Below are 71,714 nucleotides of genomic sequence, written 5' to 3' on the forward strand. Positions count from 1 at the left end.
TGAAATTACTAGTAACTTCATTAAAAAAGTGGAGCGCGAAAATCAAAATCCTTTGCATAAATGATTACTTCTAACAATGGAACCAATCCCGGCCGGCCCGGACTACATGGAAATATGTTGATTTTTTTTTACTATTAACGAACCAATCATAAGGATTCAAGTAGATAGATGGTGATAAAATAAAAAAAAATGTCGAAACCAAACCAGAGACAGGTGACATTTTTTTCATGATAGAAAAAGTTCAACTAATTTGTTGACCGACTTTCCGAAAATTCAATTGGGTTTACGCTATTGGTTCTGAGAAATCACGAATAACATACGTGCCAAGCCAAAAGAAAACTTATTTCTGTGAATATTAATTGGATCTTGAACATGTAACAAATTAAACTCCATTCCAAAATTCTCTTGTTAGTATTTTTCAATCGGAAAATGAAAAAATAACAAGCATGCAGTTCAGATCAAATAGGCTCTGTGAATTATGATATGAATCATATTGATGCTGTTGAATTAAAAAGCAGCTCTCATCCTTTGGACCCCTATGTTAGGAAAATTGCTCACATACAGAGCTTCTTTCATGTGCTCATAGTCCCACCTGTTCGCCAACTTGGGCTAGGTTTATCCTCATTATTGTCATTTTGATTTATTTTCTCTTTCTTTTTTCTTTTTTCTTTTTGTTATTTTCATCTGGACGAAGATAATTGGAAAACTAAAGTGTCCACTAAAGACAAAAAAAGAAAAAAAAGTATTATATAAAGCGAGTCCATTTTTTTTTTAACTATATCTTTTTTCTCTTGTAGAGAACACTAACCCCAAATTCAAATATTTTGACCAAAAGTTTTTAAAAAAAATCCACTAACAGCAAAAATATGTTGCTAAAAGGAAAATAATTGGTCTTAATCCCGTGTAAACATATATACCCACATGTATATATATATTATATGTATGAATACACTTCCATGTAACTATAGTATAAATTGATTTATTGTGCGATCTTTGAATATATCTCAGTTTCAGTTTTCAGGAAAATGCTTGTTGGTGGCCTTTTTCAACCATGGTCCGGTGGTCAAGGTCTAAGACTTAGGAGTTTACTCCCTTCTAAGTTCTCGGGTTTGAAACCTCTTAAGTGATATCTATTTCTTTGGAGTCAGTTCGTACAAAGCTTTGCAGAAATTTAATCAGGTTGCCCGCAAGTGGCCCATGGAATTGGATTTGTAAAATTGACCGAAATGCTCGTAAGGGGGCTCAAATACCTAATTAAAAAACATTTGCGGTCTTTTCAATTTTCAACGAGACTGGGTCCTTTCTTTCCCAACAACGTGTGATTGGGTTAGCCGGTTAGGTCCATTTCACGTATTTTGAGGTTAAATATTCAAACATTCATGCAGAAATTTAATACAGTATTAGGTGGCCGATATATACTAGACTAGACAATTAGCTAATGTGCAACACAAATATTAAACAAGGGCGGTCGAACCATCACAATCTTAAATACTTTGACCCAACCCCGCAGTAATCTAGGACGGCGGTAGAATTTTAAGCTTAGCAGTGACAAAAACGTACGAAAAATCTTGTGTAAAAAACAAAATACTAGTACATCATATAAATGTGTTCATTTTTATTGAAAGCTTATCGGGGAGTATTTTTTTATTCAGCTATATGATATACTCACAAACTTAAGTGATTTCCATTTACTCTCTAAACTCATACATATACTCCAGTTGAATTGCATACAATATTAAAGAAAAAAAAATCAAATTATACCGAAAGAGGATATTAAATTTTAGTGTATTTTTTAGAACCCATTCGCTTGAACCCCTGAAGACTTGGAGCCGCCCCTGGCTCTAATAGTAGGTTGTTTTGAAACTTGAGGCAACTGGTTGCCCTACCCATTTGAACGTTGGTCTATTCCTGTATAGATTACTAAAAAGTTTAAAAAAAAAAAAAAACCGTCAATTGTTAATAATTCAAGAAAAAAACAGAGAAACAAGTGAATATCATTATATCAACAAGCATACCCCTTTCCATGTTTCAGTACACCTAATTTCCCACTTCAATCTCAAGGGTTAGGGTTTTACGTTTTTTTTCTTCAATTTTTTCTTTTCTTTAGAAGGTTGGTGGATGGGTTGAGAAAACAAGAAATGAACATATTTTCTATGTTGCTATGGGCATGTCCCTCTTTAATCATGAAGGTGGTTGTAACAAACCCAAAACATGAAAAGGAAATTTAGCTCACCTCATCATAATTTGCTTCCACTCAACCACTTAATCATATCTTCATCATCATCATCATCCAATGTTACCAAGGAGTCAATTCATGATCAGTAGACATGCTTTCATAGAAATGATACTGATAAAGGATAATTACCTAACTCAATGAACATAAGTACATAATACTGTTGGAGGTTGAAAGTGAGATGGATGTTCATCGATTGCTATGCGGAAAAAAGATCGTTGCACACTTTTTTCCCTCATGGATCCTTACAAGAGCATTTTACAAAGGGCAAGTCTATGAACCATTCGATTCGTGTGGGCTGTGGGCTGATCACATGTATTAGACGGTTTCGGACAATAGTTGTGTTTCGATTCGAACTGGAAATCTCTTTAGATAAAGTTCCGAAACCTTGTCTACCGGGCCAGTGGTTGCACCTAGCAAAACTCTTGCTTGTTGGAGTAATGGTGATTAATTTGGAGACCGGATACTTGATCAAATGACATACTCAAAGAACTTAAGGATATTCTTTCACTTCAAGTTTCAATGCTTTTCTTGCCTCTTGGGTCTCAGTTGGCGTCTTCTACAGTCTTATATATGACTCCTATCCTGTGCCCAATGGCCTCTCTTTTTAATTTCCAGTAACCCAGTATGCTGGCCAAACAACACAATTAATTAATTGAACAAAAGGTAACAAATTAACAAACAAAAGAATGCAAGATATACGTGGTTTGACACGCGAGATTGTGTGCTTATAACACCTGCGTGGAGAAGGGAAGAAAAATTCTCGGTTTTAACAATAAGGACAAAAAATTCACGGTTCTAAAGTTACAACATTTCACAGTTGCATTCTTAGTTGTGCCTCTATGTTGTTCAAGCTTATCGCTTAAAAAACACTCGAAAGCCCTACAACGAAATGCACAATATATATGCTTTGTGCCCCAAAGTGTCTAGACAGATTTAATCATTCTTCCTGACAAATTAACTGAGTTTTGGAGCCAAGGACAGACGCAGTACGGATCACTTAATCTTCTAAAATTCCCAATTTTTGCTAGAGGATTGTAGGTCAATCACTGAATTTGACCTCTTTAAAATTGTGAGATATTCCTAAATATTCCATCTATGGAATTGAATTGCCTCGACTATAGCAATTCATATAAAACAGAGAGAATATTTTTACTATGAAAATAGTTACGTATTTGAATGAAAATCAATTGATTATTCATGTTTATAACGAATACGACATTTAATTTTAATATTTCATTGGTATGAATAGGACCCTTTTGCATATCGTCCTCGAATATGAAAAGTCTTTGGGTGTTGTTTTAAACCAACATACATGCAAATGTAAGATGTATAGACTCTCCAATAAAATTATTTTCTAAAAGTTCAAGAAAAATGTCACATAATTCTAATTAAGATTCCGACCCTATTACCCAAACTTTCTAACACTGCCCCTGGTTTGAGAGACTACAGCCTGATCGCATCCTTACAAACCATATCTCAACGGGAATTGTTGAGAGATCAACACTTCTCTGTAGTACAAGTCACATCTCAAAACAAAAAAGGAAAAAGAAAAATTGTTCTATCACCATCTCTTCATGAAGCAAGACAAGAATGCTTTTAATTTCAAATTAGGATTGCTATCATGCTTGAGCCTGCCAAGAAGATGCCCATGACGTTGGATAGATAGACCTTATCCCAACCAATCCCTAAACTGGTATACTAATAAACATGAAAGGAAAGCCTTATCCTTTGGAACAGTGCCTTTTCCTTTTCCTAAGGAAAAAATGTCAACCTGTTTGGCTTATCATATTTGAATTGGCTTCTATCTTAAGGAGCAGGAGTAATAGTATTTGGCACGAGGGTTAAAAGAAAAATTGTCAACCTTTTTTGTTTCCAATATATACTACTTGGTTTGACACTTGTGGCGAATTAGTTCGGTCTAATTCTAACGCGGTATTATTACCAGCTTTACCAAAATTAGTTAAGTACTCCTTAAGAACAATACTAACAGTTCCTTACATGTCGGGCAGGGTTAATTATTTTAGCGCGTTTTGCAATTAGGGAAGGAAACAGGTCCGACAAGCCATGTTAGTATGACAACTCATTTTGCCTTTTTTTTTCCCCCACAAGTTGAATTGTTTCAAAGCCACTTTTCCCTAGGGTCTCAAACGAGCCGAGTTTCAAAAGTTTTTAAGCAATCTCGAGCCGAGCTCAAACTCTATGAAAATTTGACAAGCAAAGCTTCCCTAGGTTTGAAGTGAACTCGAACTTGCTCACGAGTAGGAAATATTGGATATTTATACTCTCATACAGATCTAGAATTACAAATAAAATTTTTATTTTGTACATAATTAATATGTTCAATACATATAGAAAATTGTAAAAACATTATTAAAATGTAAGTTTAGACTCCGGGTTCGCGAGCCTAATCAAGCCGAATACTGGCTCCAGGGGCGGATCTAGTAAAGGAACAGGTGGGTCACGTGACCCACCTGAAGTTGTCGTAATGTAGTAATTTTTTTTACAAAAAAAATATAAGTAACATGTATAAAATTTCCCGAAGTATAGCAAATGTGGTACTCTTGTACTTGTGGTAAGTTCTTGTGCCTCAAGGTAGGTTCAAATCCTTCTAGTGTCATTTGAGGATTGGTTTTTTTTTTTTTTTTTAAATTGTGCTTAAATGCTTTAAACACAAAAAAGTCTTCAAAACTTCCAATTATAAGAGTTGAATCCTGCCCAACAGGGACTTATGTAGTAATAGTACCACAAAGCCACAAATACCTATGCACCTATTACACAACTAAATATAAGATATAATAAAATATAAATACAAAAACACAAATAATCCATTAATTTTTTCTTAAAGTTATTCATTATTAAGTATTTTTACTCAAAACATGCTTCAAAGGTGACCCATCTGTATGAAATTTCTGGATCCGCCACTGACTCGCTCATTTATTAAACCAGCCTAAAAATGATATTCAGGTTTGGCTCGTTTAGTACCCAAACGAGTCTTTACCGAGTCGAGTCTCGAACATTTTACAAATGGCTCGGTTCATTTGTAACCCTATTTTTACCATGGAACTCCATAAAGGGAAATGTATACTCTCAACTCAATTAATTTGTTATTCCATAATTTCAAACAACTAAATGTCAAATTGTATTTACTTTTCCTTTTCCTCTACATTGAGTCTCCTTACTAAACAACAAGAGTACATTAATCTAGAATTGTGATAAAAAGGAATTGATTATATCAAGGGTCCTATTTCACGATATTTCTTCCATTCTACTCCACTTGGGATTATATATATTATACTGTACGTGAGAAATCTCCCAATACATGTACATGCATTATATACGTGTAGGGTCTTATTCCCCCCCCCCCCCCCCCCCCCCCCCCCCCGATTTGGGGGTCAATTAGTAAAATAAACTTGCACCGGCCATTGCCGTTTCGACAAGGAAACGTTAGCTACAATTTTTTTTTTATTATATTTAAACACATACAACATCATATATTCATATATCTAGATGACAAATTCAACTTAATTTAATTTTTAACAGATACCTGAACTGAAAAGGCATTTCCTATGAAATGATCATTTTGATCACCTTCCAAAAGAATTGGTCATACTCCTATTGTAAATAAAGCTTTAATCCTACATCAAAGTAAACGCCCACAAAGCTTAATGTAAACAATAAAATATGAATGGGTATGGGAAAAGGTGAAGAAAAGGGATAGAAATGAGAAAGGATGCCATACAGATACCAGTTGGGTTGTTTGGCAGCCTATTTTTTTTTTTTTTTTTGTGTTTTAACTTATAGCATTTTACATTTTGTGTTTTTGGCATTTTGAATTATGACTAGTATTTATTTTACATATATGGAGTGTTTGGGAGGTAAATGAATAACGCATTTTCCAACATGAGTGATGTGAGGAATTAACAAATAGAATGTGAGAAGGACCTCCGGACCAACTTCGGGCTTTTGCTCTCCTTCTATCAAATTCGAAAATACATTTTGGTAGAATGTGCTTTGGCTCCACCGCCCAAACAGCCAAAAGGTGGAAATAAAAATGAGAAAAAGAGCCTCCCAAACAGGCTGTATCATGTATGACCTTTATTTTATTCATATTCTGCGAGATAGGAATTAGTCCATTCCAACACGAAGGGATTGGTCAAGTAAGTATGATAAAGTAAGTAAATGGTTTGTTTCGTAAGAGGTCGCAAGTTTGAATTTTACAAAGGCCAAATATTTTAAATCATGAGACTATTGGAAATTTGCTCAGGACTCGGGAATCAATTGAGAGGCGTGAAAGTTCACCCGAATATAGTAGTAAAAGAAAAGGAAGGAATAAGTCCATTCCAACGCAAAGCCCCTGTGCTTACTTCTGTCGACTCATATGCTAAACAGCTCATCTCTATCATTTACTACATTAGAAAAACAGACCAAATACTCCTACAATATTCCAGATGGACATATACATGTTCAACCTGCCGCCACTCCAATCCTGTGTACCCAAACATACATCTAACGAATCAATCGAGATTAGCTCAATTAGACAAGGCAAGATTCTATGTGCCGAAAACTTTTGTGTTTTTGTGTCGAGGGTTTTTCGGCCGTTAGCTTTAAAACATAAAAAAAAAATTATACAATTCAATGGCCAAAAAATCTTTTGGTACAAAAGCACATGAATTTTCGAGATATAGAAGATTGGACCCCAATCCAATTAGTCACCATTGTACATTTCTAAATACGAGGTTGTGGTTAATATTTGTCAAAATCAAATGGTTATTTTCTTTCCCTAAAATTGGTTGTTTTGTTGTTGCTGCTAAATTGTCTCACTGAATGGGATTACCAGATGAGCTTAGGGTGATTATGGCCTTATTTATCTGTATATCTGTTCATTTTCGTTCACTAACTCAAAAATAGTGTTCATACATATTCCGATGCACAAATCAAGAAATAAATATTTCAAGAACTGTCTAACATAAGTAGGCTGAGGAATCTCATTCATGTATTTCCGCATAAACAGGCTCCACATAAATACGGGAATAAATGCACAAAAAATTCGTGTACGTAGCATTTTATTATCTAAAAGATATGCACTAAAAAATTCGTATAGGTAGCATTGTTCTCTACTAAAAATATGCATTAATTGGAAACACTGGTACCAGGTACTTATTGATATGGAGAATTTCAACTCGATCGACCTGCCGTCTCCCTGGACAATGGTGCTGAGCGATTCATTCGGCCATTCATTTCGACAATCGATAATGCGGATTTTAATTCAACGAAAAGACGGTTTAAATTTTTATACGCTCGAATTCGATCCTAGTCATCCATGCCGAGATGAATAACCGGATGAATTGCTCGGCACCGCTACCAAACACCCACGCTTGACAGCATCTCACACCCCTGTGTGCCCCGGCCGTTAAAACCCACCCCATCAAACATCGTTGGGAATTGGGATCTTTTGTATTTCATATCATATTAGGAAGCTTCCTGCACAGTTGAAAATTGGATTTCTTCAACTTCCTCTATTTTCTTCAACCCAAAACCAAACCCTTGAGCATCTCCAGTCTTGATTTATTTTAAGACTTAAATTTAAAAATAGGACAAAAATCACAACAATCTCTCTCCAATTTTTGACCTAAATTCTTTCCCATTTTGGGTTTTACCCATTTTTTCCCTAAATCTGAGACAGTTTTTGCCTTGACCCATTTATTCAACGGCTAGTTAGAGAGAGAGAGAAAGAGGGAGATGTGTAAAATTTAGGTTTGATGGTTGGAGATATGTCTACCAAAAATAGATTTTTATCCAAAATTTGACTCAAATTTGAGAAAAAATATGGATGAAGGTCGGAGATGCTTTAATAAATCATTTTGTTTACCCAGTAAACTTCCTAACCAATCAAACATCCTTATTATTATTCGACTCAAATTCCAAACCCAAAACACGTCAAAAACCAGCAAATTATTATTGTTTTTTTTTTTATAACTGATTGTCTGGACAAATTTACGCCCACATTAATTTTATACCGCCAGACTTGTTCCGTATTTGCTTTAATAACTTGTCTTCCATCTTCGTTCACCAAGTATTTATTTTTCTCTTCCGCTTCACATCAAAGGCTTCGCTCATTCCAATTCATTCTAAATCGTAAAACTCACCTTTTTTTTCATCGTTGATGGCAGTATCTCCTCATGCTTTCCCACCTAGAAAGCGCCGGCCGTCGGCCGGCTCTTTCCTGTCACCAAATTTCTCCGACCACAGACTACTACAATCCCTCCTCCTCATCTCAAACGAAATCTCATCCCTCCAACCCATTCGATATCTCCTCAGGCGGAATTCGGCCTCGATCATCCGGAAAACAAAGCTTCTCTCCGTCTTATTTGAAGAGCTTATTCGCAATCAAGTAACCGTCTTTTCGCCTTCCGCGTTACTGTGCTTCGAAGAGTTGTACATAGTTTTGCAGAGAATCAAGACGTTGATCGAGGATTGCTCGAACGGGAGCAAGGTGTGGCTTCTAATGCAAACTGAATCGATTGCCAATTTGTTTCACGAGCTGACAGTTGATTTGTCGACTCTGTTGGATATTTTTCCGGTAAGCGATATGAATTTGAACGAAGATGTGGAAGAACTGGTTGTTTTGATTAGAAAACAGTGTTTGCAGAAGAAGCCGATTGTGGATCCACATGACGATAACCTCAGGCGTGAAGTAATGAAGATGCTTGATGGAGTACAGAGGGAGATTGTTCCTGATCATTCCAAGCTCGTCGAGATCTTCGATAATTTGCAACTGCGCGATTCAAGCAGTTGCAGGGACGAAATCGAGAGCCTTGAGGATGAGGTTCAGAATCAGACGGACGAGAAATCAAAATCCGACGTTGTTGCGCTGATCGGGCTCGTTCGGTACGGGAAATGCGTGTTGTACGGGGCGTCGACGCCGAGGACGACGTTGAGGCGGCGGAAGTCGGCGGCGGACGTGAATTATCCGGCGGATTTCCGGTGTCCGATATCTTTAGACCTGATGCGAGATCCAGTGGTTGTGTCGACGGGCCAGACTTACGACCGCCCGTCAATCAACCTGTGGATCGAATCAGGACACAACACGTGTCCGAAGACAGGGCAGACCCTGGCCCACACGAACCTCATTCCTAACCGGGCTTTGAAGAACTTGATAGCTATGTGGTGCCGAGAGCAGAAAATACCCTTTGAGGTTACCGAACAGAACGAGAAAGTCAACGGCGTTATTCATAACAAGACGGCGTTGGAGGCCACGAAGATGACGGTGTCCTTTTTGGTTAACAAGCTAACGGCTTCGCAGTCAGTGGAGACTGCCAACCGTGTGGTACACGAGCTTCGGGTGTTAGCCAAAGCAGATTCGGACAGCCGAGCCTGTATTGCCGAAGCTGGGGCTCTACCTTTGCTCGTCAAATTTCTAGGCCCGGAGTATCCTAACCTGCAAGTTAACGCCGTTACGACGATCCTCAACCTTTCCATCCTCGAAGCGAACAAAATGAGGATAATGGAGAGTGACGGAGTTTTGAACGGCGTTATTGAGGTCCTTAGGTCGGGTGCCACATGGGAGGCGAAAGGGAATGCGGCTGCCACCATATTCAGCTTGACAGGTGTACAAGCCAACAGGAAGAAGCTCGGGAAAAAGCCACGTGTCGTAAAGGGATTGGTTGATCTGGCCAAGGGGGGTCCCGCGAGTTCAAAGAGGGATGCCTTGGTGGCAATTCTTAGTTTGGCAGGGGAGAGGGAGACGGTTGTGAAGTTAGTTGAAGGCGGCGTGGTGGAAATGACAAGTGAATTAATGGACACGCAACCCGAGGAAGCGGCCACAATACTTGAGGTGGTGGTGAAGAGAGGGGGATTGATGGCAGTGGCAGCGGCTTTTCATTTGATTAAGAAATTGGCTGTGGTGTTGAGGGAAGGGTCGGATAGGGCTCGGGAGAGCGCGGCTGCGACGCTTGTGAATCTTTGTAGGAAAGGGGGGTCGGAGACGGTGGGGGAATTAGCGAGGGTTCCGGGGATCGAGAGAGTGATATGGGAAATGGTGGGAATGGGAACGGGGAGAGGAAGGAGGAAGGCCGCGTCGCTATTGAGGATTTTAAGGAGATGGGCTGCTGGGTTGGATGGGATCGCGGATGTAACGGCTGGTTACTCGACTTCGAGTATGCATACAACGAGGATTGTCCTGCCAGGGTAACATGATTTGCCTAGTTGTTTGTAGTGTTTTTTCATTTTTTCCAAACACAATTAGTTCGAGTTTAAATTGTAAAGAACTCAAAGGGATCATATGATGAAAGGTTAAATTCGTTCGTCGGTTATTTGTTACTGTAATTTGTCTTCAATAGATTCATTTATTTCTTTTCATGCCTGTTGCAACTTTAATTGTTTTCTCTCATTTTCAGTACTGTATCTTACTTCAGGTAAAATGACTTTTAGTTGCCTTCTTTGAAGCCAGAAAAATGTGTATTGTAATTGTTTACCTATTCTGCAAATGGACTCAATCTGGTTAAAAGAGATGCAACAGGGCCCCGGGCATTAGTTGACGTCATTCAATCTGGCCCGGACATCTTATCATCAAACAAAAAAAAAATGTCGTTTAAGTCCTTTGGGAGATCAGATTATATGGCCATTTTCTTAATGTGCAATAAACAGAGAAGAATGAAGCTTTGTGATACAAAAGTAGTATTAGATGCACTGTGTGACTGAAATACGAATTAAGTTATTTTACGAATAATGTTAGAAATTAAGAGAAGACCATCCCAATGCATCTCTAGCAACCAGAAATTGAGTTATCGGTTCATGTTCCTGCTGTCGTACTTGAGTTTCAAACCAGTATCTGGAGGGCGAAAAGTTGCTGGATGGATCGACTTGCCTCGCAGACTCATCTGAGGAAATGGTTGATGAAGTATGAGGAAATTCCTACCATTTGTAATGGGAGATCAAGCTCAGTTGTGTGATTCTAGGCTGAAGGATAAGTCCAATTAGTTTGTTAGGAAATCATTGTGTTAGTTTGCTATTAAGTTCAAGTAGTAAAATTCAGTTGTATTTCTGTTGAATCAGACGGAACCGCTGCGAGTTTGGTAGGCAACACTCTGGTAGAAATACAGGATGCAGAGTTTTCTGAAATCAGATAATCAAAAGGAGAAACTGATCAGATTCTATCTTCATGTTTTTCAAATTCTAGGTTTTCTGCATAATTGTTTACCATATTCATTGCATGCCTGTTATTGTTGTGCAACGAGTTTATGCCCGCATGTGATTCATTAAGGCCAGGTGATTTTCTGGTTGGAACTTAGATGGATTAGGGCAATCGAAAAGGAAAGACGAGGGAAAAGGAGAATTTTACACCTTCGTGTTTCGCTTTCATACTTCAAGGAACGTTACAAGGAAAAAAATTCCGCAAATCCACAATATATCATGTAATGCATAATATGATTCATTTCTATATAACAGTTTCTCCCATACTATTGCCGGTTCTTGTCTACTCAACGTTTTCCATGATAGCTTCCTGTTTTCATATTTTTCTCTCTCAACCAGACAAAAGAACTTATGTCAACACAGTCTTAGAATACTGGTAAACTTTTTTCATATAAAAAAATGCACAAAGTTGGAATTCAGGCGTAAAACTTTGATTTCTTGCACGAGTTGGGCAAATTGATCAATATGGATATGAAACAAATTAAAAGAGTATAGCCACCACGAAAGCGGAAGTGTCATTTCTCTTGCTATTTCCAATGAGAACATGGATTGCCAGAATAAGGATTTGTATTATTAGCCGTTTTTTGCAAAGGAAACAACCACCATCCAGCATACATGTATGCAAATATGTCATTTTTGATATCAATTATGATGCAGGATAACACAAACTATGACGGACCATTTCGATTCTTTACGTTTGGGCCTTGCTTAATGAGTCGAGACTCTAGAGGAGAATGTGACTTGTGAGCATGACTTCACTAACCCTCCAAGTTTCCAATTCTAAGGAAGTAAACACCCAAAAAAAAACTCTGTAAAAAGTGAACTTGGGCCGTACGTTGTCCAGAAAAAGATGAGGTATCAAGCATGGGAGTGTCTCTGAATTGGCATAAGACAGGGTCAGAAGTTTTGGATAGAAAACAAGGACATAGGGCCTGTTCAGCAGAGGGAGATGGAAGCCGGATATGGCCATTACCCGGATATGGAAATCCGGGTGAGGGTGTATCCAGTGTTTGTTTACTTTTTAATACCCGGATATTATTTGCCCTGGGTTTCCATGTCCACTTCCGAGGGGATAAATTACAGCCGGCTCCCCAGAATAGGAATTTTACACTAACGTACTTTATCAACCTCTCATATCAACTATAAAACAAACCAAGTAACTTTTTATCTCCCCTTCAATCATATCGAACTCTTTATTCGCCTCTTATTGTATCCCCGTATCCTCTCCAAAATAAGTGCTAACAAACGAGCCATAGGAGTATATACATTCAGCAAATTATATCTCCAAAAAATGTCAGAATTATATCCTTATGTGTAGACAAAAGTAGCATGTCATGCCTAGTTCAATCTACCATTGTCCTAGACCACTAGACAGACAAGAATGAGAATTTATTTGGTCCCCAATTGTCTCTGAGTCTATATTTCAGAGAAGGTTGAAAGACAACCATGACTCATGTGCACCAACTGCACCTGTTGGTTCCGTTTTCGTCCAAACAGAAAATTGCAGGGGACCATTTTTTTGGCTAGCCTTCCAACCAACTTTTGCTAGGCTAACCTGTATGATGTTATTGTTCAAGACAAATTCAATACACAGAGCAAACAACAGCTCTTCCTTCACTCCACATTTATAGCCCTACGGGTTGAACAAAAACTTCGGTGATATCAAGAAGCACTTGGCTGTGCGTTAAGATCTATCTCCAGTTCTTTCCTGCATAGCCACATACTGTCAATTTAGTGAAAACTTTCTCCCGAAAACTGCACACACAACCTCCGTAGTAGCCGTAATAGCACTGTATTCTTCCTGTTGGAGTGTGGGACTGTTCAAGTTGAATGTAGAGCTGTAATTTCTGTACTATGTTTCATTTAATTTTATTTGAAAAGCTATGGCTGTGTAATTTGTTTTTGATTATTTCTCTGTTGCTACTGTTGTTTTATGTTGTTGAAGTAACAATGAAACTACTGTGGAGTATCGATCGCCTCACGGGTACGATGGTTTGTCTATTTGGAAATAAGGAGGTAATGTTTGTCAACCTATACTTGAGGAGGCATACCAGAACAAGTAATCCATGCTATTTGGAACTTACTGTGAGACGTTGGGCGAACAATTTTCTTAAGCTACTTAAGCTTAATCTACAGGGGTAACCCCATTTCTTCACTTCATGAGCTATGCATAGAAACCACAATGCCAGGGCATCTATGTCAACCAATCTGAATGGATCAGACAGTTTAAACTTTTCTAGTTTGATGCGGTGGTAGCCACCTGATAACTACAAGTATCAAGAAGCCTGTAGTTCGAAATTAAATTCAACACTCACCTGCATACTATCTGTTCCTGTGATATGAAAGCCCATTAACACCACCCCGTTAACACTGCGATCGGTCATCAATCCGGTTAGATACCGCGTTATAAGAAAGAAGAAAAAAAAACGTAATCTTGCCAAAAGAAAATCTAACATTTTGGAAGTTCAAACCATAGTTCTTATAGATGTAAAGAAAACATTTTGGGGAAGATATCTATATGATCAGGAACTATAGTCTCCATCATTAAAGACTTTATCAATTACCTCAACTAGAATTGGCAATAAAGGCTCATTAGATAGAACCACATCATCCAAGATGGGGACCATTTCTTATTTTTTGAATGAACAAAACACGCAAAAAAAAAGGGCTTTGTTTCAAGAGATGGGGCTCTCCCTCTAGTAACTATCAAATGTGTTGCCAAAATGAATAGGCATCATAAGCTGATTGTGGGGGTGGGGGCATGAGGAGAGACTTTTAGCTGTACGTGCAGAGACAGATGAGATGTTCAGTTGTTTTTAGGGGGTACTGGAGTGGGCGTGGGCGTGGGTGTCCCTTTGATGAAAGGGCTGGCTTATCTACAGTTCAAATTTGCCGATATTTTATATATATATATATATATATATATATATATATATATATATATATATATATATATATCAAATCTGGATGCAGAAAGAAAATCGCATCTTAACCACACATCTTGACAATCAATGCTTCAAATTTGTTCAAGACTCGGACCGTTCTTACTCTTCCGAGTAATTACCGAATCTAAACGATTAAACTTGCTTTTGGATGATCGAGATTACACAAAGTGGTCCGTGCAGTCTAAACCACAGAAGACAAGACAAATGCTTTAAGACAAGGGTCTAAGAAAAGGTAAGTCCTATATATATGTAAGACAGCATGCGATCCACCTAGGATCAAACAACAACAAAAGGTCTTTTGCCCATTGCTTCTACTACACAAATCGTGAACAGAATTTATTATGGAGCCTATCTTGGGTTCCGAAAAAATGATTCGAACCTCTGTGCATAGCACGTCTGAAAAAACAAAGGGTTAAAAAGGCCGGGAAACACACGTAATTAGATATAGCATGGGGGCACTGAAGCTCTGTTTCTTTGGCCAAATGGGAAAGCTCATTTGGGAATGGGCGGTGAAAACAATGCATTGAGTACGAGAATGATCACAACTGGGTAAAGGAAAAGTGCGTGTGAAGTGAACCGACCATAATCCTAGTAAAGCTACTCCTATGATGGACCATGTAGTAATGTTCTTTTGTCTGTTTGGTTTTTCATTTCTGTGACCTTGTGATCCATCATGAAGCGTCTACATGTAGGGTAGGGCTGCAAACACCGAGCTGGTCTAGCCTCGGCTAACTCAAGTGTTTCGTTTACTACGTTCGTTTATGCAAAGGAATATAAAGTAAATGTTCTTCCGCGTTAGACGGACTAAATCAACGATCCAGTGCCAATGTTGTTAAAATACTACTCGTGATCGACTCCCGTTTATGCGAAGGTCATTTAGACCACTCTTCTTGTAACTGAAAGTTGGTGCCAAATAGTAGCCATGAAAGAGAGTTTCAATTCACGCTGCAGCCACGCCACATATGATTACAGCAGCTTCTTCTTCTTCTTCTATATATTTCGCAAATGAAGTGGAAGTTAAGTGGTTGAGTACTTATACTCTCATGTATTTAACAAAAGCTCAAACCTCAATAGCTACAACGAATAATGCTGACCTTTCGCCGAAGGGAAAAAAAATTTCTAATAGCTGGGATCGAAGTTGTCTTTTTCAACCAAATTTGTCAGTTTTACACGTATTTATAATGTGCTATCATGTCATAATCAGTGTGAAAAAAAAATTAAAATATCTGCCGAGATAAGATTAGTGAATCCAACCATAAGAACAAATACGAATGCCATATCAAATCTAGACACAACAGCATGGTAAAGGGGAGAGACATAATTCTCTGTTTGGGCCCTAAATTAAGGCCATCAGGTACTATAAAATGGTGATCAAAGAAAAAAAGATGCTACTGTACTATAAAACTTGGCAAAAAGCTACACGCCACCGGGCCCTTTTTCATTCGCTTTAACCCCAAAGTTTTCTTCGTCTGTGACCCCCTTCTCCCTTGTTTTTGTTTTGAGAATAAATTCTTTGCATCGTCAGTGTAAATATTTATTTTCTTCAAATCAATTATATTGCATTATGTTATCATATTCTATTGATTGGGAACACTATTTTGCAACGTGGCACAATATAATTAATTTGGAGGAAACAAATATTTACACTGACGGTATAAAAAATTTATTCTTTTTTGTTTTTTGTAATGGTCGGGGTTGTCTAGTCATTTTTCTCTTCTGTTTAGTTAAAGGCAATTCATCCACACCGAGACTGTAAAATTTACAAGAAATTTCTTGTTTGCGAACTAGCACCAAAAGGTTGTCAATTTTGATGTCTAAATTTACTATTCATCCTTAGTACCACTTGAGCTGCTCCTTCGGTTACCCCATTCTCTCCTTATTTATCTCTCTGTCACCCCCAGAAACTACTACTAAACCCTGTTGAGAGAGAGAGGGGGGGTCTGCTATCTTCTTCCATTTTCTCTTTACAAATAAGAGAGAAACAGAGAGAGAAAAGAGTTGGGATGGGTAATCATAAGTTCAGGTTATCAGATATGATACCAAATTCCTGGTTTCAAAAGCTGAAAGACATGGGCAGAATCAGAAACCAAAACACCACTCATACTAGAAAGAAAAAACCACCTCCCACATCATCAAAATCAACCTCAACAACAACAACATCATCAACTGCAACTTACATTCCACCCAAAACAGAGCAACCCAAACTCCTCTCCCACCAAAGGAAATCTTACTACTTCACACGAGACCTCACTCCTCCTTCCCCACAACCAAAAGGCCCAAAAATCCCAGAAACCCATTTCCAAGAATCACCAAGAAAGTCACCCAAACAGAAAAAACACCGCACCACCAAAAAGGGTAGGAACAGAGTAGTCACCACCTCCTTTGTTTCCACCGGTTGCGGCTGTCGGGCAACCGTTGAGTCCATTTCGACTAACCCCGATTCGATATCCGAAGATTACCCGATTTCCTCCCTGGATAGCTCATCCGAAAACCAATCTGTTTTTCCAGAATTTTGTTCTGGCCATGACAAAGAAAAGGGAATTTCCTCTTCTCCATCCTCTTGTCAATGCAGACTACAGAACAACATCGTCATAAACCCGAATGAGAAGAAAACAAACGTGACATTCGATGGGTTTGTGGAACTTTCCCGGCTAGAACTGCCTCCAATTGTAACAAAAAAACCCAAATTTCCCAAAGAATTTGGAAAGCCCACCAATCAGCTAGAAAAATCTGGAAAACAGAGGAGTGGCCCCGTTCGATCTTCGGGAGTGAGGCTACGGACTAATTCTCCAAGAATAGCAAGCCGGAAAATCCAGGCCTTTGCCCGGAAAAGCGTGTCGTCCAGCTGCCGTAGGGTGAGAGGGAGCCTGTCGGAGAGTTTCGCGGTGGTGAAGACGTCGGAGGACCCACAAAGGGATTTCAGGGAGTCAATGGTGGAGATGATTCTTGAAAACAATCTCAGGGCTTCAAAGGACTTGGAAGATTTACTAGCTTGTTATCTTCAGTTGAATTCAGATGAATATCATGAGCTGATTGTTGAAGTGTTCAAGCAAATATGGTTTGATATTGCTGGTGTCAAGGTGAAGTAATATGTTCAAGAAATGAACTGAATATTAACCTCTTCAGGAGTCTTTTTTAGGTATGGTTTTTCTCATAGTGTTTCTAGTTATAACTTTAGTTTATGTACGTAGAAGTGAGCATTAAATTAGAAAGTGCGTACCTGGTTCTCTAATTGTAAAATTAGTTAGATTTATGTCTCACAACAGTTTCTATTTTATATCGCATTAAGAAAGTTTGCAGATTTCATCGGTTAATGCAATTAATATGAATTTATATTCAACGATTTACATAAACCCCGACATAATCAACAAAGTGACAAACCCAACTGATATGGGTGGTTTCATTAATGTGGTGGATCAAGAATGTTACTTTTGCCGATAAAAAATGTGGTAGATCAAGGAAGAAGAAATAGTATGGTAGCTACAAGTTTCCTTGGTTTGTTGTCAAACTTTTTCTACAAGCTAATGTTGGTTTGATAGACGAGTACACAACCTTGTACAAATTCTACGACTGGGGTAAATTCCTTCTAATTTAAGACCTTGATCCAATCTTGAAAAATGTACGTCGCTCCATGTTAATATGCTAGAGGATCAGGACGACCACCAAACATAACAGTCTGCGGTAAATCGAAAATTACCTCTCTTTTGATTGATAATAAAAGATTCGGAAGATCAAGAGATTTTTCGAAAAAAATTGCTATGAATGATCTTTGGGATTGATTCCCGATTAAGCAAGGGATCGCTGAATAACATGACATCTTATCAATTCCTTTTATCTGCTATAGTACTGTAATGAATCTTTACTCAAGCTCGGATCAAAAAAAAAAAATCTTTACTCAAGCTGTCAAGCATCTGATGGGCATCAGCCAACAACATAAATGTGTCCACACTCTACAGATTAGTCTTTCGTCGTGCAGAAGCTTTGATAGAGGAGGGGCCAAGAATAGCATCGACACGATAGAAATATGAAAACAGTAGTGCTAAGAGGGGCCAAAACAACTGCCACAGATTTGAACATAGATGGCTTTGCCGTCTTCCGACGCACATGGTGTATATGAAAACAGTAGTGCTAGGAGGGGCCAAAACACCTGCCACAGATTTGAACATAGATGGCTTTGCCGTCGTCCGATGCATGTGGCCACAGACACCGACCACACATCCAACTAGAAATAGCTCGGCAACCACATGCACCGAACAGCTGCTATCTGTTGTCGGATCTATGGTCGGTGTCTGTGCAGAAAATTGAGGCGTAGTGGAGAAGTTGAGAGTCCTAAGTTTAATCGCTATCATCAGAGTTAAGTCAAGCAGACCAAATAGTAAAATAGTACACTAAACAGTAAGATTATAATGGTACTATGGGTCCTTTGGAAAATGGGATTTGTCCATGCGCTGTTACTTGCCAACTTAACGAAAAATCCACTCCTCCGCAGATAAAAAGATGTTTCTCTGTTTTCGTCTCTCAAGACCAAAGGACCCATTATTGAACTCTTTGTTTATCTGAAAAATCTATGTACTACCCAAATACCACAATTGGTAATACATACACAAACCTACTTCTATGCACTTTATAGATAAGGGGGAACCACCCCGGCCCCAGGTCCCCAACCACACAAGTGAAATATGGACACGTCACGTCGGCTTTATTTGGTTTGAATTTTGAAAAAAGTTTTTTTTAGAATAATGAGTAGAGAGAAATATATATATATATATAATTTATTAAAGACAGTGCCTAGAGGTTTTGAGGCACTAAAACGAACAATACAAATCCCAGACTTCTTTCTATATGAATGTGTATATATAAGTTCTCATGTATGAATGTGTGGTTAAAGTCATAATTTTTTAATTTTTCGATTCGTCTTGACGAGATGAATTAATAATCAACAAAAGTTAAGCACAAAATTGACAAACGTAAAAAAAAAAAATTGAGTGAAGACAAAATAAAAAAAAGAACCCAAAAATCTTAGCGGAATTTAGCCGGAATAATCTCTCCATACAAGTGGAGTTCTAGTTAATCTTGACACTGATGAGCTTCAACGAACCACCAAAAGAAGATACCCTTTTTTGAGGACCAGTATTTAAAGTTTCAGATTTTAATACTCTCCCCGTCTTATTTTGTTTGTCCATTATTTTTTTTCTCTTTTGTTTCAATTGCCTATATCATTTAATGTGAATCTTCAGAAACATTCGATATGAATCTTATTTGATAAATTTCGATTTATTCTATAATACAAAATTTTTAAAGTCATACAAAATAATATAAATCGAAAGATATAGACAATTTTGTAGGACAAAACAAAATGAGATGGGAAGAGTATTTTCTTTCCCACAATTTTATTTACTCATTTTAGCGGTCTCTATCTTATCTCAAGGTACTATATACAGCTTTTTAAGTCCACCACCAGCACCACCTGAAGCTAAAAAAAGTAAAAGTAAAAGTAAAAGTAAGAAGTAATCATACAGACATTAATAACAGAGCAGTGCAAGATTTCCAAGAAAAAAACAAGTACTGATTGGCGTTTAGGAGAAATTCTTCGGTGCCGAGCATGCACGGGACAGCTGGTGCCGAACACGCATCTCGGCCGTCCAAACGTATTTTGGACGGCCCAAATCTATTTGGGTAATTTTTAAATGTAAAATTATCAAAACACCCTCTCAAGCCCAAACAAATCTAGGCCATCCAAAATAAGTTTAGACGGCCAAGATGCGTGTTCGGCACCAACTGTCCGTGGGCACTGAAGAATTTCTCGGCGTTTAGTTGTGGGTTATGTACGTTGTTAATTTGCAAACTGCAAAAAGCTACTTATTCTTTTTTCCTATAATTGAGGAATCCGACTTATAAAAAAGAAAGAAAAAATTGAGAAATCCATTTTCACCGTTCACTAACAGAGAGTCTAATTAAAATCGATCGAAATAAAGCTCTGTATGAACTTAAAAGAACTTTAAATATTACGTTGGCTGGTATAAAAGTTTGTTAAGTTTATTGTAAAATTGAGGTTGCTTAGAAGATTACAAAACTTGTAAATTATGGAATGTATTAATCATTATTGTGTAGAAGATCCTGTGGTCTAAGCGCGCATGACATGGTGTTCTGAGAAATGCTTCATATATATTAATAAGAAATCTAATTAAAAGATTCCTCTGATAAATTAACACTTGAATTTAAATGTATCAAGTACTATCTGATAATTATATTTTGCATTACTTAAAATTTGTAGTGCTGATCATGAAATTAATATACAAAATTGAATAACTAGTGCTTGTTTAATTCTGATTAAATTTATTGATACTTGTCATCCATTTCTTTAGCACAATCACCCTCTACAAATATCGCCGCCACCACCATTATCAAGATCATCCCACCTCTACCACAAGTACCGCTACCACTACCACCATCTCTGTCACCAACCACCTCTACAACCACCGTCTCTATATCTACCACTACACCATCAGGACTAAAAAGTCACTCGCCATCGTTATCAATAGCAACCTCTGTTGCTATCATCCTTCCACCACCACCCCTCACCACAATCACCGCTCTATCTCAAACTACCACATGTCATTGTCATCTGTCCATCCCCACCACCTTCACAACAACCACCTCTACCACTACCACCAATGCATTGCTGCCATCTTTCGGCAATAATCGACATCCTCTCTCCATCTCTCCACCACCTTCTGTCGCCACAACTGCTTTACCTCTCCAGTCTCCACCACACTCACCATTGTCGTCACTAGCAATATATGTCCCCTTTGCCACATCCTTCCACCACCATGCCACCACCTTCCATCATTACCGGCATCTCTCCACCACACCACTGCAGGTAGTCACTACCTCTCCACCACTACCACCACCATCTCTCCACCACACCACCGTGAGTAGTCACCACCTCTTCAACAATACCATCACCAATATCTCTCCACCACCACCACGTGTAGTTGCCAGCTCTCTACCACAACCACCACCACCTTCTCAACGACCAACACCAGCCACCATGACCACCATCTCTCCATAACACCACTTTTCCCCCACCACCCACAACCTCTACCGCTATTAGACAACCACCACAACAAACACAATGTGAGCATTAATAATATTTTACACTATATAACAGCTTAATTTTTCACTTACGTCAAAATTTGACAATATATACATGACAAAGTTGTATACCACCCATAAGTCCAAAATTATGGTCAAAAGATAGCTTTAGTCAGCTTTTGGTGCCAAACATGACTATGCCAAATACGCCACATTTTTCATACCAATAAATTTCCACGAGAACGGTTGCCCTTCCGCGGCCAGAACTCCGCGTGCCAGCGGGAGTTTGCTCTTTGGAGTGGCGTCCATGCCTGTGAAAGAAAATCACTTTGTGTTTTTGTTTCGCGGTTTTGCCGGCGTTTTGGTTTTGGATTACTGTATTGGGGATGACAGGTTTCATTGTGCTGCACTGATCACTATGATTAGGGTTTTGTTTCTCGAAGGGAATTGTTGTCTGGATTCATACTCCACGTGTCCCGACCCTGCCTTTGAGTAAGTGGCGGTGTGAAGAGGTCCCTGATCTTAGGCTACAATTAGTCCTTCCTGCTCTTCTTGTTGTTCCTTTTCGTGGTTTTGTGTTGAAATCTGTAGATGCCGTATGGCGTTTTATTAATGAATGTGCGGATCAAAAAAAAAAAATGATCAATTTAATCCTATAGTCCTAATTTGAAATTTTGTCATGGCACCAAACCAGAGTAGCAACATTGCTATTTTTAAAAAATGTTTTGTACACTATGGAAAATCATAAAATAATTAACTTTGACCGAAACTATTTTAACAACAAGAGGTGAACTTTCTCTCGTGAGGTATCTATTGCTTGGCTCAAAAAAAAAAAAATTCCGCTGACTCAATAATGTTTGATCTTGAAGAACATGTACGAGAGAGAGAGAGAGAGAGAGAGAGGAGTAAATATTCTCGATCCAGTGCTTTCCATATTTTAAACCTTATATTATGGGTGACAAATTGAACCCAAACCCATTAACAAACCCAGACCCATCAACTAGAAAATAGACCCAACCCAACCCATTTATTAGTTGGGTAAGAATGGGTTCAAACCCAGCTAACCCATTATTAGTTGGGTCATAATTGGGCATCAATTGGATCAACTTAAATGACCCAATGAGCAATGAAAGTAACCCACCAAATTCCATCTTTTAATTGGTCTCTTTTGCAATTGGAAAGTGGAGGAATACAGCCCCCTCTCTCTCTGCCCCCCACCCCCCCCTCTCTCTCTCTCTCCCCTGCCCCCCCCAACCTCCAGGAGCATGGTCTTCTCTCTCTTTTATTCAATTGTTTTGTACTAAATTACACGCGTTCAAAAATATTTTGAATGGTCCGAATTAAAAATCAATTGTGACCGGTAACAATTATTTTGACCAGTCAAAATTGAAAACACATCTCATCCATTAATTGCGCGAATGGACCCGTGAAATTGTGCTCCGGCGTGAATAAATTTCTCTCATGGTAGTCCCGCAAAGGGTTTGGATTAAAAAATTGACTTATTTTTTTGTCCTTATTCAAATTTTTTTTGCATTTTTTTTGTTTGGTGTCATATTTTTGTGACTTATTAATTTGTTTTGATGAGAAGAATCGGAAAGTAAAAAAATTTGATCGAAACTTATAATTTTTTGAATAAAGACAAAAAAAAATCAATAAGACAAAAAAAATTACTTATTCTCGTCTTTTTGAAAAAATTTATGAGTTTCGATCATAATTTTTTTTTACTTTTCTAATTTTTTGATCATCATTTTTAGTATATATGTAATTGGGTTAATGGGCGGGTCGAATTTGCTTTAAAATAAATGGATCGGATTGGGTATGGGTAATTAGACTCATAGTTAAGCTTGCTTTATCAAACCTCATGCCAAAACTGGTCACCTGATACGTGCACTCTTAAGAGATTATCGTGTTCGGTAAACGTCAGATCTTGTCAAAGGTGCCAATAATTTACTTGTTACTCTGCTTTGTTCATGATGACTGTTGTGATTTGATTGGGTTTTTTTTTTAACAGCAAAGAAAGTACTACCTCAGTCCCAAAATGTTTATCCGGTCCACAAAACGATGACGTAAAAATAATACAATTTTTGTAACAAAAATTCAAATTTTTTTCAACAATTCACTAGATATCAATGAGTTCTTTTTATTTATGAAAAATGTTTGAGTTTTTTCTTGAAAGTGCATTATTTTTTAGTCACCGTTTTGCGGACCGGACAAATAATTTGGGATAGAAAGAGTAATATTTTATCAATAATAAAAAAATATTACAAGAGAGAAAATAGACGAAAACAACCCAAAGAAAATTCAAACTGTAGTTGGCAAGGCACCAAACTACATACAATATCTCCTATGAAATTTCTCTACCTGAATCAACAGTCTGTTCAATATTTGAAATTACAATATCCACAAACTCAATGCTAACTAAGAGAGAGAAGAGGAGTTGAGACATGTGTCACATTTTAAGTGGGATGAGATACCACATAAGCATATTCAATGTAGCCAAAACGTCCAACTTCGCAAACACGTTAGCAATTTAACAGATTTAGACGGTAAGGGTCTGATCGAATAACGAAGCAATAGCTTAGGAGTAAAATTGAAGTTTATGAAAATTTGGGAGTATTTTCACAAGCCTGTCTAAAAATAGTCCTACCGACACACACAAAGCGCCATCGAAAGTTTCATACAACTGAAGGAAGTAAAGTGCATGAATCAATAATTCCCACATATAATATTCCAAGTTAAATAATTTCATATCGAACTGACTTTTCTAAAGCACTCACCGATGATAGCAACTACTGGTTGAGTCACACTCTCCGTATGTGCAAGTTGAAATATTTTGGGAGTGGGAGTGTTGGTGAATAATTTTTTTCGAGGTGAGGTGGGTGGTTGAGTTTTAGTGATTTTACTACCCTAAGATTAATCAAATCGGATGTAAAAAGTAGATTTTGATTAGGACAAAAGTGAAAATCACTTTTGCGACACGGCTTAAAAAACAGGTCACACCAAAAGCTCATCTTCTTTTATATTATTAGAATATATAGATAGATCTACCTTGTACAGAAATTTTTAAGTCAGTGATCCCTGATTTTCTTACGTTCAGGACCTCATTGTTTCCGATTAAATTTCGATTGTCCGAGTTTTATGAAAAACTGCTTCGATCAAGCCTTTTCCGGTAATTTTTTTGCCGATTTTTCGCGAATACCTTTAAAAACACGTTTTAAACACATTGAACGATTTGGATCATTGAAATTTGATCAGCAAAGTGGACTTCCGCATGAGGTCCGGACCGTAAAAAAAAAATCAAAGATTCCTGACTTGAAAAGTACTGCTACCTTGTATATCCCATGTTTGTGTTATCGATTGTTCGACGACTATATTTAATGTCTTCACCAATTAATTATTTACACACACACACACACACACAAAAAGAATACGTTTTTTCATGAAATATCTGGATCACTCTATATAAATAAATAAAAAATCCTTGCCCAAATACCAAAAGATAAAAAGATTTTGGGTAGAGTGAAAAAGAATCAACTTCATCGCAATCAAAGGAAGGTGCTCAAGGTATATTATTCAGGTCAGTGTCGGCGAGCCGCTAGGACGAAACCAAGTCAATCGATTATACCAGAGATATTATGAAGAAAACGACCCCCAATGAGGCAAATTATATTCCGCAGATTCTGGGTTTTTACTTTGAAAAGGAGTATTAATTTGTCTAAACTTAATTAAGGCATGCATGGTACAGGATCGAGCTATATATACCTACCTACTGCCATATATACATATACATATATATATATATATATATATATATATATATATGTGTGTGTGTGTGTGTGTGAGGAATTTTCAAGTGAGGGATCCCTCATTTTGTTCATTTTAACAAAATGAGGGACTTTTATTTTCCGATCAAATTTTGAAAATCCGAACCGTTCAATGTGTGCAGAACGTAATTTTAAGGGTCCCCGCGAGAAATCAGTAAAAAAAATGACCGAAAAGAGCGTCATCCGAGCAGTTTTTTTTGAACCGTTCAATGAAAACTGCTCGGATGAAGCCCTTCCCGGTCATTTTTTTTGCTGATTTCTCATAGGGGACTCTTAAAATCACGTTCTGATCACTTTGAGCGGTTCGGATCATCGAAATTCAATCGGGAAGGGGAGTCCTGCATTTTAATAAAATGAGGGATCCCTCACCGGAACTTAACTCATATATATTGGTTCCAATTATGATAGCTAACTGTTCATTTGTTTTGGCTTTGTCTAATCCCATTGGACACTTATGGACAAATCAGCGGCATGTGTGTGGAAGCTGCGTGTGGTATGACGTTCGACTTGACCGGCGGACTTGACCGGCGTGCTCCTATGGACGCGGGGGCTCTGCTGCCCAGGGTGGGCAGCAGCCCCTGCCCACACTCACACACGGCACCGTTTCATCAAAGAAAAAAAAAAATTTGTTCTGCTTGCAATTCTATGGAATAGAAACGTGATTATGAGAGCTTTAAAGTTAAAATTTAATTATGTCTCTTTAAAATAATATGATCAGAATAATAAGATCTTCACGTCAATTCAAACGGATTGAAAATTGGAGCACTTAATTTTTTAATCATATTTTTTAATATATAAACGGTCTAAAAAATTAAGTGTGCCACTTTTTAATTCGTTTGAACAAGTACGAATATCTTATTATTCTAATCATATTATTTTAAAGAGATATAATTAACTTTTGTCTATAGGACTCTCATAATCATATTTCTGATCTACAGGATCCTAAATAAAGAGCAGATACTTAATTATGAGAGTTTTAAAAACAAAAATTAATTATGATGCTTTAGAATAATAAAATTAGAATAATAAGATATTCGTACTTGTTCAAACGAATTAAAAAGTGGCACACTTAATTTTTTAGACCGTTTATATATTAAAAAATATGATTAAAAAATTAAGTGCTTCAATTTTCAATCCGTTTGAATTGACGTGAAGATCTTATTATTCTGATCATATTATTCTAAAGAGACATAATTAAATTTTAACTCTAAGGCTCTCATAATCACGTTTCTGTTCCTTAAGATTGCAAGCGAAAGAGTTTGTTTTTTTTTTTCATTTGATAAAACGATGCCGTGTGTGAGTGTGGGTAGGGGCTGCTGCCCACTCTGGACAGCAGAGCCCCCGCGTCCTGCTCCTATGTGTTATGCACGAGAGTCATTCGCGATGTCTTTAAAAAAATGGTTACGGATGACAGTCACGGGACACGGGCTCCTCGTAAAGGGATTACTTTGTGGCGTGCCCATGTACCGGTTTCTCTCTCTTCTATAAAAGGTAAATGACAATCCTATAAAACTACACCATTTGTTGTGATCGATCTAGGTTTTGTATACTTTTAAGTGAGGACTGACTTTTGACATCGAAGCGTCCTTCGACTGAATTTGATTGAACGTTGTTCAGTACTATTTGTTCATCTTGCGGTCCTACTCTTGAGAAAGGCGAAGGCAAAGGCCAAGTGAAAGTTCCCCACGCGAACAGAAAAAAAGGAAAGATAACTTTCAGGCTTTCACATCTAAGTCTACTGGCAAGTGATGGATAGAGGGGGATGGGGCACCAATTGAAGATGCCATTGCATCGTTTTATGTTTGACCAATAAATCTTTCTTTTGACGTACTGGAGCTAAGAGCATCCCCGGACTTTACCCATTTTTTCCTCCCATGTTTGAGTTAAATTTTGGGTAAAAATTCATTTTGACTGGGCACATTTCCAATCATCAAACCCAAATTTCGTACACCCAAACCCAAATCCCCTAGGGCTCCTTCTTCAAACGTTTGCACCAGCTTTGAAGCCCTCATTGAAGCCTCATTGAAGCCCCACAGACGCCGCCCTACCACCATTGGAGACCCCATCGACGACATCTCGCCACCACCGAAGCCCTCACCGCCTCCCTCTCTCTCTCTCTCTCTCTCTCTCTCTCTCTCTCTCTCTCTCTCTCTCTCTCTCTCTCTCTCTCTCTCTCTCTCTCTCTCCTTCCTTCCTTCCTCTTCACAGCTCAAACCCCTAACCCCAAGGAGGCTCTGCAACTCTGGCGAAGCTCAGCACTAGCTCCGGCAAAGTCTGCAACTTCAGCAAAGCTTTGCACCATTTCCAGCAAAGCTTTGTGACCAGCTCTTTCACAATTCATACTAGGTACAGCTCTCTCTATCTCTAACTAGCTGTTGGAAAAATGGGTCAAGGCAAAAGTTATCTAACATTTGGTGGAAAGAATGGATAAAATCCAAAAATGGGGAAGGATTTGGGTCATGATTGGAGATGAGTTTTTGAGATTTTTGACCAAATTTCAAATTTGGGAAAGGATTTGGGTCAACACTGGAGATGCTCTAAGACACGGAATGGGGATCCTGCCAAGCACTCCCCTGCCAATTGCGGGTGCCAAGTGACCGATTCGATCGTTCATCTCGATAATTGACGGCTCGGATCTTGACTGAAAATGGACAGTTCAGATCTGTATGCGCTCAGATTCAATCCGAACCGTCCGTGCCGAGATAAACGGATGGCATCCGCTTGGCAATGGTGCTATTTACACCATATATTATCGACTGTCGATATCGACCGAAAGGTGGAAATTATGGAAATGCAACCTATTTTACTAGTATTAGTATTCTTTTATTATTGTTGTTTGGATTTAAATAAAGTGCAGGACACTTGACATGCTCCTACACATTTAAAAATTGAGTGAAGTTATTTGGACAAGTGGAAGCAAATGATTGGAATGAACAGTAGTGGAGAAGCTAGAAAGTTATTTCCTACACATTTTATTTTTCTATAAATAGCCTCTTTGGGCTTCATTGTAATGTCTCTCTCCAACAAATCAAAGTCTATCTTGATTTGTTATTAATTTTTGTCTTACTAATCTAATTTTTAGTTATAATTAGGATCTTCGATGTATCGCTCATGGCGATAGATCGATCGTTGAAGATTGATGGAAGAATCTCTTCCATTCTTCTTCAATTTGTAAATTAGATTCTCTCTCACTAGCCTCTTGTGTCGATTTCTTTCTTGAAGATCAGTATGCCTTGCATCAACGATTTTCTTATATGTGTCGACACGCTTCTTTTTTATTACCAATTTCACATTTGACTCGTCTGTCATTTCAAATACGGCGAAGAACCACGGGTTCGCTTTTGGAGACAAGCCGCATCGCCCTTTTCATTTTGTTGTTGCTTTTGTTTTTTTCTTTGTCAAGTCACTCCGGAGAAATAAAATATTGATAAAGTGTTTTTGGCGCTAGAAAAAAGGCAAGTATGCAAGGCAAAGATCAAATGTGCAAATGAAAGCCTTGCATGTAAGATTTGAACAATTTGAGAAAATGGAATAACGGCCATTTGTTGGCCATGTCAACTGTAAAATGACAGAATTCTGCCTTGAATGTTTATCTGAAAATATACCATTCGGCCGTGAATTGAATTAGACAAATGGCCATCAATGCAAAGGCTACTGTTCGAGGTTTCTAAAAAAAAAAAATGATATACCATTATGTACAGGAATCATGTTATATTGGGGCCCATCTGACCTTGGATGCCACCATTCGTCAAAATTTTACCAAGGCCATTGTTCGAGGCTGTTTAAAATCAAACACGTGTTGAAGACTAACGAAAAGTCTTCAAGGCCAAGAGGGTTTTTTTAACATGTGTCGATTTGTTGGGTTAGGCATCATCTAAACAGTTGAAGAAAGCCGTGTTGTGCAGTGAACAATCAGCATGGTACTACGCACATTACTGTACGGCACCATTTCTCAATTCATATTTGGTAAGTACATTCATTTATACCAAACACGCAAAGAAGTTACAATCCACAGGAGCAAACCCCAAGAAAAACAGAACAAAGCTCAGCTCAATGTCAAAAGACAGTAACCTATCGAACAATTGTTATCCACATGAACCGACAAAATATATATATATATATATATATATATATATATATATATATATATATATATATATTAAGGATAACAGTTATATATACATTGGCGACTTCCCAATGACAAGAAGGTTAGGCCGGCCATGCATTGGCCAATTCTTGGATCATTTTTGGGGTTGAAAAAATTGTACGTAATTGATAGAGATTCAAAGTGAATCGATTGAATTTTAAGCCTTGCATGGAGGTTTAAATTATTCATCCTAACTAGGTCATTTGAAATCTGTGGATGTTTCGGCCATAGATCTGTACACATTCAAGAAGAGTTTTTAAATAAAGAGTTAGCTCCAAGATTCTCTCTTGCAATTCTTGGATTTTAGTGCCTTGCACAAACCGCCACTTGTTGAATGTAAGTAATAATAATATCAAATGGTTAACTTTCATATTACGGCAATTCATTCAAGTAATTTGTAACACTGACCTAACGTCGGTTTAGGTAACACATAGGGGAAAATGACGCCTATTGACATGTTTTGATAATTAATATCTGTCAAAAACATGTTGAGAATATTTGTTAATGCTGAAAATGTCCTTGACGGGTATTAATTATCAAAACACGTCCTGAGCCGTTATTTTCTCTAACATTATATATGTGGCCAAATGGCAACAGCTAACAATAATTCGTTTTTACTAATTAAAAATGAAGTCAAGTTATCGAGCATAGCCTGCATATATAGGCATGGTTCCCTATTAAACATGACGTACGTTGATTAGTAAGTACTTATTACGATTCAATTTTCTCAAAGTTGGCATGCATCTTTAATAATCAAAGTTGTTAGGTATATATATTCTATTAGTAAGTACTTATTAGTTATTATAATCAAAGTTGTTCGGTATATATCCCATCAACAGGATTCTCCAACAAGTATGATCAAATTATTGTATTCTCCGAATACCGTGTGACATTGCGTATGTGTCACTCATTGTTCTCAACGATCAACAACATTGATTGTTGATATCTTATTTGCAATATTAATCACTACATCATTGGTTGATAGTACTATACGTGAAAATAACGTACGATATTCACGATGAGTCAGAATATATAATTAGCCAAAAGTTTTGGGCCATCCATATTTGGGTTTTGCCCCCCAACAGAAGATAATTATACAGGTGTGATCTCAGTCAGGTAAGAAAACTTGGTCGCCCTACCATTAGATTTGAAGAGGACCTTTCACCTAAATGAGAATCTATTTTCCCAAAACATGGCAAAGCTACTGGACTGTTTCAACGTCCTTCTAACATGCAGCTAGCCCACCAACTCAACTATGGTTAAAAAAATAACAAAAGGATCTTCACCGAGTAATCAAATTTGCTGCAAATTTGGCAGTGCCTAATTTGCAGCAAGTTTGGCCAAACTTTGTCGCCTCACTCAACTCAACTATGGTTGTCACAAACACAGTTGCACCAAAATGGCAAAATAGCACCAAACAGGGATAGCAACATTTTTACTTTTCACCAAAATAGTGTCATTTTGACACCGACAGGTAGACTTGCTCGGTAACATATTGTGAATGACAGGTTACCACAAAACTAACGAACGCAACCCTTATGTTACCTTACCCCAGACTCCAACTACTAATATTTGTTGATTCGAACTAACAGATCAGGATAAGACATTTGAACTCTCACTTCCAGCACTCCATGGAATTTTTGGCATCTGATCAACTCTCTGTCTATGGCACGATTCTATACACCTATTAGGTCCTGAACTACAAAACTGTTTTTTTGATTACTCAAGCCAGTTCACGCACACCTCGAATAATCCTAGGGACCCAATCATACCGCCCACTTGAAGGAAGCCCAATAAAAGCCAGAGCAAATCTCTGTATGGACTGCTGAACCACAAAACTACTAGAATAACATCCTTTTTTATCATTAGATTAAAAGCCTTATTTTGTTCATTCCATGAATGATACTCCTTCATTAGTTGTTAAATCAAACATATATAACAAGTTTAGTCAAGGACAGAGTGTACGTTATGTCAATCAAAATAAATAGAAGTTTAAAGCTAGTAGGGACAACAATATGGATATATCAGCAATATTTATTGCAAAATCAAAACAACCATCTCTATTTTCCTTTTCTTTTGCTCACTCTCACACATTCACAAGTTCAAACAACATCTAACTGTACATCAAATTTTGTCCCCAAAAAATATCATATCGAATGAATCTTGATGCCTAATTAAGCACCAACATGTCAAGGGCTCACACTCATTGTGACACTGTGTATCACATCCGAAATGCAATTATGTTCTTGGCAATCAATAAAATATAAACATAAAAATATTACATACGAGCACAATGATGATGACGAATAAGATTTGGTCTGCTATTAGGATTGTCTTATTAATCTTGCCAAAACCATGACTGAACCTTGAAGGTGAACAGTTGAGCTCGATTGAGAATGATGCTCCGGTACCAGAAAGGTTTGGCTCAAAGGTAAGTTCCCCATGGCCATGAGCAGATTTAAACTCTCCAAGGCTCCATTCCTATTGCCACAAGCGCAGCATGCAAAATCAAGTATTTGTAAGTATGCCAACTTGAAGCCTTGAACAAGTGTTTATTTCTTCAACGTATGTAATCAAGAACCCCAAACATGAAGTCTAAACCTTCTTAATTAGGATTACCCCGTGACATTTAGAAGAGAAAAGAAACTACTTAGTTGGCCCTGTCCAAGATAAGTAGTTGTGGATGGTTTACCTTAGCTACCTTTTAGATAAAATAAAGGTTCACGTTAATCTATATGGTCTTCGTTTGGCAACTCTAAAGCAGTTCTTTTTCTTCTGTTTGCTAAAAAAAAATCAACTTGATTTGCATCAATAGGCATCTCTAAAAGAAGGCTAAAAGATAGCCCAAACAGCAAAAGAGAAGTCTGCTTCTCTACTTCCATCCCTTGTATACAAAACTGCCGCAAAAACAAAAATATTCCAGACCAGTTTAGTTTCTTAAGCTCAACTATTTCAGCAAAACAAACTTTTTCAGACATGCTAAACAAAGCCCTGGTCACAAAATCTGTGTCAACAACCTATGAACATAGCGATTTCCCATATACTTAATAGTATATGAATTTTGAAATGAACAACAAAATAAAAAGTGGTTACCTCAAGTTGTGTTCCTATTGTGACAACAATAGTGTCTGGGCCTGCATTGAATGACAAAGGTCCTCGTTCGGATTGGACATGAAACTCGCATTGATCAACAAGAAGATGGAGGCTTATGGCATGTTCATAACGTGATTCACGGTGTCTGTCACTGGACAGAGGTGGAGGCTCGCCCATGAAAGCATCGTGATCATATCTATATAAGCTGAGAGTTGATTCTCTTGGTTGAATTCCCTTGTGGATCAGTTGCTTATTTGCACCCTGTGATATGACCTCGGCCAATTCTCCTGCAATGGCTTCAAGTTGTTTGGCAACACTGTCAATCATTTGGCTGCAAATGAGTAGAAAATTCGTTACTGCAAACCTCTCCTTGCACTATTAGCAATAAGCAATAAGCAAAGCAATTTCTACTTGATCACATTACTACTTGATCACATTATCTAGCCAATCACAATCACATTCTCTTGCCAATAAGCAAGCAATTTCCACTTGATAACACTACAGTCAACCTCTCCTTGCTCTAGCCAATCACAATCACATTCTCTTGCCAATAAGCAAGCAATTTCTACTTGATAACACTGCAGTCAACCTCTCCTTGATAACACTGCAGTCAACCTCTCCTTGCACTATTACTAGGTGATGGTCACACAAACAAAACTAGGAGATATTGCCTAATCATATGGCATAATTTCATAGCAACATGATGCAGCATTTTAACTCTTTTGCAGATCGCCCCCTACCACCATCCAAGGTTTGAATCAATTTCCAATTGAATCACTATTTTTACCATGTATAATCAATTGAAAATAGTCTCTTGAATCAATTGAATCCAATATTTCTACTATGTTGCTCTTGATAAAGCATATGTTTCTTTGTGAAAAAACACTTAGGTAAAGTAGCTAGTATTTTGAATCACAAATTTATTTATCATTTTAATTGGAGCGAAAACAATTAACAACTAAATGATCTATTTTTGGTAATGCAGAGCGTCCCGGTCAGTTTTGGCGCACCTCGAACCTGATCCTTCAGCCTAACGTAGTTTCAGCTACTCGAACCTGATCCTTCAGCCGCTTTTCTTAATTACCTTGTCCCATGGGTCATTTTCCCATGTAAGTGGGCCTACTCTCGGAAACAAAATGAGGAACTCAATCTTTATGGGCCTCAGCCAACTAATCAGACCAATTATTTTGACCAGGACTTAGTACTAATTGGTTGGATTCTATGGTACAAATTGGTAAGCCTTGACAACAGTAGTGTCTTTGGGTTATTCAGAAGAAACAAAGCTTGGGCCTTTATTGCTACAGACAATAACTAGCTGAACTATTCCAACGCTTTCAGTTAATAAACCAATAACATCGTACCGGACCGGACCGATATTTCCAAAAGAATAAAAGTTTCGGCCTCAGATTTACCTTAACCTCCGATACTTCCCAGCTCCGATCACTTTCCGCACCCGTTCCTCCACCGCCTTTTCGAAACGCCGCCACACAAACTCCTCACGACCGCCGTAATCTTGGCGACAATCCTTGTTTTTGCAATCCGGAATCCGAAAAACCGCATCCGATTCACCCAAAGCCGATCGCAACTCCTCAACGCAAATCCCGTGCCTGCTAATCCGAAAAACTCCAAACTCGGCAGCACATCTCAGAATGCGCTTCACCGAATCGGGTTCTCTCGAAGCAAGCGATTCGCGATCAATATCAGCCGGAACCGAACGGTGAACGTACTCGGGGAGGGACAGTTTGGGGATTTTGAGCGATCGGCTGAGGTTTTCGGAGAAGATCGAATTGGCAGCGGAGCGCGAACCTCTTCCTGTAGGGATCGGAGACGGAGGCGGTGCTTCGGATGGTGAGGTTAAAAGACTCCTCGTGCGCATGATAGCCATTAGAGATGGTGAAGGTTTTGATGGGCGTTTGACAAATAGAAGGGGGTACGTAGGAAGGCAGATTTAGTAGGGCCCATTGTAGTAAACGTTTGGCACGTCTTGCATGTTTGCTACGGTGACCATGCATTTTTTTTTTTTTTTGGATCATCATAAGGGTGGAAGGGGCGACCAGTATAGTAACTCTACCATGAGCATGACCATATGGACTCCCTATCCGTCAATAGATGTCCGGTTCAAGCCATAGCTACCATCCGTGAAAATAGACCGTCACCACGGCACCATCTGGTGCACAGTGGTGAGAAATCCCTCTTTTCGGTACACATACGGGTTCAAAATAAAACCTATTAGTGGCACCACCGGGTACCAGCACAAATGTGCCTCCCGGAGCTCGAACCAGTGCAGGTGTTAAAGAGAGATGGTGACTCCCACCAACTGGACTACCACCTAGATGGTTACAGTGACCATGTATTTACGGGACGGAGCCCAGTCTATACAAACAAGTCAAGCTTTTTCGAACCGAGTCGAGCTTTAGAGTATTTAGCTCGGCTCGTTTAGTATAGATTCATCACATTTATGGGATGGAGCCAAGATTTTTGCGTAAGAAGCAAAAAAAATTAAATTAAAGAGAGACAGTAATGTTAGAACAAAGTTACTATTTGAATGAAGGACAATATTACCGTATTACTTGCTCTTTATTTTATTTTAGCCCATAGCGAAGTAATTGTAGTTGGTATCCTTAATTTGTTTAAAATGATTATAATTGAACCTCATTAAGACCAATTTTAGCATAAAGCTGTTTCATAGCTCGAAAAATATTAAAGCTGTTACTTTTAATTTTTTAAACAAAAAAAGATGGAGGCAGGCGGGGCCATATAGTTTGATGATATTTTTTTTCCAATGCAATACAAGGATTTTTTAAAATTATAGGGGGGCTACGGCTCCTACTAGCCCCCCTCTCCATCCTTGACTGCATCAAATCTACAGCCGAAAATGAGTTGAGTTGAGCCGAGCTTTGTAGTGTTTGAGCTTAGTTCGTATACTTAACGAGCCTAAATCAGTAAATGCCAAGCAAGCCGAGCCCGAATCATTTAATAAACAAGCTTCTTAAATCAGCCGAGTCTATACAAACGAGCCAAGCTTTTTAAAACTAAGTCAAGCTTTAGAGTAATTAGCAGCTCACTTCATTTACAAACCTATTCACATCTAATAGCAAGTTAGACAACATCCCACGCATCATTTGTCATTAGGAGTGAAATAATATTGTAGATAACATTTAGATATTTCAAAGTCGTTCGTTTGATACACGTGAACTTTACAAAATAAATGTAGGAGTCACACACATCGAACGACTTTGTACATTTGTATCATAATCCAAAGCATTTTTCCATTAGGAGTTCCACAGTACCACACCTGATCACTAGGCAGCTTAACACCACTACTGATCACTTAAAAGTGGTGTTTGGTTTTCAAATAGATGAATTAGTTTAGCAAAATATTGTTCCAATAGCAATAATTCTTGCTTTTTTTACTTGTCTTCATATGCATTTTTAATTTATCATTAGGTTTTTTTTTTATTTTAAAACAGGCATGTTAATTTGGACAATGAGCTTACTTTGTGGGTTGTTTACTAGGACTTCCAGGATTCGTGATGTCTTCATGATTGTAAAGAAATGATCATTATATTCTTTTTATCATTTGGTTTAATTTTTAGAAAAATAGAATATTATGTGTCACTCATCTAAAAAACAAAGGACGCGCATACAAACATCTGTAGAGGAACATTATCCAGTAAGTTCAAAGAAAGGCCTATAAAAAAAACCTTGTTTGACGGATAGAAAGATGTGAGTGATAAGTGAAGAGAAACTGACTGGAGACCATTTCACAAAGAGGGAGAAAGGTTTGAGACCCCAAGAGAACGAGTTACTAAAATTCAATTTTATGTTCGTCTTGTTAAGAGCTCGGTCAAGATTAGTTTGTTATCTTCACAAACCCGACTTGATTATTTGTTTAAAACTTGTTAAGTTTTAAAACTAAGTTTTAACAAGCTACTACTCAACTCGTTCAACTTATGACGTGTGAAAAATCAAAGTCACACAAAATCAACTATATTTCGTTCGATCAAAACTTGTTTAAGATAAGTTCGCATGATAAATAAACCAAGCTTAAACATATTTAAAAACTCGTTAAAACTTCAAAACCAAACTTGAACAAGTCACTGTTTCGGCTCGCGTATCAATCCAAGCCCAAAAATGCCATATAATTGTAGCTTCAACATAACCCAAATCTGGCCCTGTGTGTGTACAGTCACAACCACAATACAACCTGTATTAGGTTATAATCTTAGATAGAAAGAAAAACTACTTTTTGGCATAACAAGAAACATCCTTCCGATCGATGCATGTCCTAAGAAGTACATAAACTGGACCAGAAAACCATATTATTGATTCGAAAAACAAAAAGCACACCACACACCTTACAACATAAATATATACAGTTGTTGGCCTCATTTTACACCTTAAAGCACCTCACCAAAAGTTCAAAAGGAAAGTACCTCAACAACTTCCAAATCCTTTTCCTTCACGATTTTCAGAAGATCTCCCGGAGAAGTCACCATATATAGACATGTCCCCAGAAAACTCCCCTGGTTCCTTGTACCCAATGTCCTCCATGGCACCGACGGTCTTACACAGGCGCCGCCTGTTTATCATATCCACCAAAGACTGGTGCAACAACTGGCTACGCATGTCCATCATGGATTTCATACGAGTTATTTTCTGCCAGTGATCATTGGAGCCATATGTTCTCCCAGCATTAAACAGTGCATTACATCGGTTGTGACAATTTGTTGTACTCTTGCATTCGTTGGGAAAGAATCTCGTACAGTTCTGTGCCTTAGCATTGAAGTGAGAATCCCTTATTTTGGGACTCGAATCCAAGGCATTTTCGTTCCCCGAGAAATAATTGAAGTCGAAGTACTTGAGGGAATTTAGGGAGCTTTGAGAACTCGCATCATCATCAGGGATGAAATTTTCTGCATCAAAAATTAAGGCCATACAATCACATTTTGGACCACCCGCCTTGGTGAACTTTGAGAAATTCCAAAGAAAGTATATAACGACAGTACACAAAAAACCAATGTGCAGCCAAGAGTCATCGTAGGTGTTACTCCATTGGCAATACGTAAGCAGCCTTTATGGACCAAACCTCAGTGGTTTAGATAGGTAATGCGAGACAAATCTCTAGAAATCTCGTATATACCACAAAAATCAAAATCGTACACAGTCCATTACTTTTAACACTTATCTTTAAACATCTTTCCTGTGTTTGTAAATCACCAGATAAGAAACGTACCTTGAACCCAATCATGGCTGTAAGTCATCATATTGTTTGACCGATGAAACTGGGTCTTGGATGAGTTGTATAGGCCCGGAAGAGATGAATGGGAGGAAGAACGGGAAGAGAGATAGTCGAAAGGGTGCTGGGTTCTGCGGTCGTCATCATCGTCTTCCTCATAGTTGAAGCTGTGCTGGTTCTGGTATAGAGGTAAGTCACACTCACCCTCCTTCCAACTTGGAACCAGAGCAGAAATCTCCTCATCAATCATCTCTGCTATCTCCCATGGCTCCCAATCACTGATCTCCAATTCCTTCACCATCTCCGTGGCAACATCAGCAGCTGTGTCACTATGGATGTCGAATGGGAAATACACATTTCTGGCTTGCCCTACAGTGGTAGCAAGAGAGTTAGAATCAAAAAACAAAGAAGTGGAGGCAAGAGCACCTAAATTTTGTTCCCTAACATGTGAATTGATGTGCAAGTGGAGTGGAGTGCAGTTGGTGCCTCCCTAATACTCCCATGCACATGGGCAGGGTTCGACTCCCGTAAGCACTCATCCCCCTCCCCAAGTCCCCTAGGATAGAGTAGATTAGGATTAACCAATAGCCAAAAAAAAAACATGTGATTTGATATTAAACGATGTCACTATTTAGGGTCTGTTTGAATGCCTGAGCCCACAGTCCTTTGTCTCTAAATCTTTCAGTCCTCCTATCATAATGCATTATCATCCGCACCGTCGAGTACTGAGATTCATGTTGTTTTTAGATTTCAATTGTTGCATGTGGATAACAATGTATTAAGACATATTTATTATGTTAGACAGAGGATCCATTCTTTTCCGCAAGCCTGCAAGGCAAAGATAGGTCATTGCCCGCGCCAAACCCTTTTCCTCTAGAATAAGTGTCTCGCTCTCCCAAAGTACTCCAGCTCGAACAATTTTGCCTCGAGAATCGAAACTTGGGAGTACCATGAGACATAGACAAGTGAATTAGTGCAAGACCCCTAACCCTCTTGCCTTTAGCACTAAAAGATTTTGAGGCATACCATCCTTGTCAGTGATCTTGACTTTGAGAAATATGCTCTCCTCTTGCGGATCCATTGTCCCTGTGATAGTCATTTCTGTACTCCTCTTTGAAGTAGCCAACAAAACCGGCATATTAACCGATGGTCCAGTTGGAATACTTGAACTTTGATATGGAGTCATTGAGATGATGGGCAGTGCCTCCCCTTCAGCAGCAGCAAGAAATGGGTCTCCCAGCAGCTCCTGGGCCGATGGCCTCTTTCCGGCAGTTTCTAAGCATTTTCCAACAAAGCGCTGGGCTTCGGCATCTTGAATCCGGTAGAATGCTTCTGGCAGCTTCCCCTAATGGATCAGAAAATGAGAAAGTAGGTCAGAACCTAGTTACCAGATACCAAGAAAAACAGAATGCTGAAGCCGGAGCTTACCGAAGTCACTTTCTTGTAAATTTGAGCAGGATTGGAGCACTCACAGTAGGGGTACTCAGATGTAAGCATTTCTAACACACACATCCCAAATGAATATATATCCACAAGCTCGTCATAATCCTCTTCATATAATTCCGGTGCCATGAATTCAGGTGTACCTTAGGATCACGCAAACAGAACAATATCAATAACCAATGAAAAACACGCCGATTTAGAATGCTCAATTTGTATCCAGCCACATTATATTCACAATGACTTTGCTAAAAGCGTGACAAGGCAACAATTTTTTCATCAGATTAAATGAGGCCCTGCACTATACTAAAATGAATATAGTGCTGCAACGCAATATTCTTGACATCTCCCAATGCGATGTTACCGAGTCTCTAGCATAATTTTATCCGAAAGAGAAACATCAAAAACAATATTCTTGAAATTGTCAAGAATGTTACGTTGATAGCACTGCATGTATTCTGAATGAAAACCAACAGTTTACCCGTCAATGATAACACTTCATTCTTTACACTTTTCTGTAATTTTTGTATGCATCATTCTCCATCAGAATTCATGATAGATAATCGGCTCCACTATGTATCCTCATGACTCATGAGATGCTAATTCTTTCCTATAAATGATCAATTAAAAACAAAAGATGAAGGGAAGGAAAGAGATGATTGCCTATGACGCTGTGGGCATGGTGTGACCCACAAAGTATGGCTGCTAAACCTAAATCACCAATCTTGACTTGCCCAAGATGGCCATTGACAAAGATGTTATCACACTTGAGGTCTCGGTGTATCACTGGAGGATCATGGCCATGCAGATAAGCAAGACCTCTTAGGATTTGGCGAGCCCAGTTCTTAACAGCTCGAATATCTACTCTCTTGTGCCTCTGTCTGTACCTGTATCCCAAAACAACATATTAGGATTCTAATCTCATTCCACATATTTGTATTGAGTTTGCTTCAACTTTTATATCGTCTCCGCCAAGACCAAGAGATTGTGGAGATCATATGTTTGCAAGTATTGTGTACAGCATCTGTGACGCAATTATGTGGATTAGCTTTTTCTTCCTGCTGTTGTAATTGGAAAGTTCACTGTTTGACTAGGTGAAGATTGGGAAATCACGAAATGATGAATAAAGGCCAAGATATAAGACGATCAAAGTCAACCAAAACAAAAGTTTTAAAAACAAGATATTTCTTTATGCTAGGTGTAGAGAGCTTGCAGCAATTACTCTCTAAGGTTGCCAGAAGTGAACAGTTCGGTGATGAAGTTGAAAGTTCTGCGTTCAGGGTCAATCCAGGAGGCATAGAACCGGATTATGGAGTCATGATTGAGGCTCTTTAGGAGGTGGACCTCTGAATAAAGCCGTTGCAATTCATCAGGTGATCGAAAGACATCGTCGAGATTGACCTGGTTCCAAGCCACCTCCATCCCAAAAACGTCATCAAATGCTTTGTACACTGTTTTCATTGCTCCTCTGCCCAGAACTTCCCTATACTGCACGTAGATCAAACAAATTTATACACCATTTGATCAATCGACAAACTCAGACCCTATGCTTAATCGAATCTTCAATCAGTGACCGCTAGGCTGACAGACCTCAATTGATTGTTACAGAATACTTAGTTTCGTTTATTATGTGCGTAAGATCTAAACTGTGATTTGAATTGCTTCCGAATTTAGTTGGACTCTTAACTCAACGGGAGGAAGTACTTAGTTTGTAGCAATATTGTTCCACTACATCATTCATGTAAAGAGGTCAAAATACACCAACCAACAAGGCTGGTAATCAGTTCATTAGCAACAAAGGAATTAGATCGTCTTCCATAGGGTCGTGGAGGATTTAAGAAGGAAAATTGAAAAGGTAAACAATGCTATAACAAAGTCATGAAGTAAACCTGATTGTACTGATCTAGAGAAACTTTGGACCAGTCTATATGCACTAGAATGTTTGGAAACAACAATTCAGAACAGTTTCTACCCATCCCAAAAGAACTACAGAATCTTGGAAAAACATACAAACTTCGAATTCCGTAACTACGGATGCTAGTTCTATTAGTTTAGTGATGTAATTGATCACAAGAACAAGAAAACAAAAATCATTTTCATACTGACAACATGTGTTCATGTTTTTTCTCATTCAATTATTGAAAGTCAACTCTGCAACAAACTCAAATCTGAAGGCTAGTTCCAAAAAAAACAATTACATCTCGGCAAATTACCATATTTCAAGCATCAAGATTTGAGAAAAATAATCGCATACAAATATTCTGAGAACTTACACGTCCATAACGACCAGATGGGTCCATGTCAATGTACTCCAACTGCAACTTTGCTCCATCAATGGGTTCTCCAAACCCCCCTTTGTTCATGACTCAAGGTTCTTCCAAATTTCTTGAGTTCTTTCTACAGGTATGTTTCTACTATCTATATTTAAAATGCTACAGAAGAAATTGGCTCTAAAGTACTTGAAAGATTAACCTGATGCTAAAAAATCCGAGGCTTTCCTTCGTGATTTTCGTTGGAGAAAACACCAAACAACAACCAGAAGAGTCTTGAATAATCAATCCTCAGCATAATCCAGGCCATGCCCAGAACCTTGTGTGACAACTTGTAGGCCTGATATTTCATTTGGTTGAAAAAGAGAGGGGTATATACTCGTAGACAAAAAAGAAGGAAATACCTGTAGAATTTCTTCTACAGATAAGCTTGATAGATTTTGAGAGGTGGGTATTGATAGATTTGAGAGGTGGGTATAGTTAGGGATGGGAATAATATCTTCCTTTTAGGCAATCAAACAACAAACTTGTTGTGCTGGTATGGTTTTCTGTAGAAAGTGGACTTTAATTGAATTAGCTAGTAGTGGAGGTGGGTTTATTTCAAGAAAGTTTTGAAATTGACATGATCAGTAGTGGGTTGTGGCTGGGCTCCTGAATTTGAAAAATCTGTGGCCACGTTTTGGTAGTGCCATTTGTGGTGAGAGAAAACAGAAAGATTTGAGAGACAGAGAATCTAATGGCTGGAAAAAAGTTGGGTCCTTTAGAAGATTTTGATAGAGAATGAAACAGATGGCTGGAGCAACAATGGGAAGATGGTCAATCAGTGCAAGCACAAAGGGACAATGCAGAGGTGGCGGTGGTGGGGATGAGGAAGGATATGTAAAGACGGATATGTAAAACAGGCTAAAACTCAGAATACTCCTTCATGTTTGACGTAAATACAAGAATTACCCTTGCCATTTATGAGAGTCATATGATGCTCGCCCAAATAGCTAGCGGTGTTATACTACGCAGCACTACGGCCGCAATTGAACTAAGTTGCTCGCAAGTAGGGCTGTAAATGAACTGAACCATTCGCGAACTGTTCGAATTCTGTTTGGTAAGAGCTTGTTCGAGTTCGATTCGTCTACTAAACAAACTGAACCTGAACCTCAATTCTAGGCTCGTTCCGTAAATGAGCCGAACTTGAGCCTAATGGTGTTTGGCTCGGTTAGGTTCGCGAACCTATACTTAAATTTAATTAATAATTCAATAGGGGTCTATTTGTAAATGTAAAAAATTTTAAGGTTGTATATATAATTCAATACTTATTTTTCTTTCAAATTCTATACGATCAATGAGAGAGTTTGGGTTCGCTTGAATTTAATGAGCTGAGCCGAATCAAATCTGAGTCTTGACGAACTCAATTCGAGCTTAGATTCAGCTCGGCTAGATTCATTTGAGTTTAACGAGCCAAACTTGAGCCAAGATGTTCAAGTTCGAATCGTACCTGAGCTAAATCCGAGCCGAACTTGAGCCAAACTAGTATCTTAACGAACCCAACCGAGCTAAACCCGAGCCTTGAAAATTTTTAACGAGCCGAACTCGAACCAAGTTGTTCAGGCTCAAATCAAACTCGAGCCGAACTCATACCTTAACGAACCGGAGCCGAATTTAACAGGGTTCGGCTCGATTCGGTTCGTTTACAACCCTACTCGCAAGTAATCTGAGCCTTGGCACGGCTCGTTTAGTAATTGGGTTAAATTCGAGCTCGAGTTTTGGGTTCGTTGAGTGAACAAGACGAGCTTAAAGCTCCAAAGCTCGGCTCGGCTCGAAAGTAGGCTCGACTGATTTAGTAATGAATCAGGCTCAGCTCGTTTTCTGAACGAATTAAACTTAACATTCCAAAGCTCGGCTTGGCTTGAAAAGTAAATGAATTGGGCTCGGCTCATTTAGTAAACGAACCGAACTCGAACACAGTAAACCTCAATTTGGCGGACCCGGGGATGCTGCCGAGCAATCGATATTGTTCAGATTAAAATTCAAGCCGTCGATTGCCAAGATGAACAGCAAGATCGGCCTCACGGAATTCTTGGCTGCTTCTCCCATTCCCGGTTGGACTCGGCTTGAATTTCTGTGGTTGGAGAAATTCAAAAGATTTTAAGAGAGGGAATCTAAGGGCCGGGAAAAAAGTTGGGTTTTTAGAAATTTTGATAGAGAATGAAAGAGACGGCTGGCTGTGGTGGGAGGTGGGGATGAGAAAGAATAATAAACCCCTTCAAGTTTGACAATTGACATACCAAAAATGATACTTACACAATAATTCAAATACAATATCAAATATAACCTCTTACATACATATGGGCTCCACACATACTATTATGTATGGGTTCCACATGTATATGAGAGGTTGTGAGTTGTTGTGTGTAGGCCCCACATGTATGTGAGAGGTTGTGAATTATTGTGTTTAGATTATTATGTTAGTAGCATTGTTGTTGACATAAATACAAGAACCACCCCTTTAAGTCTGCGCTCTTATGAACTTAACTTAATTTAAATCTGAAAATTTTGTCCTTATTTGATTTTTTTTCACATTTGTTAGTTTTGCACCAAACTTTTGTCGGCTATTAATTCTCGTCGTAGTTTTGCGCCAAACTTTTGTCGGCTATTAATTCGTCTCGACGAGAGGAATAGAAAAAGTAAAATTTCTTTACTTTTACTCAAGTATTTTGAGAAATAACCATTTTTAGCGCAAACATTCATGTAGAATTTTTGACAAACATTCTAAATTGATTTTTAGAAGCTAGAATCTAAGAATTTGTCAAAATAATTTTTCGTAAATACTGACTATGAGCTCTAAAACGCTTTTTTTTTTGTTTTTTTTCAAATCTCAGAAAATCGGTTAGTGGGTTAGTTTTTAGCATTAGAAGGGAATGGCGTGGGTGAAACTTGAACCTTGCCCAAGTGCATGAGAGCATAGAATCGTCCCACTGTGGCTCACACTCTACTTGCAACTGGTTTTTGCTCATGATGTCACTAGAAAATATTGATTAGTAGTAGTAATATTCTTAGATGTCCTCTTTATAACTTTGTTGCTAGTTAACCCTTAGTTTTTTGTTTTCTAAGTGATATGAATTTCGAAAAAGAGATGGTGGTTGTGTTCTCATCCTCTGTTTGGTATCTATACTTTTCACCATTTACGTTATATTCATATTCTTTTGGATTCTTTGCTATTAATTCTATCCATTATTCTTTTAATATTTTAAAATGTCTGGACCAACATATATATATGCATCTCGACTAATTTTCAAGGACCAATCTCACCGTATGGGATTTTATTTAAAATCGGAGCAACACCCCATAAACATAATATGCATATACTCCTATAGACACATCAATAAAATCCATTTCACTCCAACTAACACAATAATTAATTAGCCGAAACAGTGACATATTTATCTTTGAGTGCAAGTGGGATACAAAACCGTATCTTTGAGTTCACATTGCGGTGGTCCATAGGCTAAACAATGGATTACCTGCAAGAATTAATTTGTCACCAATATTTTGGCTGGGTCAAGTTGCAGGGATGGATGGAATTAGTCTCCATGATTGAAGACAAATGAAATGACAATTATAAAAGTATGGCATTCTATTATGTTTTAGTTGACTCTAACTTGCACATCTTGGGCAACTTATTCCATCTTGATACAATAATGAGATCGCCAGCCTCAATAATTCTAAGGGTACCAGTCTCTCAATACAAAATCTCTACAGATCTCATGTGTGGTGTCCACTCTAAATTTTATATAAATCCGATACACCCACGTAGACTTTGGATTTTTTGCCTCGTAATAGAGAGTTCTATATACACAATATACTGTCGAATATTATTTCGACGACTCTCACGTACAAAATCGTTTCCCCTACGTGGCATATTCTCAATATATATAGTTTTACTTTTTCTCGTTTCCTACACTTTATAGGTCGAGTAGCAAGAGTTCAATGTAAAAAGTCAAATGAAAAAACATACGAATTTCCACGCATGTTCAAGCTTCCTCTCTCATTGTGATTTTGTGCAACTAATATTGAACATAATTTGATTTTTCTGTTGCTTCCAGGCATAGCACGGGTACAGGCTAGTTGGGATTGATAATCCTCCTTTGTATGGTTTAATTTTCTCGAATCAATGAAATTTTTTACTATTTTGACCAAAAAAATAAAAAAATGTGTATGTGTGTTTCAATGCTTGGATTTCAATGGGCTCAGCTCATTGGAGTAATTGTATATTCATGTGTATCAGTTATTTTATGGGAAATTTAACTCCCAATATCCATGTCTTGGTAGTTGTGATTCGTGAAAGTGAAGCACATCCATTTTGGACGAGAAATTAAATACTAGTAGCAGTAGTTAATCATGTATGTATATGATGCTTCACATTTGCCAAGCACCCCGTGCAAAGTAGGTGCAAAGCAGCCGTTCCGACCGTTCATCTCAACAATCGACGGCTCGAATATTAATCGAGCTATGAACGGTTTAGATTTGCATGCACACAAATTCAATCCAAATCGTCCATGCGGAGATGAACGACTGGATCAACCGCTTTACATCGCTTTGCAGAGAGATGCTCGACAGCATCCCTGTCTCATTCTCCTATGCATATGTTGGGTCACCAAACTTGTATATTTTCAAAAAAAAAATACTGTAGTAATTGTTTTGCTTATCTGACCATTGAGATTGAACTCGTGGTGGAAATCCCTAGTGAGATCATCAGCTTTGAATGTTACTATAATAATGCTTTGGTGATAAAATTTGTGAACCAAATAATTCGGAAATTGAAGCGTACCCATATGTAATGTACAACAATTGATCACAATGTCATAGCATGACTCTAAGGGTCCGTTCCAGAAACCTTCTTAAAAAATAAGCAGCTTATTTCACATTTTCAAACTCAAAAATAATGTAAATGAAAAATATTTTTAAAATTTTTTTTGCATCGTATAAAAGATCTCGATAAGATCTTTCAAACAAGATCCATATTACATATTTTTAGATTTCAATAAATTCATAATTTTTTAGCTTGAAATTGCCTTTTTAAAAAATAAGAACTTTTTTTATGTTTCGGAACGGGGCCTAATAGTGATTTTAAGGTAGGTTATAATATAGATTTCTGATGATAATTCAACCGTAATCTTATTTAAGGAGAAGCACTCCGAACAGGAAGCTTCCCGGCAACTTCCGCCAAAAGTTGTTTAATTAGTGCAAAAACCAAAACAATTAGTGCAACAAAAACCAAAACAATTACTATTGTATGTGGAGACTGAGACACAATGAATACCAAAGAGCCTGTAGACAGTTGGACTATTAGGGCATAATATTATAAGTACCTCTAATATGTAGTATACATATTAACCAATTGAGGCTAGCTTAGTTGGTCAGAACTCTTGCATCTCATTAGGATGTACAGAGTTAGAATTTCTCCACCTGCATATATGTAGTGTCCCGAATTTATACTAGTGTCCCGAATTTATACTATGTACAGTATTTCATATCTGATATAAAAAGGGATTTATCCCCAATTTAGTCAGTTAAATGAATTAGATACCAAATTATAATGATATACAAACAAATTGAACAAGTTAAACTAATGCAGTCTTCCAATTGAATATCCTAAAATGGGAAAAGAAAAATCTAAATGAAACCTTATATCAGTTGGTTCCCCCTTCATATCCACGAAAACGAAATTTGACTTGCTCAACAACATGCCAATATCACGAATACGAACCTACATTTTTTTTTTTTTTTTAGCACAGTCAATTCATTTCAATAACAAAGCTCGAAGCAATACAGATTTCATCAAAAGATACAATAATGAGCCAAAACTATCCAGACTTTGACACAGGTACCCCCTGTAGAAATAAGACCGGCAAAATCGCCAGATGAGAACCAATCAAGGACTAGATAATAGAGAATCCCAAACGGACCGGATCCCAACTCAAACCTACATATGTGTTCTCTATTGAGCACAGCATACTTTAAGTTACACCCTCATGACAATTAGGGGCGGAGCTAGGCTTTGGGCACGGGGTGACACCGTTAAATAAAAATCTAATTTATATGTTGTGTAGAAAAATGTGAAGGCAAAAATTAAAATGTAATGCCATATAATTAGATTTTGTCGTGAGTTTCTTTTGAAAAAGAAATAAATGGTTGTTTAACCTCTCTTGTGTTATGCAAACACAAGACTTTTTGGCCATCACCAATGCATATTCTCTATCTTCAAATCTCTCTCTATTCCTCCATTTTAGAGGAATTAATCAATCCAACTCATCCTCTATATTTGCCTCCATTTTGAGGATTGGTTTTGATACTCCATTTTTGGAGGATCAAAAATTTATGGAGGAATGGAGGAATAGAGGCAAAGATGGAGTATATTGGATTGGAGAGGCTATAGTTTGGTCCTCAACTCCAAATCTCTACTTTTTTTCTTTTGTTTCCAGTCGAAGGAATGAAGGAATAGAGATGTGTGGATTGGAGTTAATAGGAATTGTAAAATCCTTCAAAATCACTTTTTCAATATAAGATTATATTTTTATCCTCCAAAATGGAGGAATAGAGATGCCCTTACAGTATTAATTTTTCTTGATTCGAACAAGCCATTCTCTGAATTGCAAGTTTTACAATAGTTGTACAAACTATTGCTTATGCGTAAATACCTAGTCAATCTAACCACATTAGTTATTATGAAAAAAAATGTGTTAGAATGGGTCATGTAAAAATTTAATGTCTTGCTTTTCAATTAGTGGAAAAAATACAAATTTTGTAGGAATCTATACAAATTTAATGTCTTGTTTGAGTAGTTTCAAATTCAAGAAAAGTTTCACTGCTGGAATAGAATGTGTACCGGCTATAAAATGCAACACTGTAATCTTTTGCTTATGGTGCTTTTATTTATTGCCCAGGCTTGGTCAGCTGTCCCGAATGTTGTGTAGAAAATCGATTCCCGAGAAAAGTAACGTGAGGTGAAGTAAAAGATTATGAAATTCATTTTTACGTGTGTGTTTTATTGATAAGAAATCTTGCAGGAAAATTAGAATTTATTCTATTTGGCAGAATTTATTTTGCAGGAAAGTGACTTTCAGCGAGAAAATTGAAGCTATGAGTCATACGGTTTTTCTGATAACTAAACATACAAAAAATTACGAGAAAATTTAATTTTTCCATCCTAAAAGATTATGACTGAAAAAAAAAACCTCAATGAATAACTCAAACTGGATATTATGTTGGGCCCATAATGGAAAACTGGAGAGGTCCATTTTGGGGGTCTACTGTAAAGAAGCCCAATCCGACTATCAGTTTCATCCAACATTGACATGCTTCCCTTCCAATTCAACTGTTCGAATCCAACTGTTCTAATCAGGTAATCCGCAAAACCTTCCACCGATCCCTGCATCAAATTCACAAACCATTCCCCATTAGGAGTAGATTTATACGGTGATCTCTTGCTTATTCATCACCTATCATCAGAACCCCCTTTTCCGATGGCGAGAATTGGGAGAATCGGCAGAAATGGTGGAGCAGCACCCATCAGTTCAACTCTTTCTATTTTATTATTGCTGTTGATGTCCCTTGCTTCCAATTCTCTCGCTTACAGACCTGGAGACATCGTACCCATGAGCAAGAGCGGCCAATACCACTCTGTCAGTTGTCCAAACCCCTCTCTCTCTCTCTCTCTCTCTCCGTATTGATTTTATTACTGATCTGGGTATTTGCCGTGTTTTGTATTGTGTGCATCAGTCGAGAACAGTTTTGCATGACATGATTGGTCGCCACTGCCCAATCTTTGCTGTAAATCGTGAGGTGCCCCTTCTTTTACGATGTGCTAATTGGGTTTTTTTTTTTTTTTTTTGAAGTTTTTTTTTGTTGTTGCGTGAATTCAATATTTCTGTATTTGAACTTGGTGCTAACTTCTTGTAGGCTTTAATTCCTATACCGAAACCAACTGGCTACACTGGTGCTGATCCGTATAAGATGTGAGACACCTTTCTTCGAGCCTCTTATATAGTTTTTTCGGCAATTCCATTTGGTGGCATATAGCTGGTTGAGTAGATTACTTCATTGATTTATGTTTAGGAACTTAGCATCACTTCATATGTTGCAAATATCCTCTAAAATTGTGAGAAGGTTGTTACTTTCACTTTGTTGACCTAGTGGGTGCATCATTCCAGTTTTTGATCTGGGTATTTGCCTCTGAAAGTTTTTCTTTTCTCCACTTCCATTTGTTAACATTTAGCTGATTCAGTGGATCACTTCGTGGGTATTTTTTTAGGAACTTAGCATCACTTCAGAGGTTGAAAAATCTTCCAACATTGTGACAAGGTTGTTACTGTTTTTTTGTTAACCTAGTGGGTGCATCATTCCAATTTGCGATAATGTAGGTTGGTAGCCATGTTAGGATGTATATTTATTGGTGAATAATGGAAGCAGTCTGAAATCCCCCATCTGGAGTCAATGAACGAAGGATTCGTGGCAATATATTCCATCTTCTATCAGTAGTTGTGTTTAGATGATGAGCGTAAGATTCCCGATGAAGGCATCTTCTTTAATCATTTGTGGGGGCTCTTGAACTAGATTTCCTATTGTTTCAAATTCGTGTATGAAGTTCATTTCAAAATAGGAATTATCTGTTATGTTGTGCCTTATAACTACTTGTAATGCTTATAGAGAGTCCAATGGCACAAGGGGTCTGGGTCTTAATTTTCTTGGAAGCTAGTAACATTTGGCTTTGTTCGCTATTTATAAAGTGCCGTGAAGAAGTTAGTTTTATCAATTTAAGCAAAATGCCCTAATAGTTACTCAATGCGCTTCAAATTCTATCACAAGTGTGGAGAAGTGATGCTTTCAATGTGCATGTTTTTGTTCGTATGTTGCGCTGTTATCCAAAGATATTCTTAGAACACTTCTTTTGCAGATCATTTCAAGTTGGAAGAGAGAAGTTTTTGATTCCATGGCTTTTGGTGATAAATCGAAAGGGCCCTGAGGTTCCCATGATTGACGTTCTTTTGGTAAGGGTCACAATGTGGGAAACTTGTTTACATCATTAAGTTTCATATTTATGGCATCTTTAAAGAAGCTGTGAAATACTACGAAGTACTTTTTAAGTTTGTAATATTCTCATAATCGTTTTGTAGTAATAAGTTTTTAATATTCTAAAGTTATGGAGATGTTTTTGTTCCAATGTTATGCAGAGGTACTCTGGGAGCGATTTGCTTGGTGTCACTGCCAAAGTTGTAGATATGCCACATCACTGTATGTAGCTCCGTGACTAACTTCTTGCTTGGAAGTCGTATTACATTAAAATCACCTGGAAGTTGATATGCATTTACTTTGCTCCATTTACTTTGTGGACAATGTTAAGATATTACAACAACCTGCTAGAAGTTTATTGCTTGCAAAGCCTTGTGTTTGCATACTTCTTATTTTGTTATCTTTCATGTGATTGCTCACAAAAGACTAGACATGCAAGGGTTCTTTTACTTTGTGGTCAACAAAGTAACTTACAGTCACATCTTGCGGATATGGACGGCAAGAATTTCTTAGCAAAGGTGTTCGGTTGAAAAATAGAATTCAGAAATGGAGTGAAGTTTATCGCTGATGTAATATAAGATGGATGGGTCTTCTAAAGTATGGTAAATTAGTTTCTTAAATCATGATGCAAAAAAAGTTGAGTGCAAGGTTGGGAGAAGTGAAGTAAAAAAAAACTTGTAGATATTCTTGAAACTTACTATGAAGGGTAAAATAGGCAACTAAAGAGATGAGAATATCAGAGGGTGTAGGATAGTGGGAGTCCATTAGGCTGTGAAGGCTCTCACTGCCACCCTCTTTCTCTCTTACAGTGCGTGGCTCTCTCCTTCACCTCCGGTGGTTTCCTCACCATTGTGATCGCACAAAAATGCATAGAGATCAACTTCTGCCGAGTTTGGTGATTCCTCACTTCTTCTCTGATGATTAGAATTTCATTACGACTCTTCAAGCACGGTGAAGGTGCTGGTGTTCCCTCCTGCCAATTCAAAATTTGCTCATAATGCTATCGTAGGGAAAGTTTCAAGTCTCCCATCCAGACTCCAGTGAATTTTTCCACATTCTACACTTAAATTCTATGACTTTGGGTTGTCTCCGGTTCCAGTTCTGTTGCATGAAATGTTATATTTTGTGCCTCAATCCTTTCCTTGTTTTGTAGACAACGCATCCTTGTTACGATCAGAATAATTAAAATGCTCTACGTGAATCCCTTGTACATTTTTAGGATGGATCAAGTTATAATGAATTCATCTCTCTCTTGAGCAGATCTTGAAATACATCCAGACATCCGTAGCCAATTTTGGAATCCACAACATTGGCCGAAGCACGTGCTTGTCAGATACACATGGTTAGTGATACTGTTTATAGACTCAGTGTGTCTTGCAAACTTTCTGGTTATTGGTTGATTGTTTCACTGTTTAATTTTGTGGAAACTAATGACATTGGTGACCTGAAGTCTTTGAATGGACTTTAGAGGTGACTAGCTTGAAATGATTAGTACCATGATAATGCATGTGAGATTTTCCTTCTTTTTTAGTTGTTTAATTTGTATTGTTGGCATACCATTATGCAATCAGAACCTTTTGTCCTAGCTCATACTCAAACTCGATGGACTTTTGGACCTTTGGTTTTAATGCCTCTGGTTACCCCAAATCTTTGTTTACCCATGCAGGTAATGCTTTGGAAATTAGGGGAGCAGGTAGTGGAAGTTTCTGTATGATTGAATCTTTAAGATTTGTTTCCCTTCTACCTTTTAGTTCATCGTGATGGGACATTATCAGAAACTTGCATTTGCATTGCTCTGCTTTTGACTTGTGTGTGAGGGTCTGTTTGGTTATAAGATCACGAACCCCTGGGGTTGGTGATCAATCCAGCCAATCTACTCACAGCAGCTCCATCTTTGGGATTGGATCACGTTGTCTTTATTCCACTCTGATCTATATGGATGGGTTTGATTGAAGCTATATATCATATATGTTCTTCAGGGTCTGCTGTATGCATGAGAGCAGCATGTTGAAATGCTGATATAGCTACATACAAGGAATTCATAATGTGAAACATGATGTCGCTTCACATGTGGTATAATCTAAGAAGCATGGACACGTCTACCTCCTCATGTATCAGTGTCGGTCACAAACAAGACACGACCCAACACAACACCTCTGAACATGTGTCGGACACAACTTAATGCTTGTCCTATATTTAATTATCTTCTTTTTAGTCAGACACTTAGGACACATTGCAGTCACTCTTGGGACATGTTGTGGACACACAGAGTTGACTTGTATCTCTTAACTGATTCATTTTGTATTTTTCTCGTCTTATTTTGGTAGAAATGATATTTTTGGCTTTTACACAAATTCCTATGATACATCTATGATGTTAGTGTATTCTATATTCGATGTGGCCTAGTTTTGGGAGAAATGACATTTTCGCACGTCCATGTCCATGTCATGTTGTCTCTGTATCCCATCTTTGTATATGTTCTTAGGGTAGAATAAAGTAATATCTGCAGATGTGAGTGCTTGCCTTCGGGTGGAATGTGTCCAATAGATTCTACATTGTTGTTCTTTTAAAGAGCGTGCAGCTCCCTTATTCCTTTTCTATTCTATAGAGTTGAGTCATGGTTCTGGTGTATGCAGGAAAGAACAGTCAGAGATAGATGTGACTTCTGGATTTTATGTTCTGTTTGGATCAGGTAAGAAAGGTCAATGAAAAAATATCTGTTTTCCTTGTTAATTGCTGCTATACTTGGATCAAAGATTCGTGAAGGAATTTGTCGAGGGAAAGAAACTCCGAGGGATTTCCCTTGACAAATTCAATTTGTGTTTCACTGTTTCCATTATGCTTTTCTTTTATAACCAATCCGTGCACAAAGCTGATGTGCTGGCGCCCATTTGCTATTTGACTATTATGGTATGTTTTGGATCTTGAATTGGTGGAGAAAGAATGAAAAAAGAGAGAGAGAGAGAGAGAGAGAGAGAGAGAGAGAGAGAGAGAGAGAGAGAGAGAGAGAGAGAGAGAGAGAGAGAGAGAGAGAGAGAGAAGAAAAAGGACAGGAAAAGAAAATGAGGTCAAGCAAGCAGAATTTTCTTTCTGGTTAGGCTATGGAATATAAAGGCGTATGCCTGCTGAGGGGAGCACATTTGAATATAAAGGCATCCAAGTATTCATTCCGTTGAAATTTTCTTTCCCTCAACAAATTCACGATCCAAACGTAGTATTGGTGAATGATTAAGAAGCAGCACCTGCCTGAAATTCAAGCTATTAAAGACTGGAGGAATTCTGAGTCATTCATTTTTAGGGGCCTTCAGTCTTACCTTTAAAAAAATGGAGTAGGTTTGGTTCGAAGTTCATCCTTGACCCTTATATTCATTATCACCTGCATGATATGCTTTGGCAAATTGACGACATCATTCCTCACCCATCTGGTTTCTTTTTTGCATGTAAAACAGGGCTTCTGATGACATTTATTCTCTCGATATACATCTTGCAATCCTCTCGTGATAAATTTGCTAGGTATGGTCTCTTTTTTCTATTACATAGTGGATGTCCATGCCTCCAAAAGGCCGAAGCTAGGTCTTTTATCCACTCATGTTTTCTTTTTACTTCCGCACAACAATGAAAGAGATGTCGGATCTTTCTTGGCGTCTTGATTGAGAATGATGGAGTTCTGCATTTCTTCCCAGGTTTGTGATGGAAACTGTTGCAGAAACGAATATGCCTGCTGAGGGAGTGGCGAAGGTTGAGTGATAAAGCTCTATAAAGTTCTCCAACCGATATCTTTATGTTCAGGCCTCTCAAAGACTAAAGAATTTGAATGAAATCGCTTAGAGGAGGTTCGAAGACATGTTTCAGCAACATTTTTTTTGATTGCTCCAAAAAAGGAGAGTCTAGCGACTGTTTGTTTTTCTCCAATTTCCGCTTGGAGGTTGTGAGGAAGTGTTTCGTGACTTGTGTAATAGCAGAAGACAGTGAGACTTTGACCTCTGTTCGTCCGCGAAAGAACTTCCCGATACAAAACCAAAGTACTAATTCTCTAGAAAGAATTTCAGGCTGATGTGGAGGATCATAGGTATCATGGTGCAAATCTTGCATATGTGGGCATGTACCCCGTGAACTGTAAACTGATTTCCCCCCCTCAAAGCTCTTAGCTTTGGGGGTGTTTCCAATAGAAGTGGAACAGATTTTAGATTACAGCTTTAATTATGCTTTAGATTATAGGTTTTAGCTGCCAATATTGTTTGCATCAGCAGTGGTTAGCGGGGTGTTAGTAGGTTAGACCTCAAGGGATTGTAGAGGCTATACATCAGCAGGGTGTTAGTACATTAAGCTGCAGCACTTGTGGTATTATTTGCTCCTTCCTAAAGTTTTCGGTTCGAAACTTCTCAAATGCTATCAACTCTTTAGGGCCAGTTCATATGGAGCATTGCTCTGGTTTTATTTGGGATCCTTGCTAGTGGATGGTGGAATTGTTCTCTAAGGAATTGTTGAGATTTACGTAAGCTGGTCCCTCCGTCCCTTTTTTTGTGTTCAGTATTTCATTTTGAGCTGTCCCTTAATAAGTGTCCATTTCGTAAAGTTAGGGGGGGGGGGGAGTAAAAGTTGGTGTATTGTCTATTTTGTTTCTAAAAGTAGATTTTATTTTAAAAAGTTAATGAGTAAAAGTGTAATGATGATGGGTAAGTAGGGAAAGTGGAGGAAAAAGTTGATGTGAAAGGTGTAATGATGATGTCTTTTTAATAAGTTGGAGTTACTTAATAATTTGGAGTTACGAAGCAGGACATTTAAAAAGGGACGGAAGAAGTAGCTAATATCGAACATTTGCTTCCAAAAGTTAACTGTGATAATGAGTAGCTATAGTAGTATCCGTTATTTCAAGTGCTGGTGGCTGATAATGAACTGAGTTGGGGAATTCATGAAATCGTGGGAAACGCCTAGAGAAGTGGATAAGTAATGGTTAGGTTTACATCGGCTTTGCCTCAGTTTTAATTAAACCCTTCGTAGTAGACAATATGATTGATAAGTACAACAGAAATTAGTCGAGATGCGCATTAGTCAATCAAAACACAATGTCTTATGAACAAAGTTAATTACGTTGTTTTCCCACCCTATTAAAGGGGTTATTGCACTCTTTACTAATGATAATGAAAAACAACACCAGAAAGTCCATCTCTACTCTCGTGGACTCGAAATTTTGGACAAGGTGGTAACATATAAGAAACCCCACATATTTCATTGCGGAATCTTATATTTTATGGGCCAAATGACCTCACTTGCCATATGGTCTCGATACATGAATTTCAGAATATGATTACGGAACTGATAAAATTGGCAAAAAGGGACAGGATCAAACATTTCAATGGGTGCGCTAAGAACTTATAATTGCCATTAATATGTCATGTCAACAAAGAAGCACTTTTAAGAAGAGAGATCATGAAAAGGAAAACCATTCTTAGGTGGAAGCATGCAATAGCAAATTTTAATGACCCCCAAAAGGTTACTTATGATATTAGTAATCAACAGTACAACCCTGCAATGGATTGATGGGACTTTGTTAATTACAAATGCTTAAAATGATACGAATTTCTAAAAGAAAAATTGTATCAGTTGTGACATAATACTAATTAATTACTCCCATATGGCGCTCTACCTCCTCCACCCACTTCACATTTATTAGTACAGTTTTAATTTGTAAAGAACAACATGGGAATTAAAAAATGTATGTGGGAACACATAGTTGTAATAAATTAAAGTCAAATATTGGATACAAAGGGTTTTTTGTTTTTCCCAGTTAGGGTCAGCTGAATCATCCAAATTGCTTCAACGAAAGTTACACATATATGTAGGGGTTTAAATTTCTCTCTCTTTCTGTTTGAACAAAGAGAATAACCTTTGTTCTAAATCAAACCAAACCAAACCGAATCGAGTCTTGTGTTCTATTAATTGAGATCGACTACATGAATCTTATTTTTTTATTGGGCTCATATGCCGATTACGATCCATGCATGTCATAAACATTTAACGAGACTTTTACGTGGCTTTCAAGTACTACTTAACAGTTAAGATATAACCCTTCTCTTTTATCCATGAATGGGACCAGTTGTAAAAAAGATAAGAGAGAGAGAGAGAGAGAGAGAGAGAGAGAGAGAGAGAGAGAGAGAGAGAGAGAGAGAGAGAATAACCCTTTAAATTACCACCTCGAATAATGTTTCGCAAAATAATAATGAAAACCTTAGTTCCTTAACAAAGGAAATTTTTAGAAGTCGCAGAAAGTATAGAAGGATTAAAATTCGAAGATTTCATTAGAATGCACAAGTTCTGTCTTTTCAATTTATCGCATAAATAAGTGAAATACATGTTTAATTGGTATAATTTTTAGTTAATTTGTTCATTGGGGATGTTCTTAGATTGCAAAAACTGAACGGTACATTGGCCCTCGTGTCAAATTCGTGGGTTTGACTTCCATTGTCTACATAAAAAAAAACTATATAAGATTGTCTTGCGATTAACTTTCAAATTCGGAATGATTTGTCGAAGAGTGCAAGCGTACGTAAGTTGTTCCGCACACGCGATTATCGCAAGCTAGATGCATGCTTATTCTGAGCTGAGGGTTCAACTAAAGAAATGTGGAATATCCTCTTCCGCAACTGGAAATGTTAAACTGTTTGAGACAGTAACGAAGCAGTGCTCCAAGTCATGGACCACCTTGGAGAGATCGAGAGTACCAGCTCTCATACCCTAAGCATACACCAAGGGGCAAACGGAAAATTATTTTATAAACAAAAGGAATGGAAACGAATAAAAATTGAAAGATTCCAATTGGGGAAATAATGCTGGTTTTGAGAACTAAAAAGGTGATTAATTATGACTTTTTTTACATGGTTAATTTTTAGCTTTTGAGCTTTTCCTGGTTGTGTGCCAGGTTAAAGTCCATCAACACTTGTACTTAAGTTAGGTACTCCTACTTAATTAGAATGGACTACATGATTTGGTCGACATTAATATTATTTGATTAATTGAGAAAGAGTATTAATACTAGTAGTTTAATCAAACATTTTAGTTCGTGACGAAGACATTTTGGCACAACTTGCAAAAGGGTGCTAGCTAGTGAACTAAACTTTCAATGCATGGGACTAATTACTATTAATTAGAAGCATGTGCTAAAAGTCCTTTTATATTAAAGAGGTATTGGGTACTTCATCTATGCTTCAAGCATTCTTATTTGGATTGACGTTTTTAATGTAGGCACCGTTTGTTTCGATGTAGTAAAATAATTCTGGAACAAATAATTTTTGTGTAAAGTATTTTTTAGTATTTGATTCACAAATAAATTTACTATAACAAAACATAATATGAGAAATAGGATAAGAAATAATAAGGAAGGAAGGAGAAGATAGCCAATGATCTACATCTATAACCTTTAAATGTATGTACATATGCATATACTCATGATCGATGAAAGGATAAAAACAAAAGGAAAATCATATTTAGAAACGAGAAGATCATGGAACTAGGAACAAGCTGTAGATTAATTGCCCCCCACCCCCCCCCCCCCCCCCCCCCCACCCACCCAAATCATTTAAGGTTAATAACCTCTATAGAGTTTAATTTCACCTTTGTAGAGTTTAATTTTCAAGTGTAAGGGTGAAGAAACCGCGCGAGAGAGAAGTCAGAGTCTAAATGATGAGCACCCAATTTTGTAGATATTTGGTGCGACTAGTCCCATTTTATTTTTTTTAACTTATGTTTATTTAGTTTTTATAGCGATTTTGCACGTAAGGTGTGTTTTTAGTGTTTTCAGGTAAACCGTGTGAATAAAGCGTATTTGAATGCCAAGGAATGCTCTAGATGCAACCAAGGGCTCAAGGTCACGTGCCACCCCTTTGTGGTGCCCGAAGAGTCATGAAGAGATGGTTTGGAGGTTACTCGGGTCGCCCAAGGGTCAAGAGAATTGAAGGAGATATGAGGATTTTCTCAAAACTATTTATTTTCCGACCAACTGATGGTAGAATTGCCATATCTTTTGATGTACAAATGATCTTGGATTCAAACTACTTGGGTTAGAAAGTAGACTCAACGAGCTTTCCAACGGTACAAGGAACACCCAAATCCGAGTTCGAAAGTGTCCGGAGTGAGGCTCCGAAGTTCAGCCAAAATCTGCCATAACAGCGTGGTATTGATACAGTCATTTTTGCCGTATCGATACCATAAGGAAACAGAGAGATTGGAAAAAGTGCCATAGGACTTCTGTATCGATACAAACATTTTGGCCGTATCGATATGGTGACCTTTTTCTGCAGATTTTTGCTATTTTTTGGACTTTCCACTTATGGAATACTTTCTACTTTTAGTATGTTTCTAAATATTCGTGGAGAGAGAAGTGGACATGTATAAATACCCTTCTCTCCACTTTATCTCATTATGTAGATATTTATGCTTTAAGTCTTTCTTCTTTCCGAGGAAATCTCCATAGTTTTCAAGCTTTGTTCCAAGTTAATTCTCTAAAGAACTCTAGTAAGTCTTTCTCGTTTGTTAATTTCTTGTTCATTAATGTTGTAGCTACGGACTAGATCCTTACTAATATCAAGTTTATTTTCATTTCTATTGGTTAAACATGTTTTCAATATTTAGCATGATTTCTAGTCTTTTTCAATATGTGTGAGTAGTTATTTGGCTAAGTCTCGGGGTAATCTTTCCCAATGACTTAGGGTGTTATTTGGTTCTCAAACCTTCGGGCTTAAAATCATGGTTTTCGGAATTAAATTAACCTAGCCATTTTGGTCTAAGTGAGGGGTGTTAACTCCTTAATATGTTGTTTAGTCAAGCGGTCTTGGCAATCAGCATATTGAGGGTTTGTGGCCTCCTACGTATTAGATATATTAGCAAAAATAGGATGGTTTAGTTCTGTTTAATCACATCTTTTGATAAATGCAGTCATTAAAGTTAAATCTTCCAGGCGTAAGCACGCGGTCGTGACTCTCGCTTGAGTTATAATTGAGAACCGGTAACGGCTTTTGTTAGGGATGGATGAACCCTAGACTTGCCTCTTTTTAGTTCATTAAGTACATTTCTAGTCTTTCTTCTTAGTATTTCCACTTTCAAAGCAACACTAAAGTTGGCCGTCTTAAACGCTGAAATCCACCATATAAAACCTAAAATCCAATTAAGCTATTTTCAATTCTCTATGGGTACGATCCTTGCTTAGCCTCAAATCTCGCCTTCAAATATAAGGTTGAAACACCCCAAGCGTAGGGCTAGGTCGTCGATAGCATAATAACCAAAAAGTCCGGGATCGTACCCTTGGAGAATCGAATATAGCTTAATCGGATTGTAGGTTTTATATGGTGGTTTCGGCGTTTAAGACGGCCAACTTGGTTTTCCTTTAAACGGTGGAAAAGATAGCGAAAAAGACTAGAAATGAACTTTATGAACTAAAAGAGGTAAGTCTAGGGATCATCCTTCCCCTAACAAAGGCCGCTACCGGTTCTCAAAATAACTCAAGCGAGAGACACGACCGCGTGCTCACGCTCGGAAGATTTAACTTTAACGACTACGTTTATCAAAAGATGTGATTAAACGGAACTAAACCAACCTATTTTTGCTAATGTATCTAACACGTAGGAGGTCACGAGCCCTCGGTATGCTGCTTGCCTAGACCGCTTGACTAAACTTCATATCAAGGAGTTAACACCCCTCGCTTAGACCAAAATGGCTAGGTTAATGAAATTCCGAAAACCATGATTTTATGCCCGAGGGTTCAAGAACCAAATAACACCCTAAGTCTTTAGGAAAGAGTAGCCCAAGACTTAGCCAAGAAACTACTCACACATATTGAAAAGGCTAGAAATTATACTAAGGAATGAAAACATGATTAACCGATAAAAACGAAAATAAACTTTGATATTAGTAAGAATCTAATCTGTACAAACAACTTTAATAAACGAGAAATTAACAAACGAGAAAGACTTACAAGTGTTCTTGAAAGATTTAACTAAGAAAGCTTGGAAGACATTAATGGAGAAAGACTAACCTAAACTAACTACCTACTACTTTTACAAGTGAGAGAGAGAGGAGTATTTATACAAAAAGACTCTCTCTCTACTCCAAAATATCCAGAAACACACCAAAAGTAGAAAGTTGCCACTTATGAAAAGTTAAAAGCTGTCAAAAAGTAAGTCGGTAAGCCTCCCGTATCGATACTCCAAAGCCATATCGATACTGAGCTATTTTGCTCTGAAACCCAGGATTCCCCGTAGACGACCCGTATCGATACAAAAGGAACCATATCGATACGCAGATAACCGTATCGATACGCTAAAGCCTTCAAAACTCTCTGTTTCAATGAAGTATCGATACTCCAGAATCCGTATCGATACGCTGAAGGCTGGATTTATGACTTCCTTCTGTTTTGAAACCGTATCGATACTCCAAAATCCGTATCGATACGGTTCTGCTTCCTGGTAGATCAAGTCCCTTGTGCCCCGATTTGACACCTGACGGCCCATGGCACGCTCCGGACACTCCCGAACTCGGATTTAGGTGTTCTTTGGACCGTTAGAAAGCTTGTCGAGTCTACTTTCTAACCCAAGTGCTTTGCTTCAAAAGTAATTTATACATAAAAAGTTATGACAATTCTACCCTCAGCTGGTCGGAAGATGAGTAGCTTTGGTAAAATCCTCACTTCTCCTTCAATTCCCTTGACCCTTGGGCGACTCGAGCAACCTCCAAACCATCTCTTCATGACTCTTCGGGCACCACAACGTGGTGGCACGTGGCCTTAAGTACTTGGTTGCACCCGGAGCATTCCTTGGCATTCAAACACGCCTTATTTATACGAATTACCTGAAACATACAAAAACTTACCTTACGTGCAATATCGCTATAAAAGCTAAATAACGCAAGTTAAAACCACATAAAACGGGACTAGTCGCACCAGATATCTACAATATTGGGTGCTCATCAATCCTGGACTTTTCGGTTATTATGCTACCGACGATCTAGCCCTACACTTGAGATTTTCAACCTTATATTTGAAAGCAAAGTTGTGGTGTTAAGCACTAAAGACATAAGAAATGACTTATTACAGGTAATTTAAGAGGAAAACATTATCAGTCATGTATGGTGACACGTTGTACTTTAGAAAATATTTTACACTGCTTTTGTCCAACCAAATTAAAAACAAAAAATGATTAAAATATTTTACATTGAAACAAACAAATGGAGCCAGTCAAAGTATTCATATATAACATGTCACAGCTCCAATCTTATCTCATGCTTTCGGAATATGGGTTTTGAAAACAGGTTAAAAGGGTGTTCCATTTTCTGAAAAAAAGAACTTTTAGAAAAAGAAGGCAATTTCAAGCTCAAAAATCATATATTTACGCAAATAATTTTCCTACCAATATGGATCTTGTTTGATAGATCTCATTAAAATCTTTTAAACGGTGCAAAAAAAAATTGGAAAAATATTTTTCATTTGCATTATATTTGAGTTTGAAATTACCTCCGTTTAAAAAAAAGAACTTTTTGTAAAAGTGGAACACCACCTAATACTGCAAGCTAGACATGTAGAAAAAATTGTCTTGGTCTTGGATACCCTTTGAGAATATAAATTGATCGAGCACAGCAAGAGATGACCATATCTTACGTACGGTAAATCATTCAACAGCTAATTGAAAAATGAAAGAACATGCACAAACGAGACATCAAACGGCCGGACATGAATCCCTAGCTTGTCTTCCAGTAATATATAACTCAATGGCTTAGAGGTAGCTAGACAGGCATATTTTTAGGTTTAAAGTCTAAGTAAACGACTGATATATTCTTATTCTACTCCGTAACTATATATGTAGTTTAATTTCACCAATGTAATATTTTGCGATTTCTCATTAAAATCACGTTTTGATTACCCTTAAAATCACGTTTTGATCACATTGAGCGGCTCGGATCATCAAAATTTGATTGGAAACTTTGGGTGTTTTTTTAGGTGTCTCCGGAACCGCCCTGATATACATATATAAGTTAATTAAATAGGTGTTTGGTTAAAAAACTTGTGATTTGGATTAAACATGCATGCATGTCTTGGATATACGATTCCACAAAGGGTGATATATACAATACAATACCATGAGGGTGTTACTATTAATTCAATCACTATTGTAGTGGTCCGAATATTCTGGTTCGGTCACAATCGCTACGTTCGGCGGAAGGCCACGAGGCTCAGCCATGTCTTCTATTAGAGCTCATCCACGAGGCGCGGCTCATCCCGGAGTTAGTCCACAAGGCTTGGCCATGTCTCCCATGACAGCTCCCACGAAGCTCGGCTCTGCCCAGAGCTAGGCAACTGGACTCGGCCTTGTTTCCCATGATAGCTCCCACGAAGCTCGGCTCAGCCTGGAGCTAGGCAACTGGGCTCGGCCATGTTTCCCATGATAGCTCCCACGAAGCTCGGCTCGGCCCGGAGCTAGGCAACTAGGCTTGTCCATCTCCCCACAATGCTCCCTCGAAGCTCAGCTCGACCCGGAGCTAGGCAACTAGGCTCGGCCATGTCCCCACAATGCTCCCTTGAAGCTCGGCTCGGCCCCGAGCTAGGCAACTAGGCTCGGCCATGTCTCCCACAACGCTCCCTCGAAGCTCAGGCTCGGCCCGGAGCTAGGCAACTGGGCTCGGCCATGTCTCCCACAATGCTCCCTCGAAGCTCAGGCTCGGCCCGGAGCTAGGCAACTGGGCTCGGCCATGTCTCCAATGACAGCTCACACTAACTGCCTTATCCGCTACGTTACGGGTGACGTCAGCCGACGCGTGTTAGACGCATAGACGAACTTGGAGAGCAAGCCAAGAATCCTCTATAAATACCAAGGGATAGTCGTCCTAAAAGGTACATCGTCTCCTACCCTCAAAACCCTAGTCCTTTGCTTTCCTCTCTCTGCACTATTCTCATCCTCGCGCCGGAGGGCCATTCCAGGGCTTCTCCGGTGTGGTCTTTAGTCGTGTTTCGTGGTGCAGGTTAGGTTCAAAGGAACGAGGTTAGATCCAGACGAATAGCAGTTCCAGAGGAAGCGAACCACATTCATCGGAGCCCCACAACTATTGATCCGATGAATTGTCTTATTCGGTGAAATTATATATCACTTCACTATTAATCCTGTACTCAAACCAACGGCCCGAGAAGAACAGTAGAGGGATACATATATGGTAGAGTCAAGTGAATTAATGGATTTTATATGTAGTGGAGGGTTGAAATTTGCATTTCCAAAAAGAATGTACATGAGTCTGTCGTGAATCACCCAACACCTCAAGATGTCACCCATATACGCATCAATGTGCGATATTGCGTTCTTCTCCCATACTCCACAGGCTTATCGCTCCATATCTCTAGTTAATAAATTATTGTGCAACTAGCAATAAAAAAAATTGCCTTTTGGGTTGCCACTAAAATTCGTCCTGTTCCACAAACCTTCTTAAAAAATAAACAGCATAATTCACATTTTCAAACTCAAAAATAATACAAATGAAAAATAATTTTCTGATTTTTTTGCACTGTTCAAAAGATCTCAATGAGATATATTTTGCTAGAAAAATTATTTGCGTAAACACACTATTTTTGAGTTTGAAATTGCCTTATTAAAAAATAAGTACTTATTTCGCGTTCTAGAACACAAAAATTATTGTGAATTTCAAGGGGCTTGGCCGAGTAGGAATAGGAAAAACAATAAGTGTTTATCCTCCATGAGGTTGCATGTACGAATTCTATGGGGCCGAATATTTCAAACCTTGAAGCTGCTGGAGGGTTAATTTATTTGGTCGTTAACTTTACAGCTCTAGAATTAGTCAAGGTCCGGATATCCGGTTATAAGAAAATCAGAAATTATTGAGTGGACTACCTAGTAAGGAGGACCCCCATTAATTAACCACATTTTGAAGAATTTGGCAATAAAGAAGGATGGTTGAGAATTTGGAATGAAAGATTAATGGGTTCTGGAATGACGACATTGGGAATTAAAACAGTTGGCTATGATTCGTACGTCCAGATACTGCAAAAACATATATGTTGGCTATAGTAATCAATCAAATTACTTGTTATTATTTTATCTTTGGGAATGAACAAATTCAATGTAATTATGATGGGTCTAAGAAAGAGATTTATGGTGTAGAAAATCATGGTTCTTAAAAAATCATGTACTACTAGAATTTTCCAAATTAGCATTTTCCAGCTTATACGGCGAGGAAAAATGTTTTCGGACACATGTTGTATTGAGAGTCATTCGATATATGTACGTGCATGGGTTTCACAACATGAAACACAAATATTAACAACTAGTACAAGAATATATTTAATTTCCTGAATAGAATGGCGTTTCCAACTAATACGGTAAGGAAATTTCTTCGACATATATGTCCAGATACATCTCAAACACATCTAGAGTCGTTCGATGTATTATGGTTCCACATGTTTAATGTGCAATTCACGTGTATCTAATAGTTCCGAACCCTATGTCGGGAGATCCATCTCGGGTGACAAACTCAATCCCAAACACAGTCTTAGATGGAGCACTCAATAAGTGCGCAGACAATAATAAGCTACTAATAGACTTATTGCCGAAATGTTTTCCATTTTCCAATGCCACCTTTCATGTGTTCTTCTTTCTCTCTCTCTCTCTCTCTCTCTCTCTGGTCCTCCTTGTTCCCATCAATAAATTTCCATTTCGATCCATGGCTAATGACTTCAGTACTTATTGAGACAGATCTTTGTCCCTAGCATTTCTGTTGTTTTTTTGTTTTTGTTTTCAACTTCAAGATTTTTAAGGGTTGTTTTTGTTTTACTTTTTTCATAATAATTCCGCTGCTTTTATATATATATACCTTCCGCTGCTTTTTATTTTTATTTTTATATAGTACTCCATACTATTATTATGCTTATAAAGTACTATATACTCCGGCCAGTTGCTAATGCATTAATTCTTCGTTTCTTCTTCTTCTTTTGCCATCCAATAACAATTTGGTCATATCATTGATCCTCCCTCGTTCAACACCAACTACAGTACTCCTCTAGTACTTCACTTCTATAGTCTCGTTTTTCAATTTGTCTCTCTCGCTCTCTCTGTTTTGCAAAATATATATAGAAGATGTGCGCGATGACGGGATCTATAGAAATCGAAAGTCTCAACGAAGTAGCGTCGCGGGATGCAGGAAACAATGAACAACGAAAGAGAAGGGATGTTTACGAATTCTACCAGCATTTTAAGCAGCGCTTGCCTTTGAGCGAGGTTCTCTCTCTCTCTCTCTCTCTCTCTCTCTCTCTCTCTCTCTCTCTCTCTCTGTTCTAATTAATGCAGACTACAGTTTTATATTTTCTTCTCCTACCAGACTTTGTCACCCAGGGGCTCCAAGTTAGGAGTATCCGAGAATATCTGTTCATGCAAAAAAACTTTCCTAAGAAGTACTATTAAAAGCTTATGAGTGTGACATTTGAGTTTTTTTCTCTATCTTTTTATTAGCAAATGAAAGAGAAAGTAAACTTGTCAATTTCCGTGTAACAAAAATAAAAATTGAAAAGATAAAATAAACTTGTGTTAACTCCCATATTAGATGCGGCTCTTAGCCCATCTGATTGTACCTCTTGAGTTTCAAAAGGAAGGTACCGGGTTCGAGTCTATGAAGAGACATCGAACCCTCTAATTGTTAGGTCACTAATTTTTCGCTAGCCCCCAGTGATATATACAATATTGGTAAAAAAAAAAAAAAAAACACTCCCATATTGATTTACTTATAGAAAGAAAAAAAATGCTACAAGTAATACATAGCAGTACCATAAACTTGGGTGTGTACAGTATGTACCTCTCAAGTTGATATTCTAATATAAATACATAATATCAATCTTAAATTCATAATATTTTTAGAAAATTGATATTCGCGCTCCACTTTTTATTAATAGCACTCTACTTTGTTCATAAAGTCACGTTAAAATTGGAGCACCATCAGTAAAAAGTGGAGCGCGAAAATCAATTTCCTATTTTTATTTACCATAAAAAAATTATTCTACATTTACTACCAAAAATATTTTGCATTTACTACCATATCACCGTCCCTCCACTCTCTTGAGGGATGGATCAGTAGGGGTGTGCAAAAAAATCGAGCCCCGACGGACCCGACCCGAAGGGTTTCGGGCGGGGCCGAACATGTGGTTCGGTCGGGTACGGGTACATTTTTCCAAAAAAATTAGTTTTCGGTTCGAGGCTCGGGGTGCTGTTTTTTCTTACCCGACCCGACCAAACCCGACAAAAAAGGCAACGAATCCATATAGTTTTACTTCGGTTTTGGTCGGACCCGACCCGACCCGACCCAAAAAATCGGGCACGCGGACGGTTACCCCCACTCCTTTTGTTCGGGTTCGGGGCCCAAAAATTCAATACCCAACCAGTCGGGTGGGGGTCGGGGTCGGGGCCGAACCCGACCCGTGCACACCCCTAGATGGATGTAAACTTGTAAGGGTTGGGTTGGGGTGCCAGGGTTTTTAATAATTGCATTGGATACCCATATATCTATGTATATTCTCATACAATTCAAATAAAAATTGTATCATTACCCCTCCCGTAATTTATACTACTACTAGAATTTATCACATCTCCAATCCAATGATTTCGATACAGATGATATTCATTGATAACAAAGAGCTAACAACGAAAGGGCAGCCATCCCAAAAAAGAGAATATAGCAATCACAATAGAAGCCTAAACACCACGCCGAACATTCAAAATCTCACACAACCTAATGCGCAAAACAGATGGAGAACATCTCCGATCAGCGCAACACAAGCCAAGCAACCAACAAAAATTTCACATAGAGGTTAGGAAAACCCCTTCAACGGGGGCGAAAACAGAAAGAACCGGAAAAACATCAACAAAACAAAAAAACACAAGGGTTCATAATTCATATTCCTCTTCTTTAGTTGTCCTACCCAATAGTCCATAGAAATAGAAATTATGCGTTTATAGTTAGTGGAACTTTTAATGTCTAAAACTCAACATTTTATCACATTGTATCATTTGGTTACAACTCATATTAAGTTCTATTTACTACCGAAAATAAACTCCTGTCTCTGTCCTAATTCTGGTGGAGTTTTCTGTACTTTTTTTTTTTTTTTTTGTAACACCCTTTGTGTATTTTTATGTACAAAATATAAAGTACCGAAACTACCTCTCCAAAAATAAATACAAGTATTCATCAACAAGAAGAAATCCCAAACCATAAAAGAACAATACAAGATTTTAAAAGCATAACTTAAATATCACTTGCAGTTATTTTTGCAGCAAAAGTTTTAACTACGCCCGCACAATAAATTTATCAGAAACTCCTTCATGTTTCGAAGCATTTTGTAGCTTTGCATAGTATTTTCTAACATTTATTGCACATAGAATTTACTTGTTTACATAAAATAAAAATAAATAAAAAAGGGACAAAACAAAACAAAACATTCACGCATGTGTAGAATGTCATTATGCATAATTTTTCTTTAGTCTTTTATAGTGAGTGCGTACCTTTAACAGAGGCCCCTAAAATTTGCATTGTTTTGAGGGTTAAAAGCAGCTGCACTTTCCGCTTTAGCCAAAGGCTGACTCTGATTTGATTCTATGCACCTATGGCATTAGACAAGCTGCCGGCACTAGTTTTGATTCTATGCACTTTAGCCAACCAGTCCAAGGGCCGGCACTGGTTTTGATTCTAGTGCTGGAAGCCTGGAACATACTAGCAACAGCTCCAAATGAAAGATAAAGCTGGGACCATAAACTTTAATACGAGTAGTAATTTCTTAATTTCTTCCTAATTAAGCACACCCCTTTGTGCTAGTGATGCCTTTTAAACCTTTGTTTATGTATGCCCTTAAATGGTACCATTTACACCTTAAAAATATATACTACTCCTAGTACTTAGATGTTCACTAAAGTAGTAAGTACCCACGTACAGAATTAATTGTTCTAATTATATAGATCGAGTACTACTTAATTAGGGTGGCGGTCGTGCTTTTGCTACTAATAATTATGTGGACTGCGTGGCACCATGGTAGCCACTTCCAGTGGTTACGTTAATTGTTCAACCTCTATTTATCTCTGTTCAAACTTCAGTTATTTTATCTTGTGTGTGCGTGTGTTTTTTTTTTTTTCCGAACAGGCTGCTTAACTATTGTATTCTGGCCCTCGCACAACAGGATCGCCATTAGTAATTGACTACCACGTGATATACCGTATCACACGTGCTCAGTCTTTTTGTATGAAAAAAAAACCAATAAAAAGTTCGTTGGGTTAGAGATTTAGTGGTTACAATTATGAGAATAGAGCACCTCGTATATGGGGACTCGAATTCAAGACGTCTCCTTTCAAGGGAAAGTCAGAAACCAATCTCACAGTCACAGTCACTCCAATAAAGACTTTCTTGAATTCGTGAAGAATCTCAAAATATTTTGCTTAAGTTTAAGTATAATGGGAGTAAGATCCTGGAAATGGCAGAGAAGGTGACTTCTTTTCCTTTTTTTGTTTAATCCTTTTACAGATAAATACTCTCGAGATTCTTCTACTGTATTAAACAATTTCATGATATTAAAGAAATCAAAATCAGTTGTCGTACCAAGTTTACAAAGCTCCTGTTTAACTTAAGGGTGGGTATCGTGTTCTGTCGTGTCATTTCGTGTTCGTGTCAAAATTCTCTTAATCCTAACCCGATCTGTTTAACTTTTCGTGTTATCGTGTCGTATCATGTCATATTCGTGTTTCGGGTCAGAAATACCTGACCCTAATCCGGTTCGTGTCGTATTATCGTGTCATTTTATAAAGTCCCACCCCGCATCGTGTCGTATCGTGTTTGTGTCGTGTCATCTCGTGTTCGTGTCGAAATTCTCTCAAACTGTTTAGCTTTTTGTGTTATCGTATCATGTCATATCCGTGTTTCGTGTTAAAAATAACTGACCCTAACCTACTAATTCGTATCGTGTCGGAAATGTTCTCACCCCTACTTATAACTGAAAGATAATAGATTAATAACTTAACTCAGTTCCATGTAGAGCAAGAGGTAAAAAGCCCTTCTGGTTACTCTAATCCGCATCATAAAGGTAAGATAAACAGTACCACCGTGCCTCCAAACTCTCTTAAAATTGACTCGTTCATGATCATGTTTGTCAATGAGACTGATCAGATACTGGATTCAAATGCTTTTTGGAGATGTTATTATTGACCCATTTTCCCTTGTACCCTGCAGGTGGTAGAAGAGCTACTACTTCTTGGAAAGACAGCATTCCCCACACTATTGACAACCTTGCTAATAGCCTCGAAATCAATCATCTCCATGCTTTTCTTGGGCCGTATGGGAAACATTGAGCTAGCCGGAGGCTCACTTGCGATCGCATTTGCAAATATCACTGGTTTTTCCGTCATGAAAGGCCTTGCAATGGCTATGGACCCAATTTGTTCCCAAGCCTATGGAGCCAAGAGATGGTCTGTTCTCGGCCAAATGTACCTAAAAACTTTCCTCCTCCTCGTATTCGCATCCGTTCCCATCTCCCTCCTATGGCTAAACGTCGAACATGTCTTTGCCCAGTTAGGCCAAGACCGCATCATAACAAAAGTTGCCAAAGATTACCTCGTGTTTTTGCTTCCGGAGTTACTAGCCCAAGCCCATCTTCACCCGTTACGGTCATTTTTGAGGACCCAAAGCCTTACCTCACCGACAACCATAGTCGCCACTTGCGCTACGATACTACACCTTCCCATTACGTACCTTTTCGTCACGTACTTGAGATTAGGGGTCAAAGGAATTGCCCTGACCTCTGTTTGTTATGCATTCAACATGAACGCCGGCTTGTTGATTTACATCGCAATGTCGAAAGTGGCCCTAAAACCGTGGGTTGGGGCGACCGTAATCTCAACTTTCCAAGGCTGGGGTCCATTGCTAAGCCTTGCGATTCCTAGCCTATGTTCCGTGTGTTTGGAATGGTGGTGGTACGAAATAATTCTGTTTCTAGGCGGCTTATTGAGCAATCCACAATCAACAGTAGGCGCCGTGGGAATCCTCATTCAAACAATAGGCGCCATCTACGTAGTTCCGTATTCTCTCAACGTAAGCATATCGCAACGCGTTGGGCACGAGCTAGGGGCCGGGGCAGCCCTCCGTGCCCAAAGGGCTGCCATAATAGGCATAACCATCGGCCTTGCATACGGACTCACGGCCTTTTGCTCGACTTTCGTGTTAAGGTCTGTTTGGGGCAAAATATATACAAACGACCCCGAAACTCTTGCCTTGATTGCAACCGCGCTCCCACTAATAGGGCTAGCGGAAGTTGGGAACGCTCCTCAGACGGCTGCTTGCGGAGCTCTAGTGGGGTCGGCTAGGCCCAAGGTGGGAGTCCGCGTGAATCTCACGTCATTCTACCTCATTGGATTGCCGGTTGCGGTTTTGTTGGCGTTTAAATTGAATTTCGGGTTTTGGGGGCTGTGGTGGGGGTTGGTGGCATCGCAGTATTCGTGTGTGGTGATGATGTTGTGTACGTTATATCAAACGGATTGGAAGCATCAAACTAGGAGGGCTGAGGAGCTGACTCTGGCTGCTGGAGAGGAGGATGTGGTAACCAATTTGGTTGCCTGAATTCTCAAGTCTTTCTGTTCCAGGGTTTATCAGTACCACGGTCAATTCAATTCAATTCAATGAAAAAAAAAAAAACATCAAATTTTGTTCATAGGTATTGCAGGGGTTATACTTCGGAAAAGTTAGAGAAAGGAAAGGAATCCAGTACCGCTTTTAAGGTCTGTAGTTTCTCCTTGAATCTACCATCGTGTAACTTTTTTTTCAGTTTTTCATCGTGGGATTTGAATCATATAATTTTGAAATGTGAAATGTTATAAAGTCTCGCTTTGATACAATGGATAGAATTTTTTTATCTCAACCTAAAAGTTGCCTTTCATCTCCACGCTTGAAAAATCAAGTTGATGTCTCAAGTCGGCAAAAGAGGCTGCAGATAACTACTTACATGTGTTTAGGCCAATCTTCTTCAGGTCTTCTTCAGCCTTAAAAAACCAAACATGTGCTCATGTTAAAGTAAATTAATGCATCCAATTTTCATGAGGCTGAGAGATGTAGGGATGGCACCATCAACTAAATAGACATTCCAACCGCCTAATCATCAAGGC

At 38.2% G+C, this 71,714-nt stretch overlaps 6 protein-coding genes across 6 annotated transcripts; 4 read left to right on the top strand and 2 right to left on the bottom strand.

The window, feature by feature from the left end:
• The first annotated feature begins 8,244 nt into the window (after positions 1–8,244).
• LOC131326142 (U-box domain-containing protein 16) lies at positions 8,245–10,594 on the top strand. Its single transcript, XM_058358757.1, has one exon. The coding sequence runs from the start codon at positions 8,400–8,402 to the stop codon at positions 10,425–10,427; it is 2,028 nt and encodes a 675-aa protein (XP_058214740.1). The 5' UTR covers positions 8,245–8,399; the 3' UTR covers positions 10,428–10,594.
• Positions 10,595–16,213: 5,619 nt separating this feature from the next.
• LOC131326143 (transcription repressor OFP1-like) lies at positions 16,214–17,692 on the top strand. Its single transcript, XM_058358758.1, has one exon. It carries the CDS (start codon positions 16,377–16,379, stop codon positions 17,460–17,462), a length of 1,086 nt encoding a protein of 361 aa, XP_058214741.1. The 5' UTR covers positions 16,214–16,376; the 3' UTR covers positions 17,463–17,692.
• A 13,846-nt stretch (positions 17,693–31,538) lies between these two features.
• Positions 31,539–34,517, bottom strand: LOC131326144 (uncharacterized). The gene is made up of 3 exons (XM_058358759.1): positions 33,945–34,517; positions 32,533–32,863; positions 31,539–31,920 (listed from the first exon to the last, which is right to left on the bottom strand). Exons 1-3 carry the CDS (start codon positions 34,415–34,417, stop codon positions 31,693–31,695), a joined length of 1,032 nt encoding a protein of 343 aa, XP_058214742.1. The 5' UTR covers positions 34,418–34,517; the 3' UTR covers positions 31,539–31,692.
• Positions 34,518–36,764: 2,247 nt separating this feature from the next.
• Positions 36,765–42,385, bottom strand: LOC131326145 (probable serine/threonine-protein kinase WNK5). The gene is made up of 7 exons (XM_058358761.1): positions 41,485–42,385; positions 40,434–40,699; positions 39,875–40,098; positions 39,200–39,357; positions 38,798–39,116; positions 37,769–38,140; positions 36,765–37,448 (listed from the first exon to the last, which is right to left on the bottom strand). The coding sequence occupies exons 1-7, from the start codon at positions 41,572–41,574 to the stop codon at positions 36,970–36,972; spliced, it is 1,908 nt and encodes a 635-aa protein (XP_058214744.1). The 5' UTR covers positions 41,575–42,385; the 3' UTR covers positions 36,765–36,969.
• A 6,368-nt stretch (positions 42,386–48,753) lies between these two features.
• On the top strand, positions 48,754–54,735 carry LOC131326146 (uncharacterized). Its single transcript, XM_058358762.1, has 9 exons — positions 48,754–49,157; positions 49,255–49,317; positions 49,435–49,490; positions 50,429–50,522; positions 50,706–50,766; positions 51,805–51,886; positions 53,181–53,236; positions 53,994–54,057; positions 54,228–54,735. Exons 1-9 carry the CDS (start codon positions 48,999–49,001, stop codon positions 54,289–54,291), a joined length of 699 nt encoding a protein of 232 aa, XP_058214745.1. The 5' UTR covers positions 48,754–48,998; the 3' UTR covers positions 54,292–54,735.
• A 10,428-nt stretch (positions 54,736–65,163) lies between these two features.
• LOC131326147 (protein DETOXIFICATION 53-like) lies at positions 65,164–71,430 on the top strand. Its single transcript, XM_058358763.1, has 2 exons — positions 65,164–65,807; positions 69,790–71,430. The coding sequence occupies exons 1-2, from the start codon at positions 65,667–65,669 to the stop codon at positions 71,170–71,172; spliced, it is 1,524 nt and encodes a 507-aa protein (XP_058214746.1). The 5' UTR covers positions 65,164–65,666; the 3' UTR covers positions 71,173–71,430.
• The last annotated feature ends 284 nt before the right edge of the window (positions 71,431–71,714 follow it).

Source organism: Rhododendron vialii, chromosome 5a (assembly GCF_030253575.1).
Source record: "Rhododendron vialii isolate Sample 1 chromosome 5a, ASM3025357v1".
In the NCBI taxonomy this organism is placed as follows: Eukaryota; Viridiplantae; Streptophyta; class Magnoliopsida; order Ericales; family Ericaceae; genus Rhododendron; species Rhododendron vialii.

Excerpts from the sequence above, each read along its gene's own strand:
- LOC131326144 (XM_058358759.1), bottom strand. The coding sequence starts at position 34,417 with ATGGCTATCATGCGCACGAGGAGTCTTTTAACCTCACCATCCGAAGCA. Across the intron at positions 32,864-33,944 it reads GGGAAGTATCGGAGGTTAAG|CCAAATGATTGACAGTGTTG; the intron begins GTAAATCTGAGG and ends ACTCATTTGCAG. Across the intron at positions 31,921-32,532 it reads CAATAGGAACACAACTTGAG|GAATGGAGCCTTGGAGAGTT; the intron begins GTAACCACTTTT and ends TTGTGGCAATAG.
- LOC131326145 (XM_058358761.1), bottom strand. The coding sequence starts at position 41,574 with ATGAACAAAGGGGGGTTTGGAGAACCCATTGATGGAGCAAAGTTGCAG. Across the intron at positions 40,700-41,484 it reads CATCTGGTCGTTATGGACGT|TATAGGGAAGTTCTGGGCAG; the intron begins GTAAGTTCTCAG and ends ATCTACGTGCAG. Across the intron at positions 39,117-39,199 it reads TTTACAAGAAAGTGACTTCG|GGGAAGCTGCCAGAAGCATT; the intron begins GTAAGCTCCGGC and ends CTGATCCATTAG.
- LOC131326147 (XM_058358763.1), top strand. The coding sequence starts at position 65,667 with ATGTGCGCGATGACGGGATCTATAGAAATCGAAAGTCTCAACGAAGTA. Across the intron at positions 65,808-69,789 it reads AGCGCTTGCCTTTGAGCGAG|GTGGTAGAAGAGCTACTACT; the intron begins GTTCTCTCTCTC and ends TGTACCCTGCAG.
- LOC131326142 (XM_058358757.1), top strand. The coding sequence starts at position 8,400 with ATGGCAGTATCTCCTCATGCTTTCCCACCTAGAAAGCGCCGGCCGTCG.
- LOC131326143 (XM_058358758.1), top strand. The coding sequence starts at position 16,377 with ATGGGTAATCATAAGTTCAGGTTATCAGATATGATACCAAATTCCTGG.
- LOC131326146 (XM_058358762.1), top strand. The coding sequence starts at position 48,999 with ATGGCGAGAATTGGGAGAATCGGCAGAAATGGTGGAGCAGCACCCATC. Across the intron at positions 49,491-50,428 it reads GGTGCTGATCCGTATAAGAT|ATCATTTCAAGTTGGAAGAG; the intron begins GTGAGACACCTT and ends CTTCTTTTGCAG. Across the intron at positions 53,237-53,993 it reads TTATGTTCTGTTTGGATCAG|GGCTTCTGATGACATTTATT; the intron begins GTAAGAAAGGTC and ends CATGTAAAACAG.